Genomic DNA, 72,089 nt, shown 5'->3' with positions numbered 1-72,089 from the left:
ACCAACTCTGAGGGCAAAGATATGTCACATAAGAGTATGCTGAGAATGGTTGAAAAGGAACTCCCAAGGCACAGATACCAGGAAATTTAACAGATTTTTTTTCTGATGGATTCAGTGAAATCACACAATACTCAGACACTGAGTATTAGTCAAAATGGACCCTACTGGCTCTCCTTAGTACCAAAGCATAGGATCAGCCAATCAGGAGACCAGGAGAAATACCACATGACCACTGCCCACTTGTAATTCTACATGCACCATGTAGAAATACCTTAATAATCTCAGACATCCATGAGAGGGGTGGAAATCCCACCAAACTTTTCTGAAACACTATGCTGTTAGCAGCCACTGCACTCACTCAGCCGTGGGCACAATTTGAGAATCTTTAGTTCGCCACTGAATATTCCACACCGCTCTCAAGAGGCTGTGAGGGTAAACTACGAGCAGATTTTGTTATCGTGCTGTTTGCTTACAGGGTCATTTTAGTCCAACTTCCCTCAGAAACTCCCATCACCATTTCTCTTATTTCTCTCACTTTCACAGTCCACATATTAACTGATGAAGCTTGCTTTTGAGACCATAACATAATGAAACATTAATTAGCAGACAATCATAAAATCATTATTCTAAACATTTGTCTGTCTTCCTCTTTTCTTTTCTTTAGCAGAATAGGAAAAGTACCTTGTGGGAACCCCCACAGTTAAAAGGCCATAATTCACTCCATTTTGCTCCAGTAATGTGTTTATTTAGGGCACATCCACAAATATACAAGTGATTCTCAGTCATCTGACTGTCTCTCCAGCAATGTATTGATCATGAGGAAAACAGATCAAATACAGCTCTCAGTGACACATAGGCAACCCCACTGACATTGATGGATTTGGATGCATTTTATGGAGACTAGAATTTAGCCCTCTTTTCTGGTTGTGTATTACTAGAACTCAGAAAATTCACCTTCCACTAATATTCTCTCCAGCGTGGAGATCTTGTAATGTATTTACCAGATAGATGTTAAATATTAATTATAATGTAAGCCTGCTAATTTTTTCTAGATTAGAATTATTCTTACTACAGAGGTACCCAATGCAGTGTATTTTAAAGATTACTATATATTGTTTGAAATTTGTATTTTACTTTAAAAAAAATCAAGTTCTAATCTGCTTTTGATAAACTCCATTTTAATACAACTTAATTCCTAGACCCAGCAAGCAAGGCATATATTGCCAAATGTAGTGTTTACTATACAATGTGGGGAGGTGGACTACATGGTAAGCCCATTCATTTTTGGGAGCACTGTGGCACAGATCCTAAAAGTTACTAAGACATCTAACTTCCACTGAAATCAACAGGAGTTAGGTGCTGAAATACCTTTGAGGATCTGGATGTGAGTGTTTGGATGAAGGTTTGACCATGAAATCAATGGCAGTAGTTCAGTGTGGTAATTAATCTGCAGTGTTTTGCTGAATTGGGCCCCAAGATTGCCTCCCCTCACCACGGTAGGGGACGACAATGCTTCATTGGCGATGTGGTCTGCCAAAGGAGCCCAGCCTATAGAGGAGAATGGGAACAAGATGCTCCTGAACTTCAACTTCCACAAGGTTCCACAGCAACATTTCTAAATGGAAATATTTTGAGGTTTGATTGAAAAATTCCTGTTTTCAGTTTTTCACTTTTCAGAGGAAAATCTAGAAAAAAAAATATTTTTCCCATCCAAATATTGAGTAAAAAAAAGCCTGAATTCTGACTAGCTCTGTTCAGATCACATCTGCCATACATTGGAGTGAAAGGTGGCTAGTATTGCAGGACTAATGAGTTTCTCCTTGTTGAATTGCCAAAAAGATGGTCAGCTGGACTGTGAGTCTTCTTAGTACCTTTGAGAGAACATTGGCTGCTATAAGATGGAGGGATGTTTGTAAGTGATAAATCTTTTCCAGGCACTTCTCTCCTACATCTCATATGCATGTTCCTGTTTCCAATCTCTCTGGTCAGGGGTTATTCTGTACATTTGCAAAAGTCTTCAGCACAGCAAAGCAGGTAATCTAATGAAGAATTTCAGAAGCTCTGAGTTCTGGTGTTTCTCCAATTGGCATGCATCAGTTGATGCTCTTGAGAACTTTAGTCTGTTTAGGTTATAAATTCTTCACATATTCCTATCTGTAGACACTGCATCTAGACAACAGGGGCTAGATTCCCCATTAGTTACTCTCTAACTTCAAAATGATTTAACTCAACCCATAATGTATGGTTTATTAATTGTATAAGTACTACCTATAGGGGCCTCAATGCAAAACACAGGCACATGTCACAAACCAAAATAAAGGCATACGTGAGGCAGCTCAGGAATTTTAGCTACATGGAGCAAGGGGCTTTGCTGTGTATCATTTTGAGTAGGGGTGTGTGTGTGTGAGAGAGAGAGAGAGAGAGAGAGCAGAAAGCCAAGGACACAGCCTGGACAAGCACTGATGGCATGGTGTCCCTAAGAAAACGCCCAATGAGAGAGAGCCCGACTTGTTTGGTTCCTGCTATGGTCAGGGAAACAGAACTTTGCATATTTTTTTGTAAACAAACAGGAATGTATCAAAGAAACACCTGACTCCATCAATTTCTCTCCCTACCTGGAACAACACAAAAAACCTGAGAATTTCTGGCTTACTGCTCATGTCAAAAGGGTAACAGTATATATACAGGTTTCAAAGTGGTAGCTGCGTTAGTCTGTATCAGCAAAAACAACAAGTAGTCCTTGTGGCACCTTAGAGACAAACAAATTTATTTGGGCATAAGCTTTCATGGGCTAGAACCCACTTCATCATATGCATGGAGTGGAAAATATAGGAGCAGTTTATAAATACATGAAAAGTTGGGAGTTGCCTTACCAAGTGTGAGGTCAGTCTAACGAGACAATTCAATTGACAGCAGGATACCAAAGGAGGAAAAATAACTTTTGAAGTGGTAATGAGAGTGGCCCATTTCAGACAGTTGACAAGTAGGTGTGAGTAACTGTAGGGGGAAATTAGTATTGGGGAAATTAGGTTTAGGTTTTGTAATGACCCAACCACTCCCAGTCTTTATTCAGGCCTAATCTAAGGGTGTCCAGTTTGTAAATTAATTCTAGTTCTATATACCAACCATCAGTTATATGCCAACCATCTCATTATTTGCTACTTATCTTATGCCTTCTGTATGTCTCCATGATAATTCAGATTTCTAATATTTTTCTACCATCTTGTCACCTTGAGATTTAACTTCACACTTCACTTTTGTTACAGGCTATGCAAAAATTATATCCTTGTTCCCAAGTCTATCTAGCCAGATATAGTTCTTTGTTTGCTGTTTTATAAGGTTTCTTCAAATTCACCTAACCTGACATTTAATGTCCTCTACTACAGTTGGCCTACGAAAATATCCTCTCAGGAACATGGCCAGAAATTTATATTATGCATCCTTTCTTTAAAAAAGTGATAGTAGATATATGTTAATTTAATGACTATTCATGACACACGCCCCTGTGAAACCATTTATATTTTCAAAAAAATTGAACAACATTAAAATTCTTTGGTAGAACTTGGAGGAGATGCTGCACTAAACTGCCAGAGTAGCTTTTGTTTTCCCAGGGAAAAGGAGATACATTTCCTAAGTCAGCAGAGTTTGTTCATGAATGAAATCTGACACTAAATTATCCCCTTCTATAGAGAAACCCATGGGTCTGAGTCCCTCATAACCGATTCTCGCTCTCTCACATACACACACAGAGCAGGGTGTTCCACTCTCCCATTGCCTTCAAAAGGGTCAGCATCTTTTACCTCTGAATCTGCAGATCCCCTGAGATCTGCATGGAGCCTGTAGATTCTACTTTTAGTAAAGATGGATTCACTGCTGGCCTTGTGACTCTGACCTAGCTCTACCCACATTAACCCTCCCAGCCCACTGCATCTGGCCCCTTAGCAGTACTGGTCCAGTGGTCCCTCCCCAGCTCACTTCTGCCATGACTCAGCCCCACTGGGCTATTGCTTGCTATGGAAACAGCTCTCAGAGAGCAGGGCTGTGCACCATGCAGAGAGTGTGCACATATAAGGCCTACACAAAAGTGAAATCTTACATTGATAACTGAAGTTTTCACAATGGTTGAGATTTTCGGACACTCCCCATTGTGTTCCCCAGAGCTTATAATTTCTAGACACTCCCTATCCTTGCTGTCTGGGGTTGCTGAGCCTTGTTTAATCCAGATCCCAAGTCTGTATCTGTTCTGCATTACAGGTGTGTTTGTGCTTTCTGAAGTAATAAAGAATCCTGTGCCATCAAAGAACAATCTTAGTCGAAAGTGTGTTTCATATAGCCCATGAAACATCCCCAATCCTGTCTCTTTTTGTGCAGAACCCCCCCACACACACACACATCCCCTTCTTTTCACAGACCCCCTAGGAACTCTGCACTTTTGGAAATGAGGTGACTTATTTAGGTGCCTAAATCTAGAGTTAGAAGCCTAACTTTAGGCACCCATTTTTTTAACCCTCAGCTGTAGGGAGAGAATACTCCATATCAAGACTGTATTTTTCATTTTCTTTTGCTGTATGATAAATATCAGAAAGACAATGAAATCACAAAGAGATCCTATAAGAAGTAAAATAGCCCCCTTCATTTGATATTAAATCAGTCAGATCAATAAGTCTTTGGAAACTTACATGGAGTTAACCAGTGAATACCCTATTCTTTCTCTCTATCCCTACATGAGTTAATATTCTGTGGCATACAAGACATTTCTAATGATTTGTCAGTGTCTTCTTTGGGATCATAAACACAATGTTAATACAAAAAACATTATGTAAGATGCTTTCACTGATATTGTACCAAGTTTATGGGTCCTTCAGATGCGAGTCACCAAATCATTATGATTCAGACATTCCTAAATATAAGGTACTTGCATTGACATTGTAGCCGCTCTGTGGAAATGACACAATGTGAAAGGGGCCATTCAAATATCATTGTAATGTATGCTGAGCATTGTGGTATGGATTAAAGTGTTCTGAGAAGTTCTGTAGTAACAGCTAAAATAAGCATATCTTCTCCTTCAGTGGAAAGATACATGCTGAGAGGTCACAGAAATGCAACGTAAGATTTTAGAGTCTATTCGCAAGAACACAAAATAATTCAAAAAAAATGTCTATTCATCTTCTAGGTTACCATAGCTATTGCTGCATGTGTACAGTAGTTCATTTTCGATGTTAAATCACTTGACATGGAGCAAAATCTATCAGTCCTTTTTTTAAGCAGGTTTGTAAAGGGAAAAGTTTAGCGATGTATCTGAAACCACCAAAATCATCACTCTTTAAAATAGTCTTATAATTTAAAACCACTTTTAACAAACTCATTTTTGCCAGAACTGTTAACTCAAGTATTGTGATTTGATGGGACCTGAGATGTTTGTAATCGTATTTAATAATATTTTAGAGTTGTACAGTGCCTCTCAAATCAAAGTGCTCTACAAGTGTCACAAATACAACATCAATGAGATGCTGTCAGCTCTGAACATGAAGTAATACAATAACACTGTATTGGGAGGGTTGTTTTTTTTTTGGCAAATGACACCCTTATCTTTACAAAAAGGTGACACACGATCTTTCAGCTCCACTACAGCTGGTTGGAAATTTCCAAGGAAAAACAAAATTTTGACAAAAAATGGAAGTGTGAGAATTTCTGATTTTTTACCCTCCCACTTTGTGACTGCCACTGAAGTCCACACAGAATAGAAGCTCTCTTTTTAAGGTCTCATGCACCCCCCATCCTCAACAATACAGTAGAACTGCGGGGATCTCAGTCTATCCTGCTGAAAATGATTAGATGCTGAACTGACTCAAGACCTCTGCTGGCAGACCAACCACTCGCCGTTAAGTACAGCTTCTACCATATAATGAATATGAAGGGGAACTTAGTTTGCATTGTTTTGGGGGGAGCAGGAGGAGATGTATGCACCCAGTTAATGCCTATTAAATAATAATGACGTGGGAACAGTTTGTTACTGGCCTTTGCACAGGAGTTCCGGGAGTAAGAGTGCAAAAAGCCTTCCTACACTAGTCTGTACCCTCCATGTAAGGGTGAGGGAAAATCAAAATCATTGAGTAGCAACAATTCCTTCCCTGCCTATGCTAGCAGTAAATTACCCTGGTTCATTGGCTGTGATGTGCTGGTCAATGCATTGTGGAGAGCAGAGCCCAGGCTCTTCCTATTTCCTGTCTCTCCTCATCCATCTACTTCAGGTGCACAGTGCCCATTAACCCTGCAGACCTTGACTGTAGCTCCAGGTAGCTCACTCAGAGTAAGCGTATGTATGAAGGGGAGATTAGTCTCCCTTATTCCCCTAGGTGTACCTAGGGTGACCAGACAGTAAGTGTGAAAAATTGGGATGGGGGTGGGAGGTAATAGGAGCCTATATAAGAAAAAGACCCAAAAATCGGGACATCTGGTCACCCTACAGGTACCCAGCTTACTCCTCACTCTAGCACACACTCAAGATGTGATATTTTAAGAAGGTCTGGGACAAAAGAACAACACTGTAGCCTAACAAATAAAGACACTGTGGCAAAGCCAATCATATGGCGGAAGTTTATCCCTGACTCCCAGAAGGCTAGGGCTCCTGTGGAGCCTGCTGTTCTTTAGAAAGCTCTTCAACCAACTCAAGGAAAACACTGATGGATATTAGATGCAAAATCAGCTCTAATCTCCCAAGGGAGTGAATGTCGCCACAAACTGTGAGAGAGGCTGAAGCTTCAATAGCCGTCTAATCACTGTACTGTCTAGGGCATTGAGCATACATTTTCACATGCAGGGAACACCCAGGAAGGGAGCATATTTTTTTCTTATTCCCTCAAGTTGCTCTAACTTGGAGATTCAGGGTGAGATTTTCAAGATGGTGCATCTTCTTCATGCATTATATACGTACGCCTTCAGTTTGGGGTGAGATCACACTCTGAAGATTATCCAGAATGCTTCCCTCTGCCAATCAGAATCACCTTTGTTTTGCCTACATGGACCAGGAGCCAGCTGCTTCTCATTCAGACCCAGATTTGTTCCTGGACACTGGGAGGACCGGGAGAAAAAAGCAGTGGCTGCACTCAAAGAGTGTGGGTGCAGGGTGAAGATATTGAGGCAGAGGAAGGCTTTCTGAGGATCTGAAAGGATCTGTCAGCTCAAAACATGAGCTTGTCAGAAAATAGCCAGGAATAGAATATTTTAAAAATAGGAGAGAAAGTGGCCAGATAATTCAATGGAATCTGTAATAAAAGCCTGTTTTATGGCTTACTTCTTAATTGTTTAAGGTTACACTAACACATATTTCAAAACTGTGAGAGATATAGGTGACAAATATGCATCAAATGGTCAATATCTATTAACTCCTCCTGGCCATCAAAAATTAGAAAAACTATCCATGCCTGTTTACCCTAAAATAATGTCCACTGAATACTGAACTCCACCTAGAAAGTAAAAAAGGAGAAATAAGAAAATGATTCCTCTCATGTGAGGAACCTTGTCTAAGAACTCACAGATCAGCTAAAGTTAGCCCGCTGCACTCCTGCAATGTGAAAGAACCAAATTCAACCCCTTCCCCAAATCAGGCAAAGAGAAGAACAGAATCTCAAACTCCCACATACGAGGCTAAGGGCCCTACCTGCTGGGCTAAAGCTTACCGGGGCGGGGGGCAGCTCTTCCTCCATTTGTGACTCCAGTCCTCCTTTCCTTTGCTTTTTATCAAAATGCCTGAAAGTCTAAATGAAACTGTTTAGGTCAAAACAAAACATTTCTTTTCAACGTTACTAGAACATTTTGACTTGACATTTCTTGAGTTTTCAATTCACTTAATTTTTTTGAAAAAATGGCATATTTGGTTCAACGCAAAACAAAACTTTTGGGGGATTTTTTCTGAATTGCCAATGAACAGAAAATCCCACTATTCACCCGCTCTTGTTATAAGAAACTAAGGTGGCTACATAAAACTATTATTAATCATTTAGGCAAGAATTGCTCATAATTTACATAGGAATAAAACTTCTCTCTCCACTCCCCTTTCCTAACCCCTTCTTTTCCCCTGCCCCTCCCCCAGTAATCAAAAGTTTGCCAAGCAGAGTAACACCCTGTCTTTCCTATATAAAATTGCCCACTGCATACTGTGAATGAATGAAGATTAAGAGATGGATGGGGGAGCTGGGAGTTCAACCAGTTATGAACTACAGCTGGACAAATAGCTGAGTTTTTGATTCACTGGCAATTCCAAAACACTAATATATATATATATATATTTGGTTTGACCCAGACTGAAACCAAAAATTCCATTGAATCAAAAAAGTCCAAACAAATTTCATTTCAGGTTAAACAAAATGCTTTGTTCAACCTGAAATGTACTGTTTTATTTCTGGACATTTTAAAAAGAAAAAGAAAAAGAAGGGCTAGTTTCACAAAACAGCCAAAAGATGAGGTAGTAACATCTCCCTTATAAAGTTCATCGTAGCAGTTAGAGCACTCACATGGGATGTGGAAGAGTAGGATAAATTCCCCTTCTGCCTGATGTCGAGCAGGGATTTGAATTTGGGTTAGCTATATTATAGGACTGGGTCCTAATCATCAGGCTACATAGTATTCAGAGGCAGGACTTTCTCAGTTTCTCCAGTGGATGCTGTTCCTCTTTGTACAAATAAAACGGCTTGACTGCAATACCATTTATGACAATTGCATGCAAGACTGTATTTGTGTGTTCAGTACATGCCAAGGAACGTTTTTTGTAGCTATTTGCCCTGAAGTGTTGATTATATATTTATGTAGTTCTTGGTGAACTAATACGCTGTTGATTGTTTTGAGTACCAAGTGTCCTCAATTGAGAAATACTGTCCAGGGTAAAAGTCGACTTGAAAGGAATCTAGCATTAAAATTATTATGCTTGCACTCCCTAGACTCAGAAAAGCTATTATCCTAATTAAATTCCATCCCATTATTACCCATAACATCTACAGACTGACAAACCTAGTTTGTTAGACTTTAGCTTTAAGCATGTAACTGACACCTCAGCAAATTTATGAAATTGACTAGCATTCATTCTTACAAAACTGAATAGAAAAAAAATACAATTCAGTGCCTGGCATCTATATTATTACCATAGCTCTGGTGTGTGCTCTTCCAAGAGAAAGCAGGATGGAGAACGTGTGCAATATGTCCTGGCATCCTAATTTACCAGGTTCTAAATTAATGGGGAAAAAAGATTAGACCACACTAGGAAATCACAGAGCTGAGCATAACCTCAAGAGAGACACAAATGGTGTGTTGCTGATTTTTGACCACAGAGCTAGAAAGGTAAAGATTATATTTATGAAGACAAGTTATTAGTTTTCCAAAATGAGCTGACAAGATATTCTAAAAATTACACATAACCAGTTTCCAGAGTAGCAGCCGTGTTAGTCTGTATTCGCAAAAAGAGAAGGAGGACTTGTAGCACCTTAGAGACTAACCACTTTATTTGAGCATAAGCTTTCGTGCGCTACAGCTCACTCCACTGAATGCATCTGATGAAGTGAGCTGTGGCTCATGAAAGCTTATGCTCAAATAAATTGGTTAGTCTCTAAGGTGCCACAAGTCCTCCTTTTCTTTTTACATAACCAGTGTGTGCTTTGCCAGGCATCCAGTTATAATATATCATTATACATTTTGCCCTCTGAAATTAGAACTCATAGAAAAAAATTCCTTTTAGTTGAGGCACTCATGGTGCTTCATAAATATTTTATAAAGATTCACCACACTCCTGTGAGACAGTGGTTGGATACTTATGTTACAGATGTGTAAACTGAGAAACAAAGTAAGTGAGCTGGCCAGGATCACACAGTGACTCAATGACAGGACTGGAAATAGAATTCAGGTCTCTTGACCCCACATCCCATGCCATAACCACTAAAACCAATCCCTGCTGTAAATATATGTACTATCTGAGCTGTGACTGTTTGAACCATTTTTAGTTTGTGTGGAGTTTTGTATGGGAGTTTTGTGTCTATAACCGACTCATTCTCACAAACCCATCAATCCAGCCTTTTACATTTCATCTATATTCTATGCAACTAACGCCTGGAGTACTCAGTGCACACTCTCTGTATAATCTATGTAATTCTTCTGCTCTACTTCATGCTGATTAGGCCTCAACTGGAGTATTGTTTCCAGTTCTGGGCACCACGTTTCAGGAAAGATGTGGACAAATTGGAGAAATTCCAGAGAAAAGCAACAAAAATGATTAAAGGTCTAGAAAACATGACCTATGAGAGAAAATCGGGTTTGTTTAGTCTGGAGAAGAGAAGACTGGGGGAAGGGGCATGATAACAGTTTTCAGGTACATAAAAGGTTGTTACAAGGAGGAGGAAGAAAACTTGTTCTCCTTAACCTTGGAGGATAGGACAAGAAGCAATAGGCTTAAATTGCAGTATGGGCGATTTAGGTTGGACATTAGGAAAAATTTCCTAACTGCCAGGTTAGTTAAACACTGGAATAAATTGCCTAGGGAGGTTGTGCAAACTCCATTATTGGAGATTTTTAAGAGCAGGTTAGACAAACACTTGTCAGGGATGGTCTCGATCAGTGGTTCTCTATCGGGGTATGTGTACCCCTGGGGATACGCAAAGGTCTTCCGGGGGTACATCAGCTCATCTAAATCTTTACATAATTTTACACAGGCTACATAATAAGCACTACTAAGATCAGTACAAACTCAAATTGCATATAGGCAATGACTTGTTTATGGCTGCTCTCTATATTATACACTGAAATGTAAGTACAATATCTATATTCCAGTTGATTTATTTTATAATTATATGGTTAAAAATAAGAAAATAAGCAATTTTTCAGTAATAGTGTGGCTGTGACTCTTTTGTATTTTTACATCTGATTTTGTAAGCAAGTAGTTTTTAAGTGAGGGTTAGGGGGTACACAAGACAAATCAGACTCCTGAAAGGGGTTCATTAGTCCAGAAGGGTTGAGAGCCACTGGTCTAGAAAATACTAAGCCCTGCCTTGAGTGCAGGAGACTGGACTAGAAGACCTCTCAAGTTCCCTTCCAGTCCTATGATTCAATGCCTCCCCTGGTTCAGGCAGGAGTAGTGGCTTTATGTGTTCTAAAAACCTTATGTATTTCACACATACAATTACACCCTTTGAAACCAGACTACAGCCAAGTTTTACTTTGAAGCCTACAGCTCAAACAGGAGGAGTATCTTTTAAACAACAAAGGCCTGACAGACAAAAGTCTCTTTGAAGGATGGTAGGATGAAACCCCCACTAGTCTGATATGTTCAGATAGTCACTGATAACCACTAAAACAGCCAAGAGAAATCAAAGGAATATTTTCCATCGCATTAGATTCAGTCTAACATTAAGACAGTGAAAGAAATTACAGAGGTTTTAGATCATGCCATCGTTTTCTCTCCAGGCCAGAGAAAAACGTCCAACAATTTCTGCAGATAGAGAGAGAGTGTGTGACTGTGTCTATGTGTATGTGTCTGTGTCTGTATGAGAAACTCTCTTATCATGTGTGTACAGTGCCCCAGGGAGCCCTGTGCTCAGTTGAGGCTCCTAACACCACTGTAATATATAAATAAGAAAAATAATGCAGCCTCAATTTGAGTTGGGGCTTCCACATGCTACTGGAATGTAAATAATCTAGAAAGCTAGGCTAAATCCTTTCCTGCTAGATCTCCTGGGCCCAATTCTCCCCCTTGCTCCCTCTTGGAGGAAACTTCAGTGGGAGCTATTCAACCCCTGAAGATGGGAGAACTGAGCCTCCTGAACGTATAATGAATCCTCTCCCCCAGGCAGTGTAAGGAGCTCTTCAAGATGCTTGTCACATGTTTGAGAGAGGATACCTTGTTCCCCTGTTGCTCAGAGAGCTTGTTGATCTTATTTGCTATGTTAAGGCTCTAAACAAAACTGGCATGTATGTACATGACTTCCTCATGGATGTGACAATAAGGCGGTAGGACTGTGTCTGCTTCAATCCAAAAGAGCCCTTTGGAAATATAGACGGGCATCCCAGAAGTTGTGGGGATAAACAGGTGTGACAGAAACCTTGCCAGTTCCCTCACACAGAATGAAGCCCAAGGTACAATGAAGTGCATGGAGAATCAGCTTTAAATCTGAGTTTTGCTGCTTTTGTAGTTTATAACCAACTCTTATTATATTTGAATGCAGGTGTTTGTGGCTGTGTATGTGGTTTAATTATTCAGAGCATCAGCTTTATATATTATGGATTACTCTGCCTCAGTTCTGGTAGCTGCCTTTTGCATGCACCCAAATCTGTTCTGGTGGTACGCAAAAAAGACACAAAGGATGCCTCTTATCTGAATGCTTCTGATGAAAAGTGAGCAAGATTGAACTGAATTCCAAATGTGTTCTTTTGTCCTATAGTTGCACTTTTAACATCCCAAAAGAACAGAATCCCTCACAAAAAAGTCTCCTGTTTTGCTTCTTCTGATAAGTTAACCATCAAGAGAAACATTTCTTAATACAAAACCTGTCTTTCTGCATCCAAATATTCCACTTTTGCTGTTCTGTCTTATAAATAACATTTATAGACAAAGAATAGTTTTAAAATATATTTCTGAATGTACCCATAAAAGTTTGCTAGGTTCCAAGCTTTCAGGGCACAGCAGAGCATTTCATAATACATTTTGGCCTTAGCATAAGACAATTCAGAGGCGCCAAGGACATAAACAGTTCTGATTCCTCTAAAAAGCAGCACACAAAGCAGTGATAAGTTTAAGTCGAAATCCATGTGAAAGTTTGGGGTGTGTTTGTTTTTTTACTTCTAAGTAGATCATTGTGCCACATACCTGGTTAGAAATCCTGTATGCCTTTGTTGGCTTTTTAAAAGTAAAGTTACAGCCAGATCCTCAGTCTCAACAGGACCCATTTTTGATGAGTTAGCAGAGCAAATAAAGTTCCCTGACTAAAGAGGAGCGGATTCCCTAGCATGAGGGAAGCCCAAGTGGCACAGTAGGAGATGCTGTAGTGAGGAAGCATAGCCAGCATGCTGTTTTTCTCCAGCACCCCTGGCTGGCATGGGCAACTACTTACAGACTGTTACTGGCTCTAATCTTCCTTGACCACCTACTCTAATTTACCCCAGGGATCGAACTGGCCCCTGCAAGCACAATGGGGGCATACACCCCTCTTTGCTACACTCTGACTTTGGGTCCTGTGCCAAGTGTAGCTCAGAGATGCTGGGTCACCAGACCCCTTTGTTTATGCATAGAAGAGGCATTAGCGGGGTTTATTCAAACCACCACACTAATATGCCTTATTTTGCCCAGAGGGATACAAGGGCGTGACATATTTCTGTCTCTCTCAGATCAATGTGTTTAGGCTGTGAAAAAGCTCTGAGCTTTCCAGATTCAAACTGAACAAAGGTAGGCAGGTGTGAGGAAAGGATGACTTCTGAAATAAACTTTACTTTTTTTTTTAAGGTGTTTTCTTCTTCTTTTATAAACTGTTTGATAATTTCTGAGCTCGTGATAGAAGACCAGAAACAAAATTTTGAAGAGAGCCTATGTGATTTAAGAACATATGTCACTCGGGAGCTTTAAACTCATTGAAAGTCAACGGAACTTAGCTTCAAATATGGTAGGTGCTTTTGAAAATTTTACCTTGAAGACTGAGAGCAATGAAAACTGAAGCCCTTTTTGTTTGTTTGTTTAATCAGACTGTTAGTGTTATCACACTGTTCCAGTGGAAATTTCCTCATAGTCCCTATCCATAACGCCACTACGCAGTGCTTATAAGCCGTAAATCTCCCTAAGTACAAATTGTTATGCCTATATTATAGGTGGGAAAAGAAGGTGTTAGAAGAGGAAAGCACTTGGCCTTAGATCCGGTCAGTTCTGGGAACAGAATAATCTCTTTGGTTCCTATCCAGTGCCCTTTCCCTTGGCTTGTGCTGTCTCCCATAAGCTCAGGGTTGTCTTTAATGATCTGGCATCGCTTGCTGAGAGAGTTTAACTTGCATCTTAGAATAGTCTTGGACCTTCCCTGTTTGGAAACTACCCATTGTGCCAAAGAGTGTACAGCACATTTATGGCATGTCTGACTACACTCCTGTTTATGCCAGCTTTCCCCACCATTACTAGGGTATAGGACCTCCAGTGGCAGAAAGTGTGAAGAAGGGAGGGTCGCAGTGTTGCCAAGTCGCATGATATTTGATGCTTTTTCTTAAATCCCCAGCTGCTGGAGTCATGCGATTATGTGAGACTCACAGCTTGCATATTTGTAAATAAGTTTCTAGCCCTTATGATAGCAGGGAGAAGCTCGAAAACATGAACCATAAAGGCTCAAAAAGGGTTGGCAATACTGGGTGGTGTTAGAAAGAGGCCATCATTCCCTTGCTAACTGCAGCTAGCACTAGCCAGGAGGGCCTGGGCACTGGAAAATGTCCATATTAAACACACCCTTCCTGCAGCCTTCACTTCACATGGCTCCTGTGGATTTGTTAGTGGAACATGAAGCTGCCCCACACAGGGTGCCCCAAAATGTAGGCATCTGTAAAACTGCCACCTGCAGGTCCTCTGCTTCAGAGCCTGAAAACGAATCCACCCCTGAGTCCCATGGACTCTGGGCTCTACTTTGTTTTGCTTCACAAAGGCTAGTCAGAGGAGGTGGTGGTGCAGGGAGCTGCTTCCCACCCCAGCACACTCATCCAAGTACTGGTCTGACAGCTGCTGCGGATTCTCCCTGAGTGCCTGGGAGCAAGCTACTGCACTTGGAAGTGCTCCATGGCCCCAGGCATGCAACTCCATTGGGATCATGCCAAGGGCCCTGACCTGCTGCACTCTCAGTAATACCTGGGAGGTATCCACAGGGAGTTCATGCATAGCTCAATGCTCCCCTTAGTGCCCAGAGGCATCTCTGTCTGCATCTGCCTTACAGTGACCAATGCCTCAGAGAGCCTCTGGGTGATTGCCTCAACTCCTTTGCCTTCCCATCCAGCACACCACAGCTATCCAAAATCAGAATGGAGCCTACTGATTTAAATATCTATCAAGCAGACCCCCCCAGGGTAATTTCTTTCCTGCCATGGTGGACTGAACCTTGAATGGTTTGTCAATAATCTTTCTGAGAAAAACAGAAACTTTATTTGACAAGGACTAGTAGCAAAGACAGCTCAAGCAGGGGCTGATCTTTGAAGGGTTCTTCAATCATGCTAAAGTATTTTAAGAAAATGTAGCAAAATTATGTAAATAGATTTAAATAGCAGCCTCCTGTGTTCCCAGTAACTGTTTTGCCTCCTACTCTGACAGCCCAGGGTAGAACAACATGCAAAGAGCCTGAAGCCAAATATAACCACATGACATCAGATCCTGGCCTAAGAGGACACTTGCATTCAAAATGCTGCTGTGGTTTCACATGGAATGAGAAGCACTAGAGCGGAGGGTATTATTTTTCTCTCTCTCTCTCAAGCAGGAAGGTTAGTTGCATGGATTGCGCAATCTGGCAAGCAACTCCATAGATGGAGCAGCTGAAATTGTGAGAACGCCAAGTGTAACGCAGCTTAATCGTAGGATTCTGTGAGGTATAAGGAAACTTTGTGTCAGCCAGCAACACCAGGCCCCATTTTTACTTCATGTAAGCCTTAACGTACTAAAAATATCCTGCATGTTTTCTTAGCCCCACACCCCCCGATTTCTGTGGGCGCTTCAGTGAAGCTTCAGCATCAGATGATTTTTCAATCAAAATAAGGTGACAAACATAAAAATAAATTTACATTTGCCCATCTTGGGAGGCTTATACAGTCAGAAGACATGGCTGAACATCATCATCCATCCCCCTGCCAATGGGAGCTTGTTCCCTATTGAGCTTTTATTAGTGTTTTGTCCAGTCTAGCTTTAAAAGTACCAGGCAATAGGGTTTTCACTGCTCAGTGGAAGACATGGCAATTTCCTCTATGTAAATATGGTCTGAGGGAAGACAAAGGTTAGAGGGTGCAAACACTAATAGACACAACTTGCTCTCACACACAACTCCTGTTCTGCTCCTGCTCTTTTAGAAATAAGTGTCAAGGTTCCCATTCATCTAAGCACTGTTTAAATGATTTGCTGAATGGAGCCTAACTCCATCAGTGAGACATATGCATCTGCCTAAAGTTAAGCACAGATTTAATACAGATAGACTGCTGAACCAGGATTTTAAATGTGAACAGGATAAGGCCCTTAATGGGAGTTACGTGCATGCATTGATGGCAGAATGTAGATTTCTATCTGAACTTCCTTCTGCTTCCCACCAGTTTTTCCACTAGGGATTCACAGTCTCGCAACAAGCTCCATCTAACCTCACCAAAAAAGACCCTCTAATAGGAAACAGTAAATAAGAATTATCTTTTGTGTAATAAAGACAAAGGTATAGACATGCCATGTCATTACAGCCCAGTGTGGCACTTCAGCTACGCCCCACCATAATTTCCCCAGCAACAATAAGTTCACAGCCTAGAGCAAGGAGAAACCAACATACACTAGCGAATAACATGTTCCCTTTTAATAGGATTTCAGGACAGGAGCAAGTACAGTACATGGTTCATAAGGTCCTCACCTCAGGGCCCTGGTTCAGCTTCAGGTTCACAAGTGAAATATTTGGTTAGGCCAGTCTCCAAGAACCTGAGAGGAAACACCCATCACTTATTACAATATCAGCCTAACTTCAATGTGCTTTGGATAAAGCCCTAGCGAGAATATTTTTATTCCATTAAAATACTATCCCAGCTATCTCCTTATGCTAGTGTTGGATCATATTAAAGAAGTTATGTATTCAAACTCACTTGTGATTTTGATTCCACATAATTAGTAATACCCTGGAATTTAAACTAAGAGGTCTCTTGGTTTTTGGTACTGTTTCTCTCCCTCTATGTGTGAAACTTGCAAGCTGCTAATTGTGTTAGTACATTCTAAGACAGAGTCTGTTCTCAAAGCAATTCTTTGTAACAACTACCCACACAGAGAGAGACTCAAAGCAATACTCTAACAATAGAAACAGCACCCAGAGACTCCCTGCCCTTTTGTTGTATTCATCTTGCTTTGTTAACAATTGTGATTAAAATAGAGATAGAGGATGTATGTGGATGGATGTTTGGTGTGGATAATAACTGAATGATCAGGGCGGTGCCAGCCTAAGAATCCAGTGTCCATCGGCTGAAGAAGGCGTCAAGTGGAAATAACCAGAGGACCCCCGGATGGCAGACTGGAATCCACCCAACAGCCTCAAGAATGGGAGAACAAGATAACATCTGGCAGCACGGAGCCGTCAGGAATGTGCCATCTGCTGACTGATTCAGCAACAGCATGATGAAGCAATTCCCATAGGCTGGCATAGGAAGAAATTCCTATAAAAATGGGCTCTAGAAAGTGAGAACTTTGGGGTCTGATTCTGCAAACCAACTTCCAGGAGCATCAGATGTGCATCTGAAGAGGCCCTACTCCTTCCTCATGTCCAGGCCACCGGCTTGGCATGAGCAACTCTAAGGCTGGTAACTATGATAACAACCTTGCAGAACCTCTGTGTGTGTGTACGTATATGAATGTGTGAATAAATATGAGATTGAATGGAATGTTACAGCTATAACTAACTGCTTACTAGGATTCTTTCTGTATTCACAATAAATGTGGTATTTTGCCTTTTCCCCTTTAATAAGATCCTGCTGGTTTTTATTTTATTGGTATAACACTAGATTCCTTATGGGAATGGACATTTCCCTTCTTGGGTCTGGAATTCCATTTGCCTGCCCTTTGCGATGCTATAAACACATTCCCCAGCACTTTATCAACCAAGAAGTGGAGGTGAGGGCATGAATATCCTAAATTTGGATTTAGGAGTGCTTTTATCTCCAAAGTGTTGGCAGACATTATATAGTCATTAAATATTTATATTTGCATGATTTTTATAAAATGTAACAGCAAAGAAATACAAACATTGGCAGAAATAGTCTACCTTGGAAAGAAGCCATGGGTGTGTGACTCTTTGCTTTGTAATTTGGTGTGGGTACTAAAAACCCACCATTGGTGTTTACCATTAGAAACACTTTAAAATTGTGACCATGGTGGTCCCTGAAGGTAGTACTCCCTGAGTACTATTTTGGAATGGTCCAAAAAAAAAAAAAGTGGTTTTGGTGTCGTTAAAACATTATGTCAAGAATTACCATCTTCTTTTTCGAGTGATTGCTCATGTGTATTCCACAATAGGTGTGCATGCTCACCATGTGCACTGGTGCCAGAAGTTTTTCCTCTAGCAGTACCCTGGGGGGGAGCCCCCCCTAGGGCCCCGGAGCGGCACCTGTCTGATGTGGCATAAGGGAGCTGCGTGCTCCCCCACCCTCAGTTCCTTCTTGCCGCCAGTGAAGGTGCGTCGGAACTGCTCTGCTCCAGCTTTGCTGTAGCTCGTCCCCAGAACTGGTTGTTCATTCAGTATAGTACCTATAGTTAGCTATTTAGTTAATTTAGTCAGTGAGCCCAGGCTGGGGCATGCCCCGCGCCCCAGGGTTTAAATCATGCAGCTCTTGTAGGTGTTCTATACCAAGAAGTGACCCGCCTGCAGACTGTTTGCATTGTTTGGGAGAAACCCATATCAGCAAAAGGTGCTAGATTTGCAAGTCATTTAAGCCTTGGACCAAAAAAGAAAGGGATATTAGGCTCTGGGCCATCCTGATGGAGTTGGCGCTAACCCTGACTCCGGCATGCTGCTCTGAACCAGTACCCGGCACCATGGCATTGGTACACAGCAACCATCCGGTGCCATCAACCAGTCAGCACTGCTCCCCATCTGTGGGGCACGCCATGAGGGCCAGGAAGACTCCCTCTTCGCAGCAGCACCAAGGGATGTCTGGGACAGAGGCTAGGCCCATGTCAGGCAGTCCTCGATCCCCACCGGGCCCCAGGCCTCTGACTCACACTGAGCGGAGTAGCCTGGCCCCTTCAGATGCCATCCACGCCTGAAGCCCTCCAGGTGGCCTGGGATGTTATGTCCATGCTGGTGCCCAAAACGCTGCCAATATCAGCCCCATGGTCCAGAGGCAAGCTGCCGCTGGGATCTCCACAGTTGCCTCCGCAGTCACAGCCTGGTACCGGTCTCTGTCGAGGGAATGTTCCCGATACCATTCACTGCCCAGCAACTGCTCAGGGCAGAGTCCATGTGGATTACCCTCGATGCTGACCAGACTGTCTGGCTGGGACTCTCGGCACCACTCATCCTCAAGGAGCAAATATCGATGGAACCGTGGCGGGCATTCCCTGTGGTTGACCGACTTGAGTACCAGGCAAGGGCAGGGTCAGCCAGCCCCAACCCCAAAGAACAAACTCCCAGAAACTGGACTCTTTCGGAAGGAAGATTTATTCATCTTCGAGCTGCCAGTTACAAGTGGCAAACCATCAGGATCTCCTGGGCCAGTATGAATTCAATCTGTGGGGCTCCCTGCCCAAGTTTGAGGACTCCCTCCAGGAGCGTGATAGGAAGGAGTTCAAAGTGCTAGTGGAGGAAGGGGCAGCGGCCACTAGGGTGTCCCTGCAGGCAGCCTCGTATGCTGTTGACACGGCTGCACGATCAATGGCCTCCGCAGTGTCCATGGGATGGGTGTCATGGCTCCTGTTCTCTGGGCTGTCCAGTGAGGTGCAGTCTTCCATGCAGGATCTCCCATTTGACAGGAGAGCTCTGTTTGCAGAGGAAACAGATACAAGATTTCATGGCATGAAAGACTCCTGCATGACCCTCCAGATTCTGGGCCTCTATGTCCCAGCTCTGGCAAAACCTAAGTTCAAGCCGCAGCAGACTCCCACCCAGGATGCCCTCCCAAAGTATGAGGCTGCCCATAAGAAGCAGCAGGACTATAAGAGACGCCCTCAGAGACAGGCTTGGCCTGCCCCCCAGCCTGGGTCCTCCAAGAGCAAGCAAGCAGGCAGGGAAAAGGTGTTTTTGACAGTATGCTTGGGGCACCCCACCAGTCCTCACCAGGAATCCAATAAAGCTACCCTTCTCCAACTGGTTGTGTTCTTTCCTCCTGGAATGGTCATGGCTAACCTCAGACCGATGGGTCCTCAACACCATCTCCCGGGGTTACACCCTCCAGTTTACTTCCTCCCTGCCCAGCCACCCCCCACCCCCATTCCTCTCGGGGGACCCCTTGCACAAAGCTCTGCTTGAGCAGGAGGTGGGGCAGCTCCTAGGACTAGGAGCGATAGAGGCGGTGCAAGGGGCAAGGGGTATTACTCCTGTTATTTCCTTATCCTGAAGGCCAAAGGGCAGCTCAGGCCCATGCTGGACCTGCAAGGTCTGAACCAGTACATGGTGAAATGCAAGTTCTGCATGGTCTCCCTGGCCTCCAACATCCCCTCCCTGGATCCTGGGGACTGGTATGCTGTCCTTGATCTACAGGACATGTACTTCCACATCCACATATTTGAGGGGCACAGGCACTTCCTCCGTTTTGTGGTGGGACAGAATCATTACCAATTCATGGTCCTCCCGTTTGGTCTGTCCACCACCCCCAGGGTGTTTACAAAATGCATGTGGGTGGTAGTGGCCTACCTCAGAGGGTGGGGTCCAGATATTTCCCTATTTGGATGATTGGCTTGTCAAGGGCACCTCCTGGTCACAGGTGAGGGGATCATGTGGTGCTCCTCCTGTCCACGTGTACTACCTTGGGCCTGTTGGTAAACACCAAGTCCACGTTAGTCCCAGTCCAATGCATAGAGTTTATCCGGGCGCTCCTAGATGCAGTGTTGGCCAGGGCCTCTCTCCTGCCAGACAGATTGAGACCCTGAAAGGTCTCATTGACTCGGTCACAAGGTTCCTGGTGACAACAGCCAGGGTTTGCCTGCAACTCTTGGGTCACATGTTGGCATGCACGTATGTGATCCATCACGCCAGACTTAGGATGAGGCCCCTCCAGCTCTGGTTAGCCTCAAAGTTCTCCCAGGCCATGGGCAGGATTGACAAGGTCCTCACTGTGCTGGACTCTGATCACCTCCCTACGGTGGTGGTCCGCCCCAAACATGCTACAAGGGGTTCTGTTCAGGGACAGGGCCCTGTCATTGGAGCTGGTGTCCAATGCATCAGACCTGGGTTGGGGGCCCACGTGGGGAACTTTCAGACCCAAGGCCTGTGGTCAGCTCAAGACCAGACTGTACATATAAACATCAAGGAGCTCAGAGTGGTGCAGCTGGCGTGCATGGCCTTCCACTCACACCTGGAGGGCAAGGTAGTCCGAGTCCTCACCAACAACATGGCCTCAATTTTCTACATCAACAGGCAAGGTGGGGCCTGATTCTCTGCCCTCTGCCACAAAGCCCTCAGGCTGTGGGACTTCTGTAAAGCCCACAACATCCACCTACTGGGCACCCGGAACGAGAGGGCAGATTGCTTGAGCAGGGACTTTTCCTCACAACACGAGTGGTCCCTCCACCCGGAAGTGGCCCATTGGCTCTTCCAAAGGTGGGGAACTCCCCAGGTGGACCTATTTGTGACTTGGCAGAACTGGCAATGCCCCTGGTTCTGCTTTGGGGGGGCCTGGGGAGGGGTGCTATCTTCCATACCTTTCTCCTGTCCTGGTCAGGCCGGCTTCTCTACGCCTTTCCCCCATTCCCTCTAATCAGCAGGGTCCTGGAGAAGATAAAGATGGACAAGGCCTGGGTCCTCCTGATTTCCCCAGTGTGGCCCAGGGAGCATTGGTATGGGACCCTCATGGGCCTGGCAGTAGCTCTGCCATGGCAGTTGCCACTCCTCCTGGACCTGCTCTCTCAGGACCAGGGCCGCCTCCTCTATCCCAACCTAGCGGCACTTCACCTCACAGCATGGCTGCTCAGTGGTCAGGCATAGAGGAAAGAATGTGCTCAGAACAGGTTCAGCACATCCTCCTCGAAAGTAGATGGCCCTCCACTCACTGCGCTTATTTGGCAAAGTGGTCCTGTTTCTCTAGGTGGGCAGCAGACCAGGGTGTCTCCCCAGTGGCCACCCTGATCCAGCTTATCCTTGATTACCTCCTCCACCTGAGGGCCCGGGGCCCTCGTCAGTCAAGGTGTACCTGGCAGCCATATCGGCCTTCCATCTGCTGATGCAAGGGCACATGGTATTTTCCCATGCTATGACTGGATAGTTCCTTAAGGGTTTGGACCATCTTTCCATATTCTAGACCCCCGGTCCTGCAGTGGGACGTAAACCTGGTGTTGGCTTGTCTTATGGGGCCCCCATTTGAACCACTGGCCACGTACTCCTGGTCTCACCTCTCATGGAAGGTGGCCTTCCTGGTTGCAATCATGTCGGCCAGGGAAGTCTTGGAGCTCAGGGCCCTGACCTGAGCCACCGTACATGGTGTTTCATAAGGACAAGGTCCAGCTCCACCCACACCCTGCGTTCCTCCTGAAGGTGGTCTCCACCTACCACATGGTCAGCACATTTTTCTACAGGTTCTCTGCCCCAAGCCTCACGCATCCAGTGAGGACCATCTACCTCGAGCGGACCAAGCCGTTCAGAAAGTCCTTGCAACCGTTCGTCGCCCAGGCTGAATGTGTGAGGGGCCAGCCATTTTTCACTCAACAGCTTTCCAACTGGATCACTTCGTGCATCCGCTCCTGTTATGAGCTGGCGGGTGTCCCCCCACCACCCATTGTGAGTGCACACTTGACTTGGGTGCAGGCCTTGTTGGCTGCCTTTTGGCCCAAGTCCCCATCCAGGACATTTGTGGGGCTGCCACCTGGTATTTGGTTCACATGTGATCCTTCCCCAAACCAGGGATGATGCTGGGTTCGGCAGGGCTGTCATCCATCCTGGGAACTTGTGATCTCCTACCCACCTCCAAAAGATATAGCTTGGAATCACCTATTGTGGAATACACATGAGCAATCACTCGAAGACAGTTACCTTTTCCATAATTGGTGTTATTCAAGATGTGGTGCTCCTGTCTATTCCACATCCCACCCTCCTTCCCCTCTGTCGGAGATGTCTGGCAAGAAGGAACTGAGGGTGGGGGGAGCGCACAGCTCCCCTTATACTGTGCCAGGCAGGCACCACTCCAGGGCTCATGAGGGGGGCTCTCCCCCTATGGGTACTGCTAGGGGGAAACTTCCAGCACCGGTGCATGTGGCGAGCATGCACACCTATTGTGGAATAGACATGAGCCTCACATCTCGAAGAACACCACTTACAGAAAAGTTAACTTTTCTGGTATGGGTATATTCTCTATGAATAGCTGGTCCATATACAGCTAGTAGAAGTCAGAGCCATATCAGTTTACATGAGATGGGGGACTGTCCAAAGGCACTTATGCTACTCATCAACATTAAGTAAGTAGCAGCTACTGCAGTGTACAAGGAGAAAATCTTTTTGGGAATCATTTTGGCACCCACCACCTCTAGTTTTTTTTCCTTTACCCAGACAGTGAATGGGAGCCACTTTTCATCATGGATATTTGGCTGCTCAAGTTTAACCCCAAATATTAAACTTTGTCTATCACTTTCTTGCAGATCGTATTCTGTCAATTCGGACATTACTTGTTAAACCATTGCCCAGAGAGGAAAAAAATACAAAGACATTCCCCATTCACCTAGGAAGTTGCTTTCTCAACATTACCAAAGGTGATAGCGGTTAGCTGCATCAATTAGAAAAAGGTCCAGAGGGCAGGTCCTAATATGGTGTAAATCAGCATAGCTCATTTGACTTTAATGGGGTTACATGACCTTACCCCAGCTCAGGATATGGTTCCAGATATCTCCAGTCATGATGCTGTCTATTTGTCTCCCAGGTACACATCTTTGCCAGGTCAGTAAGTTCACATTACCCATTTAAACCAACCCTGAAGGAGTCACCTAGGTGTAGTTTATGAAATGATAGGCGATTCTGTTTAATCTATCTTTGTGCCTCTGCTTCTAAGACTTTTGTAGCAGCAAGGCTCAAGCTAGGAGAGAGGCAATTTATAGACTTTGAGGCAGTTCTCCAATGTTCCTTGAAGGGACTTTTGATTGTGAAAGATACTTTTGAAAGTCTTTACTTTTATTTTTAGATGCAGCAAAGTGGAGAATTATATGCCTACAAAAGAAAACCAAGCTGGCAGGCTTCCTGAACTTAAGAGGTAAAGAATGGAAGAAGGGTGATGAAAAAAGAATACAGATCTGAGACCTACTCAGTCCACCAATAAGATCTCAGTAAATGTTTCTATCTGAGATGCTTAGGTTTTTCTGGATGCATCAGAGCAGTATACTACAGTGTGGAGCTTAACACAGCTGTCTTTACATCTTTCATGTTCTGTCCATTCTGATTCATACCTCACTGGCAGAATTCTACAACAGCAGAACATTCCCCTTAACATCAAAAACCAAAACACGCACTTGGGATGGATTTTGTAAGCAACAGTTATACACTTAAGGCAAACACTTCCAAGGTGTTCTCCCCCTCTTTCTACTCCCCAGCAAGTTACATTCAGGCTGAAATGCCATCCTTATAGCTCCCAAGTGCTGCAGGGATATCCTAGTGCTGAGGATCATACCCACAATGGGCTCAATCATCAGATCTAGCTAGGTGCATCACCTGTGGTGGGGAAGTTGGCTGTACAACCCCATCCCACAATCCTGTTGCCACCAGGTGATGGCATGGATTCCCATGCAAGTTAGAGTGGCCTCAGGGTTGTTTTAAGCTGCACTGGCTGCAACAGCCTCTAAGGGACTGCTCTTCCCCTCCAGGTTCACTTGTAAGCAGCAGCAATCGGGCCATGTTTCCCAACCATCCACCCAACATCACCCAAAGGCTAGGAGGGGAGGGTGAGTGCTGGCTACAGGGGTCCTATACTATCCAGGAATCCTTCCACACTGGGGGAATTCTTGAGTAGCTGTCTCAGATAGCTTTGAGACTGCTTTCAATGAGCACAAAGCAGCTACAATGAGAGCCAGGATCAGGCCTCATCTACCTCATACCAAGGCACAGCAAGATAAAATAATTCTGACATAGTCTTAACTCATTGATTTCCCCTGATGTTAACATCTTACATGCAGAGTTTCCATGCTCTGTATACCCTCAAATACAGTGGTACAGCCCCTGTCCTCACAGCAAATGGTAACTAACTGCTCACAGACAAAAGCTATATTCTCACTGCACAGAGCACTTTGATAGTAGAGTGGGAGACTATGTCTGACAAAGCCACCAACTTACTCTAGCAGCATCCTGTCCTTAAGGAGCTGTCAGTGGACCCTTCTTTAGATAAGGTTACTAAGGCCATCAAGCATCTGTGCACAGGCAAGTCTCCAGGCCCCAACAACATTTCACCTGAAAGTACACATGTGGAGGTGCCCACCTGGTCAGAAAACTCACCAGCCTTTTCAAAACTATATGGGAACAGGGTACAGCGTCCCAGGAGTATAAGGATGCATTCATAGTCCATCTATACAAAAGGAAGGGAAGCATATCTAGCTTTGACAACCATTGCAGAATGTCACTGCTGTCTTTAGCAGGGAAGATCCTTGCATGGGTTTTCCTCAGACTCATCTATCACCTAGTGGACTCGGTGTATCCAGAGTCACAGTGTGGCTTTTGTGCTGGCCATGTCACCATGGACATGATTTTTGAAGCCCAACAAATATCAGAGGGGGCTTGTGAACAGAAGAAGAATCTCTACATGGTGTTTGCTGACCTGACCAAGGCCTTTGACATGTTGAATGGCAAGGGCCGATGGAAACTCTGTTATAAGTTTGGTTGACCAGAGAAGATGGTTGCTGTCATCCACTCATTTCATGATGGCCAGGATGATGGAATGTGAATTCATCAGAAGCCTTACCTGTCACCAGTGGCACCAAACCAGGATGAATAACGGCTCCAGTCCTCTTTGCCACTGGCTTTTCAGAAATGTTCTTGCTCACATTCCAGGAATTTGACAGAAGTGTATTTATCTGGTTTAGAGTGCATGGGGAGGTGGGGTGTCTATTCAATCTATAGTGACTCAGGGCCTGCACCCAGGTAATTGAACAGCTATTAAGAGAGCTCCTGTTTGTTGATGACCGTGTCCTCACTGTATACACTTGAGGACATTCAGCATATTGTGGACCGCTTTCCCTATGCCTCAAAGTGCTTCGGTTTCACAATCAGCCTGAAAAAGACAGATCATGTACCAGCCAGCACCAGATCACCACCATCATAAATTCCATGATCCCATCATCACAGTTGACAATACACCTCTCAGCTCAGTCAGAAAATTCTGCTGCCAAGGTAGCATGCTTTCCAGCAATGGCATGTTGGATAATGAGATCACTCGTTGTCTGGCAAAGGCCAGCCTGGCATCTGGCAGGTTCACCCACAGGCTCTGGAGGCAGCGTGGAGTCTGCCTCAGAACCAAGATAAAAAACTACCATGCTGTTGTACTCCTCACTCCTCTATGGCTGAGAGACATGGACATCTACCAACACCACAAACAAACAGCTGGAGACCTTTGCTGCCTAAGAGCCATCTGAATATCAAGTGGCAGGACAGGATCCCCAACACTGAAGTTCTTGAGAGGTGCCAAATCCCTTGACTTGAGTGTATGCTCATTAGGGCTCAGCTTGCTGGGTTGGCATGTGGTTCATATGGAGGTTTCCCCATACACCAAAAGTAATGTTCTACAACAAGCTGAGTATGGGACCCTGCTCTAAGGGTTGACCCATACTCAGATACAGAGACACCTTGAAGGCCAACCTTGAAGAATGCAAGATAGATATTAAAATCTGGGAGCTCCTTGCACTGGACAGACCCAGATGGAGAGCTCTGTGGGGCAGCGTCCATTTTTGAGGAGAAGCATATAAGGTCTTTGTAAGAGAAAAGAGCATGTCGTAAGGCCAACACTTCAAACGCTCTCCTCAACAATGATTACACTTGCAAGACATACAGCTACATTTGAAAATCCAGGATTAGAATTTCTTCCCATGTGAGAAGCCATCAAAAAAAACAAAACAACAACTTAAGTCAATATTAGCAGAACACTCATTTGTGGAAGTGATGGGAAAATCCATCACCAGACACTCCATTTTCAAAAATAATTACCTTCAGGCTGGATGCTGTTTGAAAATGTTTGCCTTATTATTTGAATGTATTTAAGTGGTTCTCTAAATATATTGTGTTCAGAAAATGGATTCACTTGTAGGCACCCTACAGGCAATGAATCTTTACACAGCAGTGGCAAAACAGCAGCTTAAAGCATCTTATTAAAGGTCCTGTTTCAAAGTTCCTCCTCTGCCTTGGTGGGTGGCTCAAATCTGCTGTTCACTCAGTTAGCCTCATCACTGGCATGGGGAAAAGTAAGAAGAACAATCCCCACAGTATCTGCTGATCCATCTAGTGGATCGGGGAACAGGCCAGAGACCTTCCCCTCTGGTGGAACCCACAGTCCAGGTCAACTCCTCTGGTATCAAGTAGGGAGTTGGGGGAATGGAGGGATGGGGGAACCAGGGCCTGCCCTCTACTTGGGGTTCCAGCCCAGGGCCCTGTGGATTGCAGCTGTCTACAGTGGCTCCTGTAACAGCTGTGTGACAGCTACAGCTCCCTGGGCTACTTCCCCATGGCCTCCTCCCAACACCTTCTTTATTCTCACCACAGGACCTTCCTCCTGATGTCTGATAATACTTGTACTTCTCAGTCTTCCAGTAGTATGCCTTCTCACTCTCAGCTTCTTGCGCCTCTTGCTCTCAGCTCCTCGCACACACACCACAAACTGAAGTGAGCTCCTTTTTAAACCCAGGTGCCCTGGTTAGCCTGCTTGTCTTAATTGATTCTGGCAGCTCCTTGATTGGCTGCAGGTGTTCTAATCAGCCCGTCTCCCTGAATTGTTTCCAGAAAGTTCCTGATTGTTCTGGAACCTTCCCTGTTACCTTATCCAGGGAAAAGGGACCTACTTAACCTGCGGCTAATATATCTGCCTTCTATCACTCTCTTGTAGCCATCTGGCCTGACCCTGTCACAGTCTGTTAATAATATACAAATGTGTATAAAGAAAATAGTTAGGCAGAGACTGGCAAGGCCACTTATGAGATTTAGATGCCTAGCTCCCATTAAAAAAAATTAATACCTCTCATATTCAAGCCTGTAGGCAACTTGCACAATGCCACCCTGTATGTGTATCCTCTTTACAGATGGAGGTAATGTGAATGTAATTGCACTTATGATAAAGTGTACTCCCAAGTAAGGGGCTAGACTCACCATTAGATACAGCCCTGGATAAGTGATGGTACTCAAGCTGCCCCAGTAGTAGCTCTGTGATTCATTATGGCTCAGAAATGTCCCTTTAGATACAATTCCTTCCATTTCCCCTCTTTCTCTGGGTAGGGGAGTGCATGGTAGTAATTTGTTGCTGGCCCATATCAGCCGCATGTGCTGCAGAGATGTGCTAGCTGGTGCATGGTGCGGGTTAGGGGAGCCAACCCACTTGCCATTCATCTGCTCTGGGAAGTAAGCAGATATGCAGCATGCACTTACTCCTACACTCCTGGACCCAAAGTCCAAGAAGTCTATTAGAAGATCCAGGGTGTGGGATGGTTCTTCCTGCCCTGTATGGGCAAATAGTCCAGGTAAATATTTAGGACTAGTTAATTAAACTTGCTGCAATAACAAATTGGCCTTGTGACTGTAGTGATTTTATTTACTCCTGGGGGAATTCTGTGCCACTGTGTATGAGCAGAATTCATGTCCCCTGCAGATTTCTTGCTTCCCCACAGAAAAATGACTTTCTGATGGGGAAGCAAAGGGAAGCCACAAGAACAGTAATGAGACCATCCCCAGCACTATGTTTTGGGTGCCCAGGGCAGCCAGCAGAGAGGTAAATCACTGGGAGGCAGCAGCAGTACTGGGGAAGACCTGGCTGGTGGCTCCTATCCTGTGCCAGGCGCAGCTGCTAGTCCTGGCTGGGCTGGGGAGGACAGGACTTCCTCTGCACAGCTTCCAGGGCCATGTCAGACCCACCCCCAGATTTCTTCCCCAGTTTCAGGAAACTCTGAAAACTCCCCCTCCTGCCACACTTCCTGCACCCATCACTCCTCAGCTGAAGCAGGAGGCTTCCCTGTACAGGGAGCTGCTCGCCCATCTGCCCAACCCCTGTGCATCCAGATCCCCTCGTACCGAGGCCCTCCTGTCGAGCCTCACTCACCCTGCTCTCGGAACCCCCTGTTGAGCCACCCACACCCAGATCCCCACCCCTCCAAACCCCAACCAGTTGCACCTGGATCCCTACCCCACTTAGCCTCACGCCCTCAGCATTTGGACCCCCTCGCTGAACTCCCAACAACAAGACCCCCTGCCAAGATCTACCCCCCCACATCCAGACCCCCCTGCTGAACCCCAACCACCTTCACCTGGACCTCCCCCCCGCAGAGTCCCATTACTGTTGCACCCAGAACCCCCCACCCACCAAGCCCCTGTGCATCCAGATCCCCCCCATGCCTGGATCCCCCAATGAGCTGCCCGCACCCAGATTGCCCCACACAGAATCCTCTCAACCCTCGCCTGGATCCCCCCACACTAAGCCCCTCAACACTTGGATCCTGCTGGGCTGAGCCTGCCTGCACACACCTGGTGCACCTGGCTCAGGGGAGCAGGTCCAGTCCTTGCGCTGTGTCAGGGTTGGGTTCAGCCTCACTTAGTCCATGTCCTGGGGGAGAGCTTCAGAGTCATCTCCCACCTCTGTACAGCCAGGTGCCTGTGCTCCCCAGTGCCATGCTGAAACCTCCACATTTACTTCACAAATAAAATTTGCAGAATTTTGCTGAATTTTTTGGCACAGAATGCCCTCAGAAGTACTTATTGTACTCTTTTGAATTAATTCTGGGAACCAAAGAGGGGTAATACTAGTTCATAAGGAGCCTTACCACAAGCCAAGATTACAGAGCTGAATTTCTCTGGTGCATATTTGCAATGCTGGAATCATTTTCTTGAACTTTGCAGATGTATAATCTAGTCTTTGAAAAAGACTATGAATTACAGGTCAGGCTATAGCATTTTGTTGACTGTCAAGCTAAAGGAGGCCTCTGAGTGTATCCTCACATGCTGACATCCCAGAGCACTGAAGCCCTGACTCAGAAAGACTCTCTCTGAGTGACATGAGAGTATTTCTCTCTCCAGTGTTGGTTGTGCACCTCGCTCTGAACACAGGCTGTTTTCTGTCCCCAACTCTGCCAAGTGTTTTTGGTTTTGTGATGATGCCCATTGGGAACTGGCCTACATTGTATTTACAGTGACTAAGACCAGTTTTGCATTTGATAAGCAGGTTTCCAAATTCAAATCAACATCCTAAAAGCAACAAGCTACTTATACATCCACAAAGCTCCTGAGGACATGGCATAAAACTTTCCCACTGTATGACTACCATGGGACCAACTGAAGACTATTAATATCCAAGTCCAGGCATGCAGTATAAATGTCCTCGTATAATGTATGTCACCAATACATTCTAAATCCTTTGTTCCAGGGGTGGATCTGACTATATTTTCATCTTAATAACTAATGCATGGACATTTCTGGGCCAATTCTGTTTATTACCGAGATCAGTGGCAGAATTCCCACCAACTTTAGTGGCAGTAGGACACAACCTCTGTATCCAACAATTAAACATTGGAGAAAAGAGAGGAAGCTAAGGCCCATCTCTTTATTGCACTAAATTCATTTTTGCAGGACAGTGTCTACAGGCCTAGTGCAAACTGAGCTGTATATGGGACACTATAGAAGTTAAGAAAATATGATCTGGGAATGGTTTCCTGTCATGGGAGATCTTCACTCACTCAGTGTTCCAAGGAAGGGGAAGTTAGTTAATTGGATAGTCTCTCTGTGAGAAGGTAAAGGTGCAGAAGATTGTAAAATGTTAACGGGGCTCAGTTACTGTCACAGATCTAGTGCTACTGCTGAGAGGGGATTCAATTGTTGAATCCCATGTGCCCTTCACTTGCTGAGGCTGGGCAGAGTTCTAGATGCAGTTCCTGGGTTTGGGCCTGTAGGCACCCACTCCAGCTACAGATCTCATGTCTAACTCCCCTCTGGGTAATGGGGATCCCATGGTGCAATTGCCTAGACCTGGAAATGAGTGTTGTCTCCCTCAAGCCTCCCCAGCAGTTCTTGTATGCTCCCCAGAATCCCACTAAGGGTGTGAGCCTTCTGGTTTACAGTTCATGTCTTTAGGGACACACAACAGTGAAGGTAAATAGATACAGGCTTAGCAAAATTTTCTAACCCAATCACTCTTTACTTGAGAGAAAGCACAGGAGAGTAGTGATCATTTAGAGAACACACACCCTGAACATGATGCCTCTCTCTAGCTCACCTTTCCCTTGAGGAACCATCTGTGTTCAGGTAGCAGGGTTTGTTCCCCCTGCCTCAGCAGCCTCCTGCAACAGCTACCATTGTCTCGAGCTGGTAAAAATGGCCAAAGACCCAGAATAGAGCCACTCCTGCCCTTTTATAACCTTCCAGTCTTCTCTGGCATGTGAACCCCTGAGCAACCTCAACAGGTAACCACAGATCCTCAGAAGGTGATTTTGTTGTCAGACAATCCCTCCCCAAGGTTACGTCTACACTGCAAGCATTACAGCAACACACGCTGCAGCACAGTAGTGCAGACACTTACTACAGCAATGGAAGGGTTTTTTCTGTCACTGTTGTAAATCCACCCCCTGAAGAGGTGGTAGCTAAGTCCATCGAAGAATCTTTTTGTCGACTCAGCTCTGTCTATAGTGGGGGTTAGGTCAACCTAACTACATCGCACAGGGCATTAAATTTTTTCCACAGCCTTGAGTGATGAAGCTAGGTTCACCTAAGTTCTATATGCAGACCTGCCTTAGAAACCATTTCTCCTGGGTTGGAACCAGCCTAATGTCTAGGGTGTTTGAATTTGAATGGAGGACCATCAAGATTTAACCACCCTCTGTTATTATCCCAGTCCCACTACTCCTTAGAGTTCCAGTTGAACGTGCAAGTAAAAAGACAATAGAGAAAGTAAGCCAATCCCTCAGTCAAAGTGGGGCCAGCACTGACACAGTGTGACAGGGTTAGGACTCACCACCTGATGACTCCCACTGGTTGCTCCAGGAGTTAGCTCTGTCCAGTCATGGAGCATCTTTTTCACATGGTGCCTTGCCCTTCATCAGCTCTGCTTCTTCAGGGACTGTCATTGCTCCCCACTCAGCAGCATCCTCTTCAGGACACTGCCCCCCCAGCCATGCCCACTGCTCTGGTCTCATCCCCTTCTGGGGGTTTGGTGTTATCAGCAGCCCACAATCTGCACCTGTTGTAGTGGCCGGCTGCAGCCTAAGTCTAGCCCCTTATTGCCGGGACCAGCCACAGCCTGGATCAGGCCACACTCCTCTTCAGCCAGGTGTAGCACAACAGGAAGGGGGGGGGGGGGACCCAGGCCCACCTGCTGATCTGGGTCCCAACCCAGGGACCCTCTAGCAGCAGCCTCTCTGCCCTCCTTCTCTCCCCTTACCCTGCTATTGCCCTGGGCCACTTCCCCTTCAGCCCTATGTACCTGCCTGGCCTAGGCCGGAAGCCTGGGGTTTTCCTTGGCCGGAGCTCCCCCGCACCACTCTGTCCAAGGTACTACCTTCCAGCTCAGGAGTCAGTCCTCTTCCTTGACCCCCAAGAAGAGACTGGGCAGCCTTTATATATGGCTGAGTCTGGCTCTGATTGGCTGTCTCTAACTCAGCCTCTGATTGGCTCCCTAGCAGGCCTTCTCTGATTGGCAGCCCACCTGCACCGCCTCCCTGGCCTGCTGAAGCCCCATCTAGGATAGGAGTGGGGCAGCCACCCTACTACACACAGGTATACATAAAGAGCCCTCAATATCAAACAGGCTTCAAAAGCTGAACATAGACAGTTTTCCAAAATCATCATCGCTAGTCGCATGGCTGTTCTGTTGCAGAGTATGTTAGGAAGGGGAAGCTGGGTCTCATAGGAAGTCTGTGCTTTCTGCCCTCCCAGCTGGCTGAAATGGGGAAAAATCTGGGGAATTGTTGTCTTCTGTTTTCATCACTTAACTTGCTTTTTGGTGTGAGGATTGTTTAGTGGATAATAAACAAGTCCTGAGCAAAGGGTCTTAGAAGCACAGAGGCCTGGTGTTTTATTTCCCTTCCCTGGTTGGTGAAGCTGCCCACAAACTCCCACTGCTGTATCCTTTAGGAAATAGGAGCAAAGTTATGGCCATTTTCACTCTCACGCAAGAAGGACCACATTTTCTACTGGTATAAACGGATGCAGCCCCATTGGAGGGGGAAAAAAACCCAATAGAGCTGCACCAGTTTACCCTAGGCAGGTCACTCATCCAGTATTAAACCACACAGTCCTGATTTTCTAGGGTTTCTCCCCCACTCAGTACTCAGACAAAACTGGACATAGGTTTGTTCGGTATCAGATGGGGGGGGTCCTTTCTGAAGACCATGTTGCTCTGACCCCACTGGTGGTGGTGAGGAGCGTGCTCTTAAAAATGGCTTCTGTCATGCTGTATGACCCAAGCCAGTCCCAGAAGTACCAGAAGGTTAGGCAGTCCGGGAATATGTGAGTGGCCATGTTAGTTTACACCAGCTGAGATTTTAGCCCCAAACCTTCAGGGAAGAGGAATCCTTGCATTTATACCCCCCTGCCCATCAAGGTTGCTTAGAGGAAAAGAGAGACTAGAGGCTGGGGTCTGCAGTACTAAGACAGAGAGGGATGATGGGTAGAGGCAGCGCTGTTACAATGTCTACCAGCTCTTGGTTCGTTGCTGTCCCCCATTGACCCCAAATAGGGTATTCCCTCAACACCATACAAATATCAGTGATATTCAGCGTCTTTCTCCAGACCCCATATCACTGATATAACCAGGATATGAATCATCCCTAGAGTTCAGTGTTACCCTATACTACTGAGGCATATAATTAACAAGGCAGCAAGTGGCACAACAATAACGTAACACTGCAAAGTTTAGTAACACAAGGAACATTAACTAAAACATGCATCACTTATTAATGTCAATAAGTTCTGCTTAAAACCCAGATCTACACTTTCAGTACGGCTGTTTTAATCTATAGCAATTTGTTAAAATTCATTGTTTGCAGATATGCATACTAGGAAAGCAAGAAGTTGTGTACATAAAGAGGCATATAATTATATCTTTTTATGAAAGCTATTCACATTAGATACTCACTATTTACTTTAAATTAGTATTTTCACTTTGGTATGTGGTTTAAGCTTATTGTTACTGTAAAAATTACAGTAAATAGCATAATCCAATATCACAGCTGTGGAAAGCTGCTGTATATAGCCTGTGCATCTTGTAAAAAGTTCAGCGTATAAGAGGCTGGATTCATTCCACCTGAACTTCCAATTTGACATTAACGGGGTTTTGTTTTTAAATGAGAAAAACTGGTTCACACTTTTTAGCTAAAACACTTTTTTCCAATAAAAAACAGCTTTTGGACCAAAACAAAAACATTTTTGCAGAAAATTCTCATTTTGGTCAACATTTTCAGGTTTATCAATGAAAATACAGAAACTAAAATGAAAGAAAAGGAGTACTTGTGGCACCTTAGAGGCTAACAAACCAGAAACTAAAATAGTTTTCTGGGGGGAACCGAAAACAAAACAAACAAACAATAAATCAGGTTTTGAATTCTCAAAAACATCCCCCTCCCCAAATGTTTAAAGGAAATTAGGTGGGGGAGACAAAAACAAATAAAAAATATTTGTTAGAATTTCCCACCAAAAACAACTGGCATTTTTTCATCATCTCAGATGATATCATAAAGGTTGCTATTCAAGATTTAGCTGGTTTGGCTCAAATTAAAGCATTTTTCTCCTACCTAAACTGGAATTTCAGCTGTGTTCTAAGATTTATAGCACCTCTGCAGTTTATAATGGTGAAATAATGGTGTCATTAATTTTTGTTCACACCCTCTTTAGATTACCTTCATTAATATATAGTATTTATTGCATGCTGGGATAAAGACTGTAATTTTCAGTAATGGTGTGGGGTAAATACCTGTTTTTAAAAAATTCTCATAAACTGCCGAGGTTTTAGCACAGAGTAGAACATTATTTTGCAAATGCCTCATTTTAAAGAAAACTCTGGGTGTTTTAATCTTTAATTCTGCATAAAGAAATCATGACTACATAGGTTCAGATAATGATCCTAGTGATTATCTAATCAAATTAAGGTGCTTCCATACAGCTCAGGTACAACAGAAGCAGTTGTAGATATCAAGTGCACTGTTCACATTTGAAACAAAGTTTGAAAACATATTTTATTAGAGTTTCAATGGGAAAAGGATTTTTCCAACATAAGCCACTTCCAAAGGCATCTAGAAAAGTCCTCTGTTCATGATCTTGCTTTTCTTTGCTGCTCTGTTTTATGTTGTCCTAGAGAGGACAGAAACCCAGAAGAACTCAACATGCTGGCACTGATCCTGGGAAAGATAACATATTGCACATATATTTTTCATATGTTTTCAAAAATATATGTACAATATGCTTTGTCTGCATGAGTTGCTATGCATATTTGGCAGGGCTAGGACCCATTCCCCTGAGTAACAGTGAAAGGGCACCTGGGCCTAAGTTAATCCTGAAACTTTCTGTAGAAAACTCCCCATTAAGGAAAGCATCCCTAGGGGGGACACCACTGTAGTACATGCTTAGCTTTAAACAGGTGCTTAAATCCTAATGAACTCAACAGAACACTTCTAAGTTATATCAAATGAAGATCTGGCCCAGAGTAAGAAATGAGTGTGACTTTCAGAATTTGGCTCAAATGAGAAGAAATGTGACAGGCACTACCTTCTATGGACATATGGGCCCGGATTCTGATCTTAACGATGCTACTATAAATCAGGACTAACTGCACAGACAACCATGGAGTTTCAATGATGTTAAACCAGAGTAAGTGAGATAAAAATCCAGCACAGGATGCCACCATTACAGTCAATGACTGTAGATAAACTTTCATGAAACAGTAGGTTCCAGACAGAGTTTTAAATTGATTTGCACTAAAAGTTTGAGGACATCCAAACATCAGTGGAAAGTGTGTCTTATCCCAGGTTACTGCTTTTCTCTGCTCTGTCCTTTCTTGGTTTACACTGAAAAGTTGTAAATGTAATAGACTGTATCTATGTATTTTCACATTAATGTCATTGTTATCTAAGGTGGCAGTGAAACTGAAAGAGGGTATAAATGTGGCCTATAGGGAAAACAGAGTTAGTTTTACAGCAGATCTGATGAGGATTGAATAGGGTATGCATAATACAGTGGCTGCCATCCAAGCACCCCCTTGTTGTCATGGGTGCCTCGGCAGTGGTTGTTTCCTGTTTTCCCCTTCGGGGTTCTTTCAACAAAACTCTGCACAATCTTACTCATCCACTCATAGCCCATCTTGGAGTCTGCAGGAGGCAGGAGACTTGTAAGAAAGAGACCTTTTCTGAGCATGCACAAAGATCAGTGTTGTATGCTGGGTCTCTAAAATTTGAGACGTAACAGCCAGGATGCCACTTGCATTCCTGAGCCCCCGGAGCCACACTGAACTAGGTCCCTCCTGAAACTTGACTCTCTTTCTCCAGTTTCACTCATTAGACCACACCTTTCCTGGGTCTTATAGGCAAGCTGTAAGAATGGAGTAGAATACTTCTGAGTTTTGAGAGAAACCACTTTCCTGCACCTGTTCACTCTCTCAGTCAAAGTCCCCTTGGTATGGATCTGCAATGATGAGTGGGAAAGAGGCCACTTTTAGCTGCTCAGGGCCCCCACCACAAAAAGAAAATTGTGCCTCATGCAGCTTCAAACTAACTCAGTGCTTAGACACTGACTTCAAGAAAGGTGGAGAGATCAGATAGCAGTCCTCTAGAGCAAAGGACTAGACACTAGAAGTATTCAGCTCATCGTGTGTGACATCTGACAAGCTCCCTCAGGTTTAGAATTGGGTAAACTTAATCCACAATGAAAAACAGTAAGATTTTTTTGAGACGAGTTTTCCTACGTAAATGCACACATGAGAAAATAGGTCACAAAGGGGAGAGGGCTACAGTAGCATGCCTCAGGCACAGCAAGGTGTGTGTGTGCGGGCGGGCGCGGGGGGGGGAGTGGAACAAAAGGCCAGCCAATCAGAGTAAACAAGCCAAACCAAACACACGATCAGCACAGCTTCTGCTGAAAGTTGGAGACCAGGGCAACCGACCTGCTTACATCTCCCAACAACCAGACTTGATTGTATTGCACAAGTTGGGAGACTGACTCACCAAGTCACAGACTCAGGAAAAGAACCCTGGTCTCCTGACTCCAAGCTATCTCTAGAACCTCAGCAATGCCATCTCCTTTGGTTTTGAAACTCCAGACTAGGGAATAAATACTCTATCTTAATCTGGTCTTTAATAGAGCTCAATGCTTCACCCACTACCAACACTTTATCCACTAGGATTCTAATGCCTTCTCCGCAATGAAGACAATGTTCCCCACTTCCAATTCCCCACTTCGCCCTGCCCTGCAGTAGGCTACACATACATAGATGCTTATGTGTCGCTAAGGGTATGTAAGTAATGGGGGAAGAATAATTCTCTATGGTTTCAGTGTATAGATGCCAAGTTCATGTCCTGTCTAGGCTCACTGTAGTGCAATGTGGTTATAGCTTTGGGCTGTTGTATAATGTCATGTACTTGATTAAATAATCTGTCATCTTGGTGTTTAGGGAAAATTAATTTAGTAGCTATTCCAGACTGTCATTTTCTCCCCTTTGACTCTCTTACAAAGAATCTCCTTGTCTTTCGAAAGCATCTATCATAGATCTTGCAGAATGAAATACATCTGTGGCTATTGCTTGATGAGTTATTACCTACAAGTTATTTTTCAGTTGTACATTTGTTTTCAAATGTAAGTGAACTGAATGCTGAGGGGGAAGGAGCTGTATTGACAACTAGGAACAGCAATGCTAGTTTCTACTCGCTGCTTTGTAATTGGCTTGATCTTGTTCCCATTAAAGTCAGTCAGAGTTTTGCTATGGATTGAAACAGGTGACATCATATAAAATTAGCTAGATTTTCAAACGTAACTAGTGATTTTTGAGAGTGTCAGTTTTTTGGGTGTCCAAATTGAGATACCTTCAACTGGTCTGATTTTCAAAAAGTTCTAAGGACCTATGCTCCACAAATTGGGGCCCGTTAAGTTTGTCTCGAGTTTGGCCTTCAAAACCACTCATCACTTCTGAAAAATCTTTGCTATTTTTGTGCCTAAATTCTGCTCTGTTCAGACCACTGAGCAGTTAGTTTGGTTTCCCTGCCTATTTCAGTCATTTGTATCTCTGAGATACAATTTTTAACACACACACTTCTGCTGATTGGCTCAGTTGTATTGTTCATTTGTTTTTGCTAAGTCATTCCGGAGTAGAGTGGGTGGTGGGGAGGGGGACATTTTTTTGCCCTGGATGGTAAAATGGTTAGGGCTGCACCTGAATAGGACTGACAATGTGCATCCACGGTTGCAGAGGTATATGGATGGCAAGCATTATTGTTGTTTTTAGTCCTTCAGTGACCAATTCTAGCTGCAGATCTGTGCTGTGGCTTTTTAGAGATGGACTAGGTGGATGGTTTTCAACCTCTGGTCCATAGAATCCCACTGACTATGTCTAAGATTTCCAAAGGGGTATGCACCTCCATTCAAAAAACTTTTGGGGCCCACAAATGAAAAAAGGTTGAAAACCACTGGCCTAGATGATCTGTATGTGGAAGACAGGAACAGTGCCTCCATGGTATGGACCCCCCTTCCCTGGTGCTTCTCTGCTTCTACTGGAGCTACTTGGACTTCAGGAGGGAGGGCTGGGAGAGGAAGGGGCGGAGCAGAGCAACTGTAACTCGCTTTGCCATAGTCCCCTGCCCTAGCCCCGGCTTTCCATGTAAAGCTTTGGATATCATCTCCCAGGCCCCCACCAAGTCTACTATGGTGCAGGTGTAGGGAGATCCAGCCAATGGCACTCTGCTTCTGTGGGAGAGAAGGGGGCTTTGCAGCAGCAGCTGTCCCTTAAACTTCCCATCCCTTCAAACTTCTTTAATCCAGGGAGAAGGGAATTGTGGAATTAAAAGCCTGGGAGGGGAACATCAAACAATTTTCACCCATACCTTGGCCCCATCCCATGATCCACCCCCCCCCCCAACAGGAGTGATCTAGGGCTATGTTCTCAAAAGGCAATGAGCACTGATCACAGTACATTGCACTTCAGTCCCAAATTATCCCATTGCTCATATGTTTTCATCACAAATACCAATGGCTTTCTGTAACAAGCTACACAATCTGCTTTTTCCACCTGCAAAAGCATGGGTAATGTGCTGAGCCGGGCATATAAATCCTTCAGGAACTGAAGCCTTCCTTCATGCACCCAGATGGAACCCCACTGATTTAGCAGCCTCATTTGAACAGTGTTCACTTGTTACTGGCAGGAATTCACATAAAATATAAAGTAATGCCTAAGTATAGAGGGAGCACAAGCAAATTGTGTTTGGGGAAAATGGGACAGGGTCATTATCTCTAACTGCAAAGGACGAGCTTGGACGAGTTCATTAAATTTCTGGTTTTACTCCACCCCCTACAGATTTTTCAACAAGTATCTTCCCCAACAAAGTATTCAACAATGGTTTGGGGGGAAGGTGGGGGTTTCTTTCTTCAGTGAAAATTACTAAGCATTCCCATTTCTAGGTTTACCACAAACGTTTTTACTTCCTGTCTGGATAGCACGATACATATTAGCCACATCTTATAGTAACTGGTTTGCAGATCTTAGCTCTGTCTGCTTCTTTTTAGTACAAAGAGGAACCTATGGCACTAAGAAAATGAAAGGGAGAGGTGCTATTTACATTCAACACCAAAGTTGGCACAAGAACAAATGGATATAAAGTGGCCATAGTTTATGCTTGAAATTAGATGAAGGTTTCTAACCATAAGAGGAGTGAAGTTCTGGAACAGCCTTCTAAGGGGAGTAGTAGGGGGAAAAAACCTAACTTGTTTTAAAACTGAGCTTGATAAGTTTATGGAGGTGATGGTATGACAAGATTGTCCATGGCCCACCAGTGACTGCTATTAGCCAATATCATCAATGGCCAGAAATGGGCTGTGAGCTACTACAGAGAATTCTTTTCCAGGTGTCTGACCAGTGGGTCATGCCCACAGGGTCAGGTTCTAACTGATCGCCATATTTGGGGCTGGGAAGGAATTTTTTCCCAAGTCAGATTGGTGGAGATCCTGTGGGGTTTTCTCCTTCCTCTGGAACATGGGGCACAGGTCACTTGCTGGTTTGAACTAGAGTAAATGGTGGATTCTCTGTAACTTGAAATCTTCAGGTTAAGATTTGAGGACTTCCATGGCTTAGCTAGAGGTTCTGGGCCTATTGTGGGGGGCAGAGCAGTTCCATGGCCTACGATGTGCAGGAGGTCAGACTGGATGATCATGATGTCCTTAAAGTCTGAGTCTAAGACACAACATGAAAGTCAGCCTATGAAGAATAAAAGCAGTGATCTAACTCATGCTGATAGTTAAAAATTATATTAAAATATATAAAGCTACAAAATGTCTATTGCAGACATTTAACAGGAATGAAAACTGATCTAGAAGTAAGCAGAGTGGATCAGATTCTCCTTTTACCAACACTGATGTAATTCTTTTTACTTAAATGGAATCACTCCTGATTTGCAGTGATATAAGGGAGCAAGGATTTGTAGTCAGTGTTTTTACAATGTATATTTTCTAATGTGGAATCAGGTTCTAATACCCCAGCCTACCACACAGTGAGGGGTACCTTAGTCCATTAGTAGACCCATAGATTTCAGTGTGGACTAAGACCTCAATCCTCTGACTCCCAAGAATAGCAACTGATAGCTGTGATGAGAAAGCTCTATAAGGGATGGCTACATATATGCAAATAATTAATCAATGCGGTGCCAATAGATGGTGCACAAGGATATGCAGCATTGTTCCTGGGTTTTGTAGGACCAATAAAATATATTGTTGTGCTTTGCAAATGGTTTCCATGTGTGCAGCTTTTTTACAATAGCATGCGAGTGCAGAAGTCAATTGAGCTCCAAGTGGGCACAGCAGTCTGCCCCGGCACAATCAGTTGAAGGACTGGAGTCTAAGGTATCACGCTATATGAATAGAGGTATCAGAATCTGGCCCTTATTTAGCAGGTACTGACACTGCACAAGGCCATAGGAAAAATAGAGCAAATATATTGCTTCATATCATCGCATACTGTAGCTCCGATTCTCTCATTTAAAATGCTTAGTTAATGCTCTCCAAGTCATTGAGTTTCCTGAAGAAAAATATTAATTGAACTAAGAGAAAGGCTGAATACGTCTCTTTCATCCATAGAGCAGCTAGCAGCTTCAGATACTTCCTGAGGAACCTAGAGCTGAATAGGACTAGCATTGGCTTTGAACAGTATCACAATAGTGTGAGTCAGTCTCCACCAATAATCATCAGAATAACAGACAGTTCTACCAGTGCTGCCAATGGAAAGAAAAAAGAAAAGGAGTACTTGTGGCACCTTAAGGAGAGTGATCACTTTAGATAAGCTATTACCAGCAGGAGAGTAGGGTGGAGGGAGAGAAAACCTTTTGTAGTGATAAACACCCATTTTTTCATGGTTTGTGTGTATAAAAACATCTTCAGTATTTTCCACAGTATGCATCCGATGAAGTGAGCTGTAGCTCACGAAAGCTTATGCTCAAATAAATTGGTTAGTCTCTAAGGTGCCACAAGTACTCCTTTTCTTTTTGCGAATACAGACTAACACGGCTGTTACTCTGAAACCTGTCATTATGCAAGGCAAATGGAAAGAAAGTTAAGGGAAGAAAAAAAAAAGCCCTAAACTATCCAGTATAAGGATTTTAATACATTTCCTCATAATGACTTTTGTTTCTATATTTATATTAGATTTAAATTGTTTCATTTTAATATACTTGAAAAAAATGGTAACTGTTGTGTGCTGTGTGCATCCCTCCCTCTGTGTCCAATCCACAGAAGATATGAATTGGTTACAGTTCAAGACTTGTGAGCCTGGCTCTTTGGCTCAAACTGTAGAGACTTAGGCTTTTAGCTCTGTTAGTCAAGACAGGGGCCATCAGAACACAACATTCAATAAGGCTGGTCTTACCTTACCTGTGTGATTTGATACATGGTGACAAGGTCGGGCCAGATAGCTACAGGAGAGTAATTTTTTTTTTTGAAGCAAAAAAGGTGGGTTTTTTTATTTGCATAACACACTTACAAAAAAAACCAACAGCATATGCAATGTGTAACACAGCAACCAATCACAATTGTTTTCTCATTAGCTTCAGGGGAGGGAAGTGTTCAAGCTTGCCTGGGCCCAGAGTGGGGGGCTTCCTCGACTCTCGTGGTCTTCCACCCTTCCAAGTTACCTGGTGGTCCAGAGCAAGGGGGCTTCATCAACTCTCAAGGTCTGCCACCCCCTCGAGTTACCTGGCGCCACGCCCGAGCGTCACCAACAATTCCCTCCTCTGAAAGCACCCAACAAAAGGGGCAGGCTGTGGGGTGGACAACCCGGGGGGGGGGGGGGGGGCACGTGCACCCACGTGTGAAAGGACCCCTCTAAGGTGGTGGTGTCTGCAGCAGCAATGGCTGGGGCTGGGGTCCCTTACTCTCTCCCCCAATCAAAGGGTCAAAACAAAGGGAGCCGGACGGAGACACCGAGCAGAGAGCCTCGGACAGCGCCCACCGCTCCTCAAAAGCATCAAGGGAGTTGGTGGATGCCGCCCAGAGGAACTCCGCCCGGATACGTGAACAGACCGAGGATCGGAAAACGGCCCCACAGTCACAGGAAACTCCATCGGCTAACCTCCTCTCTCTGGTTTTATAGATGGCCGTTTTAGCCAGGGCCAGGATGAGGTTAACTAGGAGATCCCGCGACTTTGTGAGGCCATGGATGGGGAGTGCATAAATAAAAAGGTGAGGGGAAAAATGCAACCAAAAATGTAATGAAAGATTTGTGAGGAGCCGGAACAGGGGCTGCAGCCTGGCGCACTCCAAAAATACGTGGGCCAGGGTTTCCCTCACACCGCAAAAGGGACAGGTATCTGGGATGGGGTTGAACCGCGCCAAGTACGTGCCCGTGCTCACAGCTCTGTGAAGGAGCCGCCAACTGATGTCCTCGACGGGCCTGGCTAGTACTTGGATGGGTGACCGCCTGGGAATCCCAGGTGCCGTAGGCAGCTTTTCCCGCTCCGAGCCAGCTCTCTCCTTTTCTGGGGAACAAGGGCGGGGTCGCCCTGCCAGGGGCCCTGGGCCTTAAGTCCCTTCCGGCCACCAGGTCAACCCCATACAGGCAGCGGGTTGACCTGGTGGCCGGGAAGCAGAGCCTCGGAACCAAGGTGGAATATAGGCTGAACAGGACCCGATCGAGGTAAGCTCTAGCAGCGGGCGGCAAAGTGGCCTTCACCTCCTGAAGTACGCGCCAGCGGGTACGAGGTCTGGAGAGCCCCATGCACCGAGCGAGCATCAGGGGATCCAGCCAGTCTCCCTGGTCGTAGTCCAGGAGGTCTCTGACTCTCGTGACTTCTGCCAGGATCAAGCTCTGGCGCACCAAGCGGAACTCTGCCACCTGCACACAGAGCTGGGGGTTGTGTAGCAGGGGCTCCGCGAGGAGATCTGCCCCCTCGGAGGCCGCCATGGACCTGGTCATTAAAAACCATTTCCAAGTCCGGAGGAGGTCCTGGTAGAAGACCGGCAGCCCAGAGAGGTCTCGCGGAAGACCTCCCGGACAGAGATAAAAGAGCTGCCGGTCATATCGGAGCCCTCGGATGCGTCGCAGGATGGCGTGCGCCAGTATGCTCCATGCCAAACTGCCTGCACTATAGAGGAGCCTCTGTAGGGCCTGGAGGCGGAAGACGCAGACCTGAGTGTGCAGACACTTCAGGCCCTGTCCTCCTTCTTTCAGGGGTAGATGAAGAACCCCTACAGGGGCCCAGTGGATTCCTGACCAAAAGAACCCCAGAATCGATGTCCGGAGGTTGGTCAGGAAACCCGGGGCCGGGACGGTGTTGAGCCAGTACCAGAGCTTGGACAGGAGTAGTTGATTAAGCACCAGCGCTCTCCCACGAAGGGAGAGACATCGGAGTAGTCCCGTCCATTTCCGGAGCCGCTCTATCACCCCGCCCTCTAAATTTTCCCAGTTTTCTGGTGGAGAGGGATGCGTGGCAGAAAGGTAAACGCCGAGGTAGAGCAGCGGACCCGCACTCCACCGGATGGTCTGAAGCACAGGTGGGAGGAAGCTCACCTGCCGCCAGTCTCCTACCACCAAGCCAGAGCTCTTGACCCAGTTGACCCAGGCAGAGGAGTCTGATGAATAGATGGCCTGGCAAGCGTCCACCAGCGCCAAGTCGCCTGAGTCCTGGACCACGAGGAGCATGTCATCAGCTTACGCCAACAGGACCAGCCGCAACTCCGGCTCCCGCAGCACCAACCCTGTCAACCTCCTGCGGAGGAGGCAGAGGAAGGGCTTGATCGCCAGAGTGTACAGCTGGCCGGAGAGGGGGCACCCCTGTCGTACTCCTCGCCCGAAGCTGACCGGTTCAGTCAGCGTCCAGTTGAGCTTAACCAGACACTCTGCAGAGGCGTACAGTACCCGGAGAAAACCCACAAACTGGGGTCCGAAGCCAAATGCTTGCAGAGTGTTCAGGAGGTACCCGTGGTCCACCCTATTGAACGCCTTCTCCTGATCTAGGGACAGGAGGGCGAACGACAGACCGTCTCTACGCCCGAGTTCCAAAAGGTCCCAAACCAGAAATAGGTTATCAAAGATACTGCGGTCCGGGACGGTGTAGGTCTGGTCTGGGTGGATCACGTCCGCCAGCACAGACCCTAGCTGCAGCGAGATTGCTTTCACTACAATTTTGTAGTCCGTGCTGAGGAGCGAGACGGGACGCCAATTTCTTAAATCGCGGAGGTCACCCTTCTTCTGCAGTAAGGCGAGCACAGCTCACCTGCACGAAAGAAGGAGGACCCCACTCTGCAGAGACTCAGCCCAGACAGTGATTAGGTCTGGGCCGAGGACGTCCCAAAACACGCGGTAGAACTCCACAGTCAGCCCGTCCATGCCTGGAGATTTATTAGTGGGCATACGACGGAGGGCTTCCGAGAACTCGGCCAGAGTGAGAGGCAACTCTAGTCGGTCTCGGTTGCTCGCGCTGACTGTAGGGAGCTCCTTCCAAAGCACTCTGCAAGCGCTAGGGTCGGTCGGATCCGGGGAGAAAAGACTTGCGTAGAAGGCTCAGGCCCTCCCGCACATCTCCGCTGGTTCCATGAGGGGGGTGCCGTCTTCTGCCAGGAGGCAGGTGACATGTTTCTTGGCCCCCCTCATTTTCTCCAGGGCATAGAAGAAGCGGGAGCTGCGATCCATCTCCCAAAGGAGGTGGATGCGGGATCGAACAAAGGCGCCCCGGGCCTGATGGTCCCCGAGGGCCCGTAGCTCCTCCCGCTTCTCCCAGCACATTCCGCAGAGGAGCGGGTCCTCGGGACTGGTGGCCAGACGCCTCTCCAGCTCTAAGACCTTCCGTTCCAACTGCTGTATCGCCGCATTTCTCCGTCGGCTGGTGCCCCGGGTGTAGTCGCGGCAGAAAAGCCTGGCGCGCACCTTCCCCAGGTCCCACCATCGCCACGCCAAGGGAAAGGCACGCCTCTGTCCTCGCCAGGCCAGCCAGAATTCCCGGAAGGACATTATGAAGCTCTCATCCTCCAACAGGCTGTTGTTAAAATGCCAGTAGGCCGACCCCGGCCTCTCCGCACAGAGGGAGGCTGTCACAGTGGCTAGATGATGGTCAGAAAATGGGGCCAGCCGAATGCTGGAGGAGTGGGCTCATGAGAGATGGAAGCGTGATAAATAAATGCGGTCCAACCGGGAGTGGCTCAACCGATGGGCTTCCACCCAGACAAAGGTGAACGTGGAAGTGTCATCCGGGTGGTGCTCGCGCCAGATGTCCACTAGGGAGTGATGTTCGACTATCTCCCGGAGGGTGTCCATGGCGGCCAGGCTCTGCTCGGTCCCCGCGCGGTCCTGTTCCTCGAGGGTGGTATTAAAGTCCCCTCCCAGGACCAGGCACTTGTGAGAATCTAAGGTGCCGGGAAGGCGGACGCCCACTGGTAGAATTGCAGCCGCTCCGGGCCCGATGTTGGGGCATAGACATTAACGAGGTTAACCACGAGCCCCTCCATACGGACCCAGAGATGTAGCAGGCAACCCGGCATGGCCTCAGTGACCCCTAGCACCTCGGGCTGTAGGTCGGGGGCGAACAGGGTCGCTACTCCACGGCTATAGTAGACCCTGTTCCCCCACCCAGCCGTCAACTGTCTTCGGCGGTCGGGTCCGTATGGGTCTCCTGCAGGAAAACCACAGAGTACCCTCCCTCCCGAAGGAAGGAGAGCACCTGGGAACTGCAGAGAGCCATCCTACAACCTCGGGTGTTCAACGTTGCGATGGTGAGAGGTGTCATGGGGAGGGTCAGGGGGGGTCCTCACTGGCAGGGATGCTTGCATCTCCCAGCGGGTCGTGCAGCAGTCCGTGACCCATCCCGTAGGTGAGTAATTGTTCACGGAAGATGCGGACCCGCCAGTAGGCTGTGGCATCCTGCTTCCCCGTCCCTTTACCTTCCCCCATGAGGGCCCTTGTGGCCCGGAGGATTTTAGAAAAGTCCTCCCATTGCTGGAGAGCAAGTTGTACCTTCTTGCGGGAGCCACGGACATCCTCTAAAAACTTCTGCAGCTCTCCTCGCAGCTCATGGGGGGGTGGGGTTACGGTTTCCCGGTTGTTCCCCGGCGGGGCCCTTGGTGCAGCCCTGTGGTCCACCAAAACGGACAAGCAGGGTGCGGACCCCCGTCGGGGTGCCTGATGGGCTGGAGCTTCTAGGCCTGCCTCAAGCTCTGGGGCGCTAGGGGGTGGTGGAGGGAAAATAGCAGCTCCTAATGGGTCGGGGCAGGAGAACACAAAGGCCGCTCCCTGGGGGTCATCAGTTGGGAAAGGGAAGGAGACAGCCCCGGGGGCGGCAATGACATTGCAGGAGGTAAATTGGATAGGGGTAGGGGCAGGGGCAGGGGCAGGGGCAGAGGCGAGGTTTTGGATTTTGGGAGGCAAGCAGCTGGATGGTGGCGCCTCCTGATCAGGTTCAAGGGATAAGGGGGTGGGGAGGGAGCTCTCAGTGACACTGGGCACACGCTCTGTGGTGGATTTAGCGGCCACAGCATCAGGAGGTGGATTATCTTCTGTAGGGTCCCCGCCCGGGAAGGAAGTTGATTGCTCTGCACCAACGGGGGGTGCCCCTGGTGACTTGTGCCCCGGCCGTGTGGTGCTGGCTGTCACCTAAGCAGGCTCGGTGGTCGTCAGCAGGGTGCCATCAGCAGCTGGGTTGGTGGAGGAGTCCAGGGGCTCCTCGGAGGTGGGAGCGGAAGCAGCAGTTAAGGGGAGGGAGCATGGGGAAAAGAGGGGTGGAGTGAGGTCACCCAGATCGAGATTTGCTGGCAAAAGGTCATCCTCCCCCAGGCGACTGGGGTCAGATCTACAGCCTCGATCTCCTCGAACATGGAGGAGAGGACACTTTCCTCTGCCCCGGGGTTCTCCCCGCCGGCACCCGCCACTACGGTTGCCTTGGGGTTCACGGGGGCTTCGGGTAGCGTCAGGACAGAAGGGGCTTCCTCAAGGGTCTCGGAGGGGAGGGTCTCCCGTGGAGGGGAGACACTACCCTCCGGTGCTGCCACGTCTTTCCCGGCTGACTCCGGTGGATGGGACGCACTTGTGGGCAAAGCGGAAGGTTCGGCATCAGTGCCTCCCTTCCTGGTCCTCCGGGGGGCCTGCGCCTTGGGTAGATGAGGCGGAGCTCGAGCCTTCCGCTTGCCTCGCTTCCCCTGGACTAGGGCCCAGCCCTCCATGGCATCATCTGGGGGCTGGTTAGCAGGGGTCGTGTCAGGGGGTAAAGGCGATGGCTCAGGGACTTGCAGGGGGGAACGGTGGGGCAGCATAAGGGAGGGAGGATTCTCCCTGGGGCAGGCTCTCCCACACCTGGTGGTAACTCTGCCACACCCTCCTCCATAGGCCCCGCTAGATTGTCAGCAGCGAGGGCAGGGCTCTCCCGCTTGTCTGGGCGTTGTAGGGGAGTGCCCCTTGGGCCTGAGCAGGAGTAGCGGTGGTCCGAAGAGGAGGGGGGGCGGATTTGGGTACCGGGCGGCCAGGGGAATCGGCAATGACGGGGCCGAAGTCCTGCCGGGTCTCAGGGATCCCAGGTGCCCCTCCTTGCCGGGCTAAGGGGCAGTCCCTCTGGACATGCCCTGATGCCCGGCAGAGGTAGCACCGGGCTTCCCCTGTGGAAAAGTACACCTGGTAAGGGCCCCCTGTTGGGGGACTAGGAAGGACCCTTCGAGCGCCACTCCGTCACATGCCGCCGACGGCAGTAAAAGTTGCACTTGCCGGCGGAAGGAAAAAATGTGATGGAGTGTGGGGTCCTTGCAGCCCAATGGGAGAGGGCTGATAACAGAAACAGGTTTCCCCAGGGTGGAAAGGGCGGGTAGCAGGGCGGCACTGGGGAGAAAAGGAGGGACAGAGGTCAGGATCAGGTGGATGCCCAGGTCCTCTAGCGGCTCTAGGGGGACAAACACCCCCCCCACCGCCAGGCCCCTCTCCACTGCTTCCTGGGCGGCAGCCTCCGATGCTAAGAAGAAAATTACCTTCCCGTACATTTTGGAGGCCGCCACAATGGCCGAGGGCCCCACCACCCTCACCAAGCCCGCATGTAGGTCTCCACTTGGGGCGAGGCGAGCACCAGGAGGCATCGGACACCGTGCTTCCTTGTCATGGTGGGAAAGGGGCCCCGGCCACTGTTGATGGTGGCGGAGGCAGTGGGCGGGAGAGATGACGAGGCGGCAGGCGGGGGGCTGCCGCCGCCCGGGCATACATCCTGGGGGCTGAGGAAGGGACAGCCGCAGAGCTGGTGGAAGGGGCAGCGGGGGAGGACGCCGTTGTCGGTGGCAGGGCTGAAGCAGTGGGGGTGGCCCCTGCCATGGAGAGCCCGGTGGTTTTAGTGGGGCCCTTCCCCTTCTTCTTGCCCTGGCCTTTCCCGCCGGCTGGGGGGGCTTCCCTAGAGTCTGGGGAGGCAATGGGCATGGCAGCGGCGGAGGTCACCCCGGTGCCCTCCATTGCCAATGCCCCAGCGGGGGTGGTGGCAGGTAGTTAACAGGAGTTGGGGTCAGGTAAAAAGGGACAAGCTGTGGGATGGGCAATTTGGGGGGAGGCACATGAATCACCGTACGCTTGTCCAGAGAGTCCTGTTTGGTTGGCTGGTGCTTCTGGCCCACACGGTGGAATCAGGGTGATCAGCTTAGTCCAGAGGCAGATGTTAAACAGCCAGCAATGACAATGGAGGGGGCAGTGAGGAAGATCGTAGTGTGGGGGTTGGGAGGACACAGATGGATCGGGGGGCAGCTCCGTGCCACACCCCCTGTGTCCCTACAAACACAATCAAGACACAGTCAAGGCCTCCCCCCACACGAGAGCACAGTTCAAAAGTTACTCAGTCTTGGGCCCCCTCCATGGCGATTTGTAGAATCCCCAGGCGGTGTTCCTCCGGTAGATGCCTTTTTCTCTGTCTGTTCCGGGTCGCAGCTGCAAACATTCCAGGGATGCCGGAGCGGATGATAAGAAATTCTCTCAGCCGGAGACGGGTCCACAGACAAACAGCAAGCGGCTGGGTCTGGGTCCCTCCGCTCCCCCCTCTCTCGGGGGGGGGGGGGTTTCAGCTGGAGCGGCAGCAGCGTCCGAGGGCGGGCGGGTGGGCGGGCGCTAACAGCCAGCCGGCAGCCAGCCAGCACTCTAGCAACAGCAGAGAAAGAAAAAAAAAAGAAAATAAAGGGGGGAGAGCGTCTGGCCCAGTCGGGGGAAGGCCGAAAGCAGGGGCAAAAAGCAAGGAAAGTCCAGGCCAGAGGGCAGCAGCAGGAGAGCAGGCTAAGTAGGTCCCTTTTGCCTGGGTAAGGTAACAGGGAAGGTTCCAGAATAATCAGGAACCTTCTGGAAACAATTAACACAGACAGGCTGATTAGAACATCTGCAGCCAATCAAGAAGCTGCTAGAATCAATTAAGGCAGGCTAATCAGGGCACCTGGGTTTAAAAAGGAGCTCACTTCAGTTTGTGGTACGCATGTAAGGAGCTGGGAGCAAGAGGCGCTAGGACCGGAGAGTGAGAACGCGGACTGTTGGAGGACTGAGGAGTACATTATCAGACACCAGGAGGAAGGTTCTATGATGAGGATAAGGAGGCCATGGGGAAGTAGCCCAGGGATTTGTAGCTGTCGCACAGCTGTTCCAGGAGGCACTCTAAACAGCTGCATTCCACAAGGCCCTGGGCTGGAACCCAGAGTAGAGGGCCGGCCCGGGTTCCCCCCAAACCTCCTAACTCCTGGTCAGACACTAGAGGAGTTGACCCGGACTGTGGGTTCATGAAAACAGCCAAACCAAGGGCTGCCATGAAGCTCCAAGGCGAGCAAATCTGCCAATAAGAGCGCAAGATCCACCAAGGTAGAGGAGGAACTTTGTCACAATGGGCATACCCAAACTAGGTCTCTGAGTTCTGTTAATTATGAAGATGGGCCCAGCCTAAACCTCTGGGTTCAAAAACAACTGACATCTTGAGCGCTGACCTCAAATTCACATGGGAATATAAATAGTCTCTCTATTTATCATGTGCCAACACAAAACCTACACAGAATCAAAACCTCAAGAGCTATAAAGAGGCAGTGTGGGCTGGAAGATAGGATACCAATCTAGGAATCAGAGGACCTAGGCTATATTCCTGGCTGCACCGATAACCTGCTGTGTGATATTGAGGCTTCTTGGGTTTACAATATTAATAATGAGATCAAATTTAGAGTGACTGATATCCAAGCCCATCCCTATCTTCATTTTGTAGTAATTTGTTTTATGTATCTGCCACAGGGCTCACTCACTGTTAGTGATTCCTCCTAGTGGCCATCTTGGGAATGAGCTCTGGACAGGCATTGTGCCCCTGCCCCACTCCTCCAGCAGCATCTCTCCAGTGATCCTGTGGATCCCTCCCACTCCAGGAACCACAGTCTCCTCTTCATGCACTCAGCACTCCAGCCGGGTCACCATACAGTTTCGCCCTTCTGGGGTAGCTGTAACCTGCTTTCCAGGACTCCCAGGCAGTCTCCTGTCCTCTGCCTGGTCTGTGCCATGTCCCCAGTGGCTGGTAGGGGAATCTGGACCTGACCTCTACCCCGGATTCCAGCTCAGGAGCCCTCCAGTCAGCAGCAAAGGTCTGCACTCCTATTCCTTGCTGCTAATTCCCTGAGCCTTCACCTACCTTCCTGGCTTCCCCACTTTCTGGGTTTGCCAGTCTCCCAACTCCCTCCGCTAAGGGAGTGACTGCAACCTACTTCCCTGCAGCTTCCTTCTGTTCCCAGCTACCTGGCTTTATTCAGGCCCCACCTGTTCCTGTCTGCCTGAGCCTGCTTCCAATTAGTTCCCTGCTCCTGGGGGTTCCTCCTCAATCAATCCTGTTGTGTTTGTTAAGTACTCACTCATCTGACCTCTCAGTGGTAAAAAGCTCTGTAGAAGGAAACTACTTTGATTCTGCTGATTGGTTTAAAACTGAGCTGAAGATTTATTTGGGGAATGTTCTCTCCCCATGCTTTGTTGATTTCACTATACAGCAATGATGCTTTAGAGAGCAAAACCCGCCCCCCTCCATCCCCCCCGGATCAGAAGGCCAGCAGAAGTCCTATTGCCTATTTAAACGCAACTAACTGGTGCTTAGGCATGGTGCTGGCCCACTGCACTGGGATGGATTTAACCATAAACCAAGACAGGACAATTATTTCATAGAAAATAAAGGCTAAGCAATATGCAGCTGAATCCTAACATGAAAAAGAGAAAAAAAAGAAACAAACAAAAAAAACTTAACAACAACATCTCCGATGCCTTTTTCCAGATCTGAAGAAGAGCTCAGTAGAAAAGCTTGTCCCTTCACCATCTGAAGTTGGTCCAATAAGATATATTACCTTACCCACCTTGTCTCTCTTAATATTAGAGTGGGATTTGAAGAGTTCCCGCTTGTTCTATGAGATCTTCCTGTTAAAATGCTTCAGCCCATTTTCCCGTGGGTTTCATGGTACATTGGTATTTACTGTGGACGCCATAATAACCCTCAATACAAAACCTGTTTTCTTAAAATGTCTGGATGATTATGGGCCATGTTTCTTAAAGGAGTTTCAAACAACCTTTTTTGTTTGGTTGGTTTTGGTAGATACAATTATTTGCAGGTGCGGACACCAGCATTTATATATCCAATTACTTGATTTGTGGAGGTAAAGAGTCAAATGGCTAATGGCTGTTTCTATCTGTTATGAATTGTGGGCACAAAAAATTGAATCTATTTTTTTAAAAATAGGTCACTATTGGATAAAATAATAATGGAGTATTTAATGGCTACTTTTGTACTGACTTAAATCTTGTGAGACCTACTGACATCAATGGCACCACACTTAGTTACACTGGCAACACATTTACAAAGGGTCAAATCTGTCATTGTGCACTCAGTTTTCAGTGACCTCACCAAGGGCAGAACTAAGCTCTAAGGGTGTTTGTGTTGGACTTGAATCCAAAACTTTCTAATTTAGAGACAATCTATCTGCATTTCAACCTGTCTCTTAACCTACTGAAAAGAGATAACAGAAAAGATGATCATGAAGGTCCCTTCTAGTCTTAAAGTCAATGAGTCTAATAAATTAGCCTACTGTATATTCTGGCTAATCCAGTGTCATTGCCGCTTCCTTGGTGCTAATCAAATCCACAATCCACTGCCATTAAACACATCAATTAATCCCACATCAGCACTCTGACCCCAGCAAATTCCCTTTTCACAAATCCAAGTTTTTATTTTCTTCACAGGCATACATATGTTAAAAAATGCCTACAACATTACACTATCACTCTCAGTGGTTCCCCGGGGGTTCATCTCTATTTCTTTTACTTAACCTGCATGTGGTCTTTTTGCAGATCTTTTTGGTGACAGAATGAGTTCACTGGCTCTAGTGACTTCTCTCTAAAGAAATTCTGTATTAAGTAACCATTATATCATGAAGGTTCAACCAGCTGTGAATACGGGCCATGATAATTCTACTGACAAAAGGAGTCAGTGGGAGTTGTGGCCAAGAAAGGACAGCAAGATTTCCCCCTCTGTCATTGGGTGAAACTCACTCTAGTGCAGAAGGCTTATACACTATTTAAGTCACACTTCAGCCCTATTTTGAGGGATTAAGTGGGATGTAAGTGTCAGATCCTTGGGCTGCCCTTCAGTGCAAGGGTGGATTTTCATCCATTAAGAGCAATTTATTTAGTACTCAGCACCTATCACATATTTTTACTTACTCTTGTAGAAGCTTCAATATGTGTTCGTTTTAATTAGATTTCATGCTAATAAACATAATGTAAAACAATGAAATATTTTATAAAGGTTGTTGCAATAGAAAGATAACAAGGAAGCATGAGTAAATTCAATTTAATTCCTTTATAAAACGACAAGTATTAAGTGGCAGCTGCTGGAATAATGGAGACCAGGAGGACTAGGAGCTATAGCACAGAATCCTCACTGAAGATGGTACTTTCCCCTTGACATGGCCTCAAAATATCCACTGGAAAAATGCCTGAGTATGAGCAGTACAGATTATACAGCTCTTCCTATAGCACCCTATTATGATGGCAGTAGTACCATAATTGAAAAGGCACTAAGGTCCAAATCCTCAAAAGTGCTTAGGCATCTATATCTCATTGAAATCAAGGAGAGTTAAGCACCTAAATATCTTTGAGAATCTGGGCTTAAGTCACTTGGTTTGTTTTTGACTTGGGGAATCAACATTCTCCAAAACCCTCTTTGTTCTCTGAAGCTTCCATACTTTCTAGTCTTCAAAAGGTCTCATGCCACAGCAAATCCCCTTTCAGCAACCCAGGGATGCAAAGGCAAAGGAAGGAAAAGGCATGGGGTAGGGAGTCGGGAGCTGTCCCCAGTTCTAAGACTGGTGCTACCACTAACTCACTGTAACACCTTGCAAAGTGACTTCATCTTTCTCTGCCGGTCTCCCCAGCTGTAAAATTGGGAGTAAATATACTCAGAGAGGCATTGGGAGGATCAGATGCATTGAAGATATAACGTGGTATTAAACTGCAAGATATTAGACTGGGCACATCTCAGAGCCCATCAGAAATTTGTGTGGCATAGTGTACATGTCAATACATATTTATTTTTCTTACCTTATAATCATCATACTCCCAGAAATGTTTATCCTGTATAGTTTTTTTCAAAGTATATATCTCTCTAGCACAATGGGATAGACTATTAGCCTGTCAGCCCTTAAGATTTCAAATGATTTCTGGCTATGAATCAAACTGATTTTGTTGAGCCCCAATTGATAGTTGTCCCCCTCACAAAAACACTACCTGCCTGTACATAATTTGGCATGCCTGACACTAGACTGGCTACCAGAATAATGGAACACAGTAATCACCTGAGTTTAGGCCACAGGGACACATGCGGGGTACAAGTAACTAGTTTATCATGAGCATACATCCCATTGACAAATTACAAACTTTTATAACATTCTGAGAGTAAGAATGTCAAGTTGTAGATAGTGATCAATTTAGCATATCAGCAATTGCCTGGATTTTAATGGTATGCACTCTGCAAGAGGCACTGGGATGGAATGGCCTGGTAGTATTGAGATCATTTTAATTGATGAGGTTGTCACAATCTGATTTATTTTTATGTGTGTGTTTAAGCTAGGTGCGTCTAAAGAGGTTTTTAGTTTAATCTTTAAACGGATTACAATATTAAATAAAGAGATTACATAAATCACATAACAAATTAAGATTACTCTATACTTTTTCCAAAGGATAAATAAAAGTCAAAAGGGCCTATGAGGTTATGTTCAGTGTTAAATTTGTATTAGAAAGCCTGCAATGATGGAGGCCAGGAAAGGTTCTAGTGAGAAGTTCTACGAAGAAGCAGAAAGAGTGGCTTTTAGGACAACACTTTTCTTATTATTATATTCTTATTATTATTAAAAAGGAGCTCCAGAGATAGAAGGCAGTGACTTTCTGAAATTTGTTGTCATTTTCACATGATAGTTGGAATGTGATCTACTTATTCTATTGCATGCCACATGGCTCTACTTGGTCCACAAGATTTGAAAGTAGCCAGTGCAAAAAACATAAAACAAGATCTGTTTCTACTTTCCCAGGGAAAAATACAAAACAAATGAAATGAAAAACAGATTGATATCCTTTAGAACTAAACCAGAGTCTTTAATTTCCAAGTGGCTAGATTAAAAGAAAGAAGTACATCTAGGCATTTGGGGGGCGGGGCATTATTTATTTGAAAACTTATAATGAAAAAATATTGAAAATGAGTTTGTTGAACAGAATACCTCACCTATATTATTTAGTTTGGCCAGGAGATTGCCATTAATGTTATTGGATGGGAGTTTCAAAGTGCCTAAGTGATTTAGGAGCACAAGTCAATGCAATTGGTGAGTACAATTTTCAAAATTGCATAATTTCCATTTTCAAAAATGATTTGGGCCCATATTTTTAAAGCTACTTAGTGATTTCTCCACTAGCATTTCAAGGCCTAAGTGACTTGGATGGCTAAGTCCCATTTTCAAAAGAGATTTAGAAGCCTCAGTCTCACTGAAAATCAATAGGACATAGGCTTCCAAATCACTTTTGAAAATGAAAGAGGGTCCTAAATCACCGAGGCACTTTTGAAAATTTTACCTGGTGCTCCTAAGGCACTTTTGAAAATCTCAGCCCTGTATGCCAAGTGTTGGGAGTCTGTGAAATCCTGCAATTTGTACTCTAGGGGAGGAAACTGCGCCAAAAATTTAAAAAGTCTGCGCACAATATTTTAAAATTCTGCATATTTTATTTGTCGAAATAAAACAATATAAATTCACCAGTTTCAATTATTTCAAAATACCTGTCATCAAGTATGTCTGTAATAATACAGACCAAAAGGAAAACATTCAGGAAATGTTTATTTGACAGATAGGTTTGTTACTAGGCATATTAATACAGAATTCAGAGTAATTCATTTAAACGACAATACAGAAACATATTTCCTCTAACCCTCAGAAGCAGCACAAAGGCTTACGGGAATGAGGGTAACGGAAGAGCTGAGGGAAGGCACCTGGAAGTGAACCTGGAGGGTTGTTGGGTATGGGTGGGAGAAGTACAGAACAGGGGTTTTTTTTGGGGGGGGGGGGGAATTGTTAGGGAATTAGGGAGCCTCCCCTATGCAGACCCTGGCTGACCCTTAGCCTCTCCCATTCCATTAGGCACATCTGCCTCTGTCCCTGTGTGGCCCTGCACCCCTACCCCTGTGGCCCTGCAGCCCCCTACCCCTGTTCCCATGTAGCCCAGCAGCCCTACCTGCACTGCTCTGCTCTCCAGTGCCGCCTCACCTGGCCCCGCTGTGAGGAATGAAGCCTATCCTGCTGGCTGCCCTCTCTTCTGGTGCCACAGCAGCCCCTGGTGGGTGAAAGGTGTAACTGCAGCGCCTCTCTAGCAGACTCTATATTCTGAGGGGAAAAAAAATCTGCACCCGAGGGGGAGGGGGCAGGGCATGAATTCTGCACTTGCCCAGTGGTGCAGAATTCCCCCAAAAGTACACTTGCTAAGAAGTTTATACAAATCACCAACATGGAGATGAGATTTGAAATACTTGCTCAGAGTTGTTGGATATCGCACTCCTTTTAGAAAGTTCAAACAGAAAACTCAAGCTTCTGTTATGCAGGAATACATCACTGTGTATTTAACAAGTTCAGTATCAGTATGCATTTTATGAGGGGAGGATGAACCCTAAGGTGTTCATCTATCATTATAGATATAACAAAGTTAAAAAGGTCCCTACAGATTCATTAAGAAAAGATTTTAAATCAGTTAGTGTTTGCATATGTTTAGACTCCAGGATGAAAGCATTAGTATAAAAATAGGCTCAAATGAAAATTCATGCTTATTTACCCATGCTGAATTTTGTATCAGAGATTTAGTACTGTATTAAACACTTCATTGACTCTGTATCATAGCCATGTCAAGCTGTACTAATCGAACAAAATACAGTATTCTTCTACTGCAATGTGAAAAAAATAAAAAATAAAACCAGACAATGCTGACTCAGAACAGATTAAAAATCTAAAAAACCAAAATTTTGTAACCCCCATATCAGCTTAGTGCTGGTAAAAATTATCAAAATCCTTCTGATTCAATATCTCTAATCCCAGCATCTAATACGTCAATGAATCAACATTTGCAGTTGCTTCTCCAGGATGCTGACACATGGCACCCCAGGGCAGAGTCTAAAAGAAGTTACTGCAAACTTTAATACACTGCCACATTAAGCAGCATCTGTGTTCTCTAGTTGATTTATTATGTTGTCCTAAAGTTTTATTATGTTTAAAAGAAATTTTAAAAAATCTAGCTGTATTTAAATATGACGAGGCTGCAATAGAAACCAACAATATCTAGGCAATTCATTGCCACTATGTCTGTCCTCCTCAATTCATACTGCTCAGCCATGGATCTATTGAAACGGCAGAAATTTAAAAAATTGAGCACTAACTTTTCCCAGTACTGCTGCTTAAAGTTGTTTGACTTTTTGATGTTTTGTATTATGGACATAACATAAGTTCAATGGTGGGAATTTCAAAAGCACTCAGAACTGGACTTGGAGTCTTTGGTAATTGATGGTATTTGACTGCAGTGGGATCAGAGTTAGGCCAACACTGAGCATTTTTGAAAATTCTCACCCCAACTTATTTTTGTTTAAGTATTAAATTGTATTATTAAACCAAAAAGTATTTCCAGGCCTCTAAAGACAGCATTCCATTGGAATCATTTAGGGAAGTAACCTTTGGTGCTGAAAAGTGTTTTGAAAGCAGATATTTGTTGAGCTGTGCCATTGACTTTCATGAGAAAGCTTTCTTGTAGCACCAAGGGTCAGCAGTGTTCTCTGTCTGGTTCTGTTTCTATAATCAGTGGCTTTTTTAAAAAACAAAGCTAGGTGGTTACCCTTGCACTCTACCTTTCCCACTTTACCCAGGTTGTGACTGGCAACCACATTAAGATATAATGGGGTGGGGGGAACAAAGCCAGGACCCCAAACAGTTTGAAGCATTTTCTTACTGCCAGCATCAAAGTTGGTTATTGGAATGTGAGAACGCTGCAAACCCCAAAGATGCCACAGATCATTAAGGAGGTGGACAACTGTCGACTTAAAATTCTAGCCCTCTGAGAGCAGACTGAGGTGTGGAAAAGAAGCACTTCAAGCAAGAGAAGGAACATTTCATTTATTCAGGTAGTAGTAACAAAACACTCAGATTCTGTGGAAAAGTCTATCAATCATCACCTGGACAGCAATCAGCCAATGCATCATATATGCCAGATTCCAAACCCGATTCCTAAAGATGTCAGTCATGCAGTGCTGTGCTCCAGCTGAGGGATATAGCAATGGGGATGAGGAGGAGTTCTACAATTGCTTCCAAAGTGTGATTGACAGCATACCAAAACATGACTTATGCAGGGTCAGTCCCAGGATATTAGCAAGACAAGGCGGGTGTGATAACATCTTTTATTGGACCAACTTCTGTGGATGAGAGAGACAAGCTTTCAAGCTTACGCAGAGCTCTTCTCCAGGATGCTCCCAGCAGAAGTGCTCTTGGGGATCCCACTGGGAACAACAAGATTGCACTCCATGGCTGGGGTGACATGGCTGGGGTGACTGTCCTACTAGAAGGAGAGGAGAGGACTGTACGGAGAGCCGGAATATGGTGAGGGACACTGAGCCTGGAGTTGCATGTAATGTCTGGACTATGCTGGGGGACATCAGGACTATGGTTGTGGGACCTTATGACCCTAAGTGCACCTCACGGCCAGAAAGCAAGGGGCTCCCTGGTATCTTTCAGTGATTCTCAGTTGACCTGACCAGCTCAGTTTGGCCCAACTCACTAGTTTAAGGTTTAGTCTTAGAAGCATATTTTACTTGTGTTTGTTTGTAACCCACTCTATCTCAATTCCTTCTCCTCAGTGTCACTTAAATGTCTTCTCTTTATTGATACATTTCATCTTGTTTTATTACACAGCCATGTCGGTGCAGTGCTTCAAACTGAAGAGTGAATATCCTCAGCCACATTATCAGGCTTGTGCTGTGTACTGTCTCAATAAATGAGTAGCAAACTTGATAAGGTTTTGTGAATGCAACAGTGAGAGGAGCTGAGTGCTGCAGAGGAGACCGTATTGAGTAGACTCAGGACTGGAGGGGCTGTTCGTATCACCCGACAAGGAGTAACTTGTCCAGGCTGGTGGAAGCCAGGGTGAGGTCATTTTGCTGGAAGCAGGCTTTTTGGTTTCAGGGCTCTTAGCCAAAGCTGCATAGAACAGAAGCACCCAAGGTTACAGGGTAGGTGGTAACACAATCCCTTATTGGTCTCGGTGAATCCCCAGAGTGTCCTAGATTTGTAATGATATATGTGCCTGGGACTTTTTTAATAAATGAACCCCACAAGGGCTACATTTATACATGGGAAGATGCTCTGGACTAGTTCTGAGGAGTCTAATGGAGGGAAACTGAGGCAGATACACCTCTCATGTTTCAGCCTGCAGCAGGAGGGCACTACAGGCAGGTGCGGCCCTATCACAGCCAACTTCAATGCTGAAGTACAATGGGACAACCAAGGAATGGAAAAAGCACTGGGGAAACATGGGTTGGGAATCAACAACTAGAACAGTGAGAGACTCATTGAATTGTGTGTGTTGTCTGATCTGTGTCCTCACAAAGACACATATAAAGAAGCATGAATTTTCCAGATGGCAAAACGAAAAAAACAGATCAATCACATCTCCTTTAGTTCAATATTCAGGTCATCTGTCCAAGACATAAGGGTATAACAAGCAGCGGATGTCAGACGTGACCACAATCTTTGCATTACTAAACTGACATTAAAATTAAGATCAGTTTTCAGCAGAAAGTGATAAAATCAACAGCATAAAACTGAAATCAAGAGGACTAAAAGAAATTCCAACTTGAACTAAGAGACACTGTGATGGGGCAGAGCGGCCCCACACTGGCACCGCAGGGGTTAACCCTTCCTTTCTAGCAGAGAAAGCCCCGCCCCAGAAGCTCTGCTGGGCATGGTCCAACTGGAGAACAGGTATAAAAGCCTGCAGAGCTGCTCAGTCTGGGCTGACTGCTGGAGGGGAAGGAGGCATGCCGCCAGCTCCTGAGGAGAGACAGCCTGCACGGCAGGATCCGGAGGCCAGCCAAACCGGGATGCACCCTGATACCCAGACGGAGGATGTCATAGAAGGGGAAAAGACCAGAGGACCCCCTGAAGTGGAGAACCTGGCATTTATGGTAGGAAGTGACCCAGGGGAATTTTAGAAGCAAACGGTGTTAGAGCCTCACAGACACTCGGCGTGTTGCGGGCAGATCCCCACTGAATTGGTGGCAAGGGGAGCTTGCCACTACCTGGGTCAGGACCCGGTGAAGAGGGCAGGTCCAGGTCCCCCTACCAAACCCCTGCACTGCAGGAATCCTATGGACTCCAGCCGCTAGGCTGCACTACCCCGCTTGCGAGGGGGATTGTGTAGACTCTGGCCATTATGCTGCACTGCTCCAACGTGGGGAGTGATTTATATGGACTCTGGCCATTGGGCCACACCACCCTGATGTGTGGGGTGAGTTACCTGGATTCCAGCCACGAGACCACGCCACCCCGCTTACGAGGGCGATTGTATAGACTCTGGCCACTAGGCTGCACTGCTCCAATGTGGGGCGTGATTTATACGGACCCTGGCCATTGGGCCACACTGCCCAGATACTTGGGGCAAGTTACATGGACTCCGGCCAATAGGCCGCACTACCTGATGGCCAGGGGTGATTGTGTGGAAGGAGGCCATTAAGCTGCAACTGGCCACCCACAGAGAGACGGGCATGGGAATTTAGGAGTGGTGAGGTTCCAACACCCTATTCCACCCCAGCCACAAAGGGGTGGGGCGGTGCCAGACCCACCACAGACAGATTTCAGGCACTGTCCAAGATAGAGGAAGACAAAGACTGGATCTAAAGAAAAATGGGCAGCACTCAGAGAATGTGCTTTAGGCTGCAGAAGTCATAGTTGGATATCCGTATAGACAGAGCAAGAACTGGATAAGCTAACAGCCATGGCATCTCATTAAGGAAAAAAAAGTACTGCAATGAAAACACCAGAATGTTAAGACCAACAAAATATTGGAAAAAGCAAAGGAGAAGTATAAGAAAGCCACGAAAAGCAACACAAGGAAAGAAACAGATAAACTGAAGACCTAGCAGCTTTGAAGCAACAAGCTGCTGCTGTGATAGGAAACCACAGAGCTATTTACCAAGTGACTACAGCAACGTGTGGAAATTTCAAAACCAGGAAATGGGCCAATAAAACACAAAGATAGAAAAATGCTACAACTGAGGTAAACCAGAAACGAGCTGGGCAGCCAGAGAGCAGCGGCTGCTGGCCAGGAGCCCAACTGTGAAGGCAGCACGGCTGCCAGCAGCAGCGCAGAAGTAAGGGTGACATGGTATGGTATTGCCGCCCTTACTGCTACGCTGCTTCCTTCAGAGCTGGGCCCCCAGCAAGCAGCCGCCGCTCTCTGGCCACCAAGCTCCGAAAGCAGCGCCGCTCCTAGCGGCAGTGCACCAGTAAGAGTGGTGATACCCTTCCGTGCCATCCTCACTTCTGCGCTGCTGCTGGCACTGGCCTTGCCTTCAGAGTCAGGCGTCCAGCCAGCAACCGCAGAGCTTCCTGCAGCTGGGGGAGGTTCCCAGAAGTGGGTCTGACCTGGCTCTGGGAGCAGCCTGTGCAGAGGAAGAGGAAGCCCTCTCCACCTCTGCACCCCAGATCAGCTGGGACTAGCAGCTGGAGTCCAGAGCAAGGTAGGAGCCCCTGGGTGTGGTGCCCCCAGCTCTGATGCTCCCCATCTCTGGGCCCAGAGCTCAGGGTTTAAAATGGCCTTGGGCTGGCTCTGTGTGTGTGTGTGGGGGGGTGACCATGGCATCCCCTTGACCACAGAAAACTGAGCGGTCGCCCACATTGCCCACCTGTAAGGCCAGCCCTGCCCCTCCAAAAAGTGACACCCCCATACCGTGCCACCCACACTTCTGCGCTGCTGCTGGTGGAGGTGCTGCCTTCAAAGCTGGGTGCTCCACCAGCAGCTGCCACTCTCTGGCCGCCCAGCTCTGAAGGCAGTGCAGAAATAAGGGTAGTAATAGCACAACTCCCCCACAACAATAGCCAGATTTCATGGGGAAGACCAGATTTCATGGTCTGTGACTCATTTTTCATGGCTGTGAATTTGGTAGGGCCCTACAAATAACCTGAGAATTGAAATGGAGGCCCAGAGAGGTGAAGTCACTCACCCAAGATCACACAGCAGGTCAAGGGTAGAGCTGGGAATAAAATCTGGGTTTCAAGCATCCCAGTCCCATGCCCTGTCTACTGGAGCATGATTGGAACCATAGAAGAACAGCACACTGCACCTAGAGTGTCTACGCATGCTATAATTCAGATGTAATAATAAGTTTCCTAAGCCTGTGCATCTCACCTCTAAAATGTTATTGATCTAATTACATCCGATAAAGAAACAGAGATGCTGTGCCATTGAAGAAGAAAGTTAAAATTACCATTTCAAGCGTATAAATGTCCTGGATTGTTTGTTGATCTGTGAAAGGTTCATTCAGAAAGAAGGAAATAAAATCCAAAAGGCCATCACAATGCACTGCATTGATGTATTTCATAAAACTCACTAGACATTGGAAAATCAGATACTTCATTTTATCACAAAGACTGTAACAAACAATAAAATACTGTAATGGAAATGTTGCATGCCTCACTCTAGTTTTGTTTCTATAGCATTTCCATCATAAACCCTTATTTTAGGGGTTGGCTTAAAAGCTTCACAAGGGGAATGAAGAAACTACAACTGGGATTCAGCCATAGAGTACAAGTGTTGAGAAAATTCTATATACATCTATTGGCAAATTTATGAAAGCACAATAAAGACACAGATTGTTCCTTTTGCTGTTGATTCCATGTGATATCTGAATATCAGTGTGTGTATATTATTTACACACACACACACACACACACACACACACACACACTTTATATTGTATAGTCAAACAAATCAATAGGAGCTGCACCCAGTTCAACACCACTTCAAACAAGGCCAATTAATCAGCTGCCTAAACCTGGAGTTAGTGGCCAAATTTTAGACATTAGAGTTTGAATATTTTGCCTTTATGCTACAAAGGTATTAAAGGCCTGAGTTTAAGAGGTGCTGAAGATATATAATTCCAACTGCATTCTAGGCTAGAGACCTGTCAGGAAATGGAATTTCCATTTCATGGGAAATTCTATGTTTTTGAAATTTGCTTTCATTCTGATCTAAAAAGAAAGCAAAGAATTTTGAAATTTGCCACTAAATGAAATTTTCAAAAAAGTGTTTTGGGTCAATGATATGTTCTATATTGAGATACAGTTTTGACTTTAATTTTTTATTATATAAAATTTCAAAACAAGTCATTTTGAAATAACTCAAAACATTGTTTTCTAAGAATGTCAAAACAGAACATTTCTACCTTATCAAAATGCTTTTTTTTAAAAAAAATCTTTTAAAATTTTTATTGTATTGTATTGATTCCTCTTCTCCCCCTCCCCCCCCCGCCAAAAAATTGAGAGAAGACAGAAGAAAAACAGAACAAAAAAGCATAAGGATTGGAAGGGAAGGAAGAAAGTAGGACAGGGCAGAGAAAGGTGAATACATCTCAGATTCCAACCTCTAGGAATTAATCAAAGGTCTCTAAAAAGTTAGATCAAATCTTTTCAAGTTGCCTGAGGTCACTTTTCTCTGATACATTACTTGCGCTTTTGTTGCCATGTCAGCCAAGTTGCTGAGCCAAGGAGGCATTAGCCAAGACTGGAGGCAGTCTGATCTTCCCTATAAGCAATATGAGTCATTTGACTATAAGCACTGCTCTCGAGAACCAAGTATTCCATAAGCTGGCGAGTTTCCAGGGTGATAGGATCTCTCTCAAAACATACTTCTGGGAAGTAATTTTTAAAGGACTTTTCCGTTAACATATTAATCCGATGACCTACTTCGTTTTGAAATTGACACGTTCCCACAGAAAGTTTCAGTTTTGACAAAACAGCATTTTCCAACAGGAAAACTCTGTCACAAAAATGTGGATCACCTCTAGTCAATAGCTGGTTTCTTAATTTAATTCAAGACTTGTATTGTAACCTGCCTGGAGCATGGATGCATCATTTTTAGATGTCTACAAGGCATCATGCGCACCTTTGGTGGTGTTAATAAATAATGAGTGAAAATCGTGAACTTTAATATAAGAAAGATATATCCTGAATGCTCACATGCCCAAATTCCATGCAACCATACATTTTAAAGGTTTGGGATTTTTTTGTTTGTTTGGGAAAAAAAATTGTTGTAGTCAGTGGAAAGACTCCTACTGATATCATTGATCTTTGTAACAGGCTCAGTAAGAGGCCACAACAATTAGGAAAAGGGAACAACATTTCCTTGTTCACCCAAGCTTTTCAAAAAAGGTTCTTCACAAATTAATGAAAAACAGACATACCAAGCCAATGTTTTAGCAAACCCAAGCTAGCAGCTAGAAGGCTGTTACATGTTTTTTTATCTTATACTTTGGTACAGCTAAGGTGACTGTCACACAATGACATGCTCAGAGCTGTGAGTAGATACTAAAACCCCTACAATAATTTGATATATTATGTTAACTAAAATCCTTTTTGTGTATAAACTAAAGTGTGGTTTATCTATCATACTAATGTGCTTTGTTTTAAAATGAGCGAGAGTGTGACCAAATGAAGGAATGTGTTAATCTTTACTCCCTTAACCTAGTCCAGAGGTTGAGAAATAGATGGCGGAAACTAATAAGGGATGTCTATAGAAATGTTATAATACCCAAGACTGGGTAATTGACAAGGATTGCTCATCGTTCAATTATGCTCTATGATTGATAAGTAGTATTTGTTATTACAGATGTTTTCTGTAATGAATGAAATAATGACCCAGAGAAAGATGTTTTAACTCATCAGGAAGTGCTTGTTGCAACAGGTGTTAATAATAACAGCTGGATTAGAAATCCCTTTAGTTTATCAAGCAACAGACACCATAAAAGGAATTCCATCAATAATGAAGTACACTGAGATATTGAAAACCAAACAAATGATGGGATCAGTTGTGGGAAAGTGACTTTCCCTCTCCACAAAGGATTTTTTTTTTGTCTCATACCCTGTAAAAGGACAGAGGTTTGAGGAGTTAGATTGGGAATGAACACAACCAGCATTCCACAGTTCCAGAGTGAGGAAGCGGGGTGCCTCCTCTTCACCACTCACAAAGGGTGGTAAAATATAATTTATTTCTGCATAATGCTGTATTAATCTTTGAGTAATAATCTTTGAATCAATCATTCCATTTGAGACAGTTATTTTGACACCTCACAGTGGTATTAAATTCCACCGGACCACAAAGTGCCCTGGAGCATTTTCCTGAAAAAGGGTTGTGATGTGATGTTCAGCGCCCGGTTGCCCTGAAAGGGTTAATGCAGAGGGAGCAGGGGGTGATTAACCCAACAGGCCACAGCTGAAGGGAATCAGGCGGCCAAGGAATCCCCTGACTGAGTGAGGGCATCCAGCTGAGGAGGCATGAGCTGGGTTGGGGGGCTATTCCCATTTTACAGATGGAGAACTGGAGCACAGGAAAACTAAGTGATTTGCCTAAGGTCACACAAGACAACTGTGGCTGAGACAGGAAATGAATCCAGACCTCCTGCATCCCAGCTCACTACACAAACCACAAGGCAGTCCTTAAATTTCTGGCCTCTCTATTTCCTTAACTTGAACAGGCAGGGATAGGATCAGGGTTATTTGTTTTACTACACTGTACTAAGAGAGCTATTATTGACTCCTAAAATTCCTTAACATGGAAATTCAATGTGTAAGAATGATTATTTTTAAACTGTTACTAATGACAAACAATGTTGTTAATTTGAGCTATGCAAAATACTCAGCTGAAAAGTAAAAAACTCTCAAAACTTGTCCTTCAATCTACTTAATCCAAAATGGGCATACACCTGAGCGTTCCCATCTGGTGTGCTGAGGTATGAGCCAAAGTCTGGGAAAATGGATGTACTGTAGAAGTTGAGGGGTTACTGCCTCCAAATAGAAGCACAGTGGTTTGCAGAGTAAACTTTGTAAGTGGTTGGCATACTAATCTGTAGCACAAAAGAAGAGCTTGTACGATAGCTTTCGATTCCGGATGTTTTCTTGCTTGAATTAGTTGTGGATCAAGTAAATTATTCAACACTTCGTCTTCATGAATATGACATTAAAAGGACATAGTGCCCTGAAGTTAGGCTTGTACATGACCCATTGTGAACAATTAATGGAAAACCTTACAAGACCTTCTACATAAATGTCTGCTGACTTATCATGAGCAGTGTGGCAGGCAGTTCTTTAATATGGTAATACAGGCGGCAACACCAGCAAAAGTGTCAATATTAACCTTCTTAATAAAACCTTCCCTCCCCAATTTGAAATAAAAAGGTATTTTCCAACTTACCAGGACTACAGACTATTAAGCAACTGTTCTAGAACATTTCACTCACAAAGGAAATGGGGAAATTGTCATGACAGTATCTAAGTACCTTCAAGAAGGGCATTAAGCAATGTGACTAAGCCCTGGTCTACACTAGGAGTTGAGGTCGAATTTAGCAGCGTTAAATCGATTTAACCCTGCACCTGTCCACACGACGAAGCCCTTTTTTCGACTTAAAGGGCTCTTAAAATCAATTTCCTTACTCCATCCCCGACAAGGGGATTAGTGCTGAAATCGGCCTTGCTGGGTCGAATTTGGGGTACTGTGGACACAATTAGACAGTATTGGCCTCCGGGAGCTATCCCAGAGTGCTCCATTGTGACCGCTCTGGACAGCACTCTCAACTCAGATGCACTGGCCAGGTAGAGAGGAAAAGGCCTGCGAACTTTTGAATTTCAATTTCCTGTTTGGCCAGCATGGCAAGCTGCAGGTGACCATGCAGAGCTCATCAGCAGAGGTGACCATGATGGAGTCCCAGAATCGCAAAAGAGCTCCAGCATGGACTGAACGGGAGGTACGGGATCTGATCGCTGTATGGGGAGAGGAATCCGTGCTAGCAGAGCTCCGTTCCAGTTTTCAAAATGCTAAAACATTTCTCAAAATCTCCCAGGGCATGAAGGACAGAGGCCATAACAGGGACCCAAAGCAGTGCCGCGTGAAACTTAAGGAGCTGAGGCAAGCCTACCAGAAAACCAGAGAGGCGAACGGCTGCTCCGGGTCAGAGCCCCAAACATGCCGCTGCTATGATGAGCTGCATGCCATTATAGGGGGTTCAGCCACCACTACCCCAGCCGTGTTGTTTGACTCCTTCAATGGAGATGGAGGCAACACAGAAGCAGGTTTTGGGGACGAGGAAGATAGCTCACAGCAAGCAAGTGGAGAAACCGGTTTTCCCGATAGCCAGGAACTGTTTCTCACCCTGGACCTGGAGCCAGTATCCCCTGAACCCACCCAAGGCTGCCTCCCGGACCTGCCAGGCAGAGAAGGGACCTCTGGTGAGTGTACCTTTTAAAATACTATACATGGTTTAAAAGCAAGCTTGTTTAATGATTAATTTGCCCTGCCATTCGCGGCTCTCCTGGATGTACTCCCAAAGCCTTTGCAAAAGGTTTCTGGGGAGGGCAGCCTTATTCCATCCACCATAGGAGGACACTTTACCACTCCAGGCCAGTAGCACGTATTCAGGAATCATTGTAGAACAAAGCATTGCAGTGTATGTTTGCTGGCGTTCAAACAACATCCGTTCTTTATCTCTCTGTGTTATCCTCAGGAGAGTGATCTCATTCATGGTCACCTGGTTGAAATAGGGTGCTTTTCTTAAGGGGACATTCAGAGATGCCCATTCCTGCTGGGCTGTTTGCCTGTGGCTGAACAGAAATGTTCCCCGCTGTTAGCCACGGGGAGGGGGTAGCCATGCGCTGGGGGGAGGCAAAATGTGACCTTGTAACGAAAGCACATGTGCTGTGTATGTAATGTTAACAGCAAGGTTTACCGTGAAAGAGTGTACCCATTGTTCTATAAAATGTGTCTTTTTAAATACCACTGTCCCTTTTTTTTCTCCACCAGCTGCATGTGTTTCAAGGATCACAGGATCTTCTCCTTCCCAGAGGCTAGTGAAGACTAAAAGGCAAAAAAAACCGCACTCGCAATGAAATGTTCTCTGAGCTCATGCTGGCCTCCCACACTGACAGAGCACAGACAAATGCGCTGAGGCAGACAATGTCAGAGTGCAGGAAACCACAAAATGAACGGGAGAAGAGGTGGCGGGCTGAAGAGAGTAAGTGGCGGGCTGAAGAGAGGGCTGAAACTGAAAGGTGGCGGCAGCATGATGAGAGGAGGCAGGATTCAATGCTGAGGCTGCTGGAGGATCAAACTAATGCGCTCCAGCATATGGTTGAGCTGCAGGAAAGGCAGCAGGAGCACAGACCGCTGCTACAGCCCCTGTGTAACCAACCGCCCTCCTCCCCAACTTCCTTAGCCTCCTCACCCAGACACCCAAGAACGCAGTGGGGGGGGGCCTCTGGCCACCCAGGCACTCCACCCCAGAGGATTGCCTAAGCAACAGAAGGCTGGCATTCAATAAGTTTTAAACTTTTAAAGTGCTGTGTGGCCTTGTCCTTCCCTCCTCCACCACCCCTCCTGGTGCTTCTCTCCTCCACCACCCCTCCTGGGCTACCTTGGTAGTTATCCCCCTATTTGTGTGATGAATGAATAAAGGATGCATGAATGTGAAGCAACAATGACTTTATTGCCTCTGCAAGTGGTGATCGAAGGGAGGAGAGGAGGGTGGCTAGCTTACAGGGAAGTAGAGTGAACCAAAGGGCGGGGGGTTTCATCAAGGAGAAACAAACAGAACTTTCACACCGTAGCCTGGCCAGTCATGAAACTGGTTTTCAAAGCTTCTCTGATGCGCACCGCACCCTCCTGTGCTCTTCTCCTGGTGTCTGGCTGTGCTTAACCAGCAGTCAGGCGATTTGCCTCAACCTCCCACCCTGCCATAAACGTCTCCCCCTTACTCTCACAGATATTGTGGCGTGCTTTGTGGCGCGCACAGCAAGCAGTAATAACAGTGGGAATATCAGTTTTGCTGAGGTCTAACCAAGTCAGTAAACTGCGCCAGCGCATTTTTAAATGTCCAAATGCACATTCTACCACCATTCTGCACTTGCTCAGCCTGTAGTTGAACAGCTCCTGATTACTGTGCAGGCTGCCTGTGTACAGCTTCATAAGCCATGGCATTAAGGGGTAGGCTGGTCCCCAAGGATATCTATAGGCATTTCAACATCCCCAACGGTTATTTTCTGGTCTGGGAATAAAGTCCCTTCCGACAGCTTTTGAAACAGACCAGAGATGCGAAGATGCGAGCGTCATGTACCTTTCCCGGCCATCCCACATTGTCTGGCATTGCAAGCTTCCACAGGGCTATTGCCTCTCGCTTCTCAACTGTGAGGGCTGCTCTCATCTTGGTATTCTTGCGCCTCAGGGCAGGGGAAAGCAAGTCACAAAGTTCCATGAAAGTGCCCTTACACATGCAAAAGTTTCACAGCCACTGGGAATCGTCCCAGACCTGCAACACTATGCGGTCCCACTAGTCTGTGCTTGTTTCCCAAGCCCAGAATCGGCGTTCCACAGCATGAACCTGCCCCATTAGCACCATGATGCCCGCATTGCCAGGGCCCGTGCTTTGAGAGAAGACTGTGTCCATGTCCTCATCACTCTCGTCACCGCGCTGACGTCGCCTACTCGCTCGGTTTCGCTTTGGCAGGTTCTGGTGCTGCATATACTGCTGGGTAACGCGTGTGGTGTTTAATGTGCTCCTAATTGCCAAAGTGATCTGAGCGGGCTCCATGCTTGCCATGGTATGGCGTCTGCACAGAAAAAAGGCACAGAACGATTGTCTGCCGTTGCCCTGATGGAGGGAGGGGAGACTGACGACATGGCTTACAGGCTTGACTTACAGGGAATTAAAATCAACAAAGGGCGTGGCTTTGTGAGAAACTGAATGGCCCCCTCAAGGATAGAACTCAAAACTGGGTTTAGCAGGCCGTTGATTTCACAGAGGGAGGAGAAAATAAATACAAAACAAATCTGGTCTATTTCTTGTTTTGAGCCACTTCATCTATCTTTATACATCTTGCTGGCAGCAGACTGTGTAGTACGACTGCTAGCCATCGTCATCTCCTGGGTGCTCGGCAGAAGACGGAGCAGTATGACTGCTGGCCATCACCTTCTGCTGGCTGCTGATTAAAAGACAGTGCACTGCCGATAGGACTCAATCACCATGAGACAAAACTTAAAAGGGAAATGACCTGGCTGAGTCACTCCCATGTTTGCCCAGGAGCCCCTGACCTCATTGAGGTCAGTTAAAAGAGCACCCAGGATTATGTCAACAACGGCTACCAGTCATACTGCACTGTCTGCTGCCAAAAGGCGTGTAGCAATGCAGTACCGCGTCGGCCAGCACCCAGGAGACATACGGTGACAGTTAGCTGAGCGGACTCCAGGCTTGCCGTGGTATGGCATCTGCACAGGTAACTCAGGAAAAAAGGTGCAAAACGATTGTCTGCCCTTGCTTTCACGGAAGGAGGGAGGGAAGACTGGCCTGATGATATGTACCCAGAACCACCCGCGATAATGTTTTAGCCCCATCAGGCACTGGGATTTCTACCCAGAATTCAAATGGGCGGCAGAGACTGCAGGAACTGTGGGATAGCTACCCATAGTGCAACGCTCCAGAAGTCGAGGGTTGCCTTGGTACTGTGGACACAATCCACTGACGACATGCACTTAGAGCATTTATGTGAGGACACAATCGACTGTATAAAAACGCTTTCTACAAAACCGACTTCTATAAATTCGACCTAATTTCGTAGCGTAGACATACCCTAACTGTGACATTTGCTCTCTCTCACACACACACACACACACACACACACCCCATGCACTGTTTACATGAGAGAAGGGAATGTTAACAAAATGCACATTGCACTTGGAACAGAAGGTTGTGAGGCTTGTGATGGTCCTTAGTTCCTGGGGGAGTTCATTTCAGTGTTGGATCAGCTTCAGAAAAAACTCTGTCTCCTGCACAACCCCACGTTACCCTTACTGTACTAAGCGTCACTGGGCACGAGCAAAGCTGTTGACCATGGTGTTCACCCCAGAGCGTTCGGCCATCTTTTGAAAATGTGTGTCTGCTCTGCAGGTGACTAGAAAAAGATGTGCAGCTGTCAAATCACATAGCAATTACCAATTAAATAGATTTATTATGTTGCATGACTCAACCATGGGGAAAAAAGAAACACGAGAGCTGGTGACAAGAGAAATTTTTAATGTTCTCCTGGAAGGATAAAAAACAGTTTAATCAGCCCAGCCCTCGAGTGATTTATATTGGCAGTGAAATTCTATTTTACACTGCCTGTAGTCACAGTGCTAGACTCTGGGTAAACATTCAGGGACATGTCCTGCATTAACTGCAATGGAATTAGATTTATGTATGCCCACTGCAGATCTGGTCACTCATTTAGGTGCTTCAGTGTGGATTTAGGGGCAAAAAACTGGCCCTATTTGAGTCAATGGGAGTTTTGACATTGACTTCAGAGGGGTTAGAACTTCACCCTAGACTGCCTAGCTGTTGGCACTCAAGTTTGAAAACAGTTTACCTTAGTTCTCGTAGGTCATACAGAAGGAGTTAGTTTCTTCATTTTTAATTAAATTCATGCACTCAACACAGCTGTCTTGCCTGCCATAATGATCTGCAGAGAAAATGAAAATAAGCTTCAAAATAAAACATCCAGAGATCTCTCTCCCTTTATCTTTTGTCTTTCCTGACA

The sequence above is a fragment of the Natator depressus genome, chromosome 10, assembly GCF_965152275.1.
Source record: "Natator depressus isolate rNatDep1 chromosome 10, rNatDep2.hap1, whole genome shotgun sequence".
In the NCBI taxonomy this organism is placed as follows: domain Eukaryota; kingdom Metazoa; phylum Chordata; order Testudines; family Cheloniidae; genus Natator; species Natator depressus.
Note: the sequence above shows the minus strand (reverse complement) of the source record.